Source organism: Malus sylvestris, chromosome 8 (assembly GCF_916048215.2).
Source record: "Malus sylvestris chromosome 8, drMalSylv7.2, whole genome shotgun sequence".
NCBI classification, from domain to species: domain Eukaryota; kingdom Viridiplantae; phylum Streptophyta; class Magnoliopsida; order Rosales; family Rosaceae; genus Malus; species Malus sylvestris.
In genome coordinates, this window is record NC_062267.1 from 16,048,725 (window position 1) to 16,120,813 (window position 72,089).

The 72,089-nt window shown below is 37.9% G+C and overlaps 2 protein-coding genes and 1 pseudogene across 6 annotated transcripts; 1 reads left to right on the forward strand and 2 right to left on the reverse strand.

Moving 5' to 3' along the window:
* Positions 1-2,081: 2,081 nt before the first annotated feature.
* On the reverse strand, positions 2,082-6,448 carry LOC126632109 (uncharacterized). The gene is made up of 5 exons (XM_050302338.1): positions 6,318-6,448; positions 4,142-5,888; positions 3,716-3,941; positions 3,233-3,315; positions 2,082-2,842 (listed from the first exon to the last, which is right to left on the reverse strand). The coding sequence occupies exons 2-5, from the start codon at positions 5,807-5,809 to the stop codon at positions 2,762-2,764; spliced, it is 2,058 nt and encodes a 685-aa protein (XP_050158295.1). The 5' UTR covers positions 5,810-5,888; positions 6,318-6,448; the 3' UTR covers positions 2,082-2,761.
* Positions 6,449-40,171: 33,723 nt separating this feature from the next.
* Positions 40,172-41,551, forward strand: LOC126632110 (glutathione S-transferase TCHQD-like; annotated as a pseudogene).
* Positions 41,552-42,491: 940 nt separating this feature from the next.
* Positions 42,492-54,496, reverse strand: LOC126632111 (histone-lysine N-methyltransferase ASHH2-like). 5 transcript variants are annotated; one of them, XM_050302342.1, is made up of 19 exons: positions 54,054-54,496; positions 53,767-53,882; positions 50,531-53,652; positions 50,180-50,387; positions 49,582-49,748; positions 49,329-49,405; positions 48,741-48,872; positions 48,547-48,663; positions 47,873-47,965; positions 47,655-47,732; positions 47,291-47,347; positions 45,755-46,502; positions 45,613-45,668; positions 45,233-45,312; positions 45,017-45,099; positions 44,829-44,908; positions 44,509-44,588; positions 43,988-44,033; positions 42,492-43,822 (listed from the first exon to the last, which is right to left on the reverse strand). In XM_050302342.1, exons 3-19 carry the CDS (start codon positions 53,649-53,651, stop codon positions 42,638-42,640), a joined length of 6,408 nt encoding a protein of 2,135 aa, XP_050158299.1. In that variant the 5' UTR covers position 53,652; positions 53,767-53,882; positions 54,054-54,496; the 3' UTR covers positions 42,492-42,637. The 5 variants fall into 5 exon arrangements, with proteins under 5 accessions (XP_050158299.1, XP_050158298.1, XP_050158297.1 ...); XM_050302341.1 differs by having other exon boundaries at positions 53,753-53,882; XM_050302340.1 differs by having other exon boundaries at positions 50,531-53,882.
* Between the last annotated feature and the right edge of the window lie 17,593 nt (positions 54,497-72,089).

Consider the following 72,089-nt stretch of genomic DNA (forward strand, 5'->3'; position numbering starts at 1 on the left):
TCAAATGTGGGGTAATTGTTGGAGTTTGAATGAAATTTCAACTCAAATGTGGGGTATTGTTGGAAATTTGAATAGTTTGAGTAGAAATTTCTTTGTCCCACATTGGTCATTCCCAAAAGATTTTATCACTTTATAAGGCTTTGTCCTTTATAGAAAGTGATTGGAATAATAGACCTGGAGAATAAAATTGGGTTCACCTTTGGGGTTGGGCTTTAGGGTGCACTAATTAATTGGTAATTAATTATAATTAATATATAATTAATTATCAAAATATGGGCCTTGGGCCTTGGGGTTCTTTGGCTCGGGCTCTAATAATTAAATTATTTCATTAATTATTTTTGGATTTAATTAATTAATTTTGACTTTAATTAATTAATTAATTTTTACCAACAGACTCATCATTTCAGATGAAGTCTGAAAAGTTCATAAAGAACACAAAGCAAAGCACCCCTCTAGAGAAGATGTCTCCCAACAGACACATCCCATTCTCATACCTGCTGCGAACAGGTATCCTTCTATTATATATACATCCATCTGCATGGCATTTAGAATACAAAAAATCAATATTCTTCTTCTACAATCTCAAACATCCTTTCTGAGAGAACCACACAGAAGTTCGCCAGAAGTTAAGTCTTCCGGTGCTGGAATTCTAACTTGATCGTTGAATCCTAGTGAAGCAGACGTCCGTAGAACTATAAGCACTGAGTAGGGACGAATTTCTATTTCAAAGACATTGCAGTACGCAAGCCTCGATCTTCAATCTTTCTGTTTTAAATTATTTCGTTGTTCATACTCTATTCAATATTTATTCGTATTTATTATTTATTAGCATATATAAAATTATCACAGCTTTTTGACATATATCCAACACACTTCCTTCCGTTGATTCTATGCTTCATGAATTGCAAGCCGAAGAAGTTCAGGTACAATCTCATAGTCTTTCTTTGGTGAACCCATCGGCTTTGGCAATGTCATGTAGACCTCAAAACCAGCAGCATGGTAAAAATATTGCTCATAATCAATGTAGCTACTGCAAAGAACAAGGGCATTGGAAAAACCAATGTCCTTGGATAGCTCGGAAAGGGTTAAAACAACCACCACCTAAGGCCGCATTTGTTGAATTGCATCCACCCGCTTCTTCGACGGTTGAAAACGATGCCAGCGATAATTGTTGGCGGAGTCAGCTGATTTCATCAGCATTGATGTTAGTGATGAGGAGGAGGCTGGAGAAAATAATGATCCAATACGGGAGCAGGCTTCATATTGTGACAGCGATTCATCCGAATTAGAATTAGATGAACTGGATAGGTTTAAGACAAATGCGTCCTGACAGTGGCAGCTCAAGAGGGAACAGCATGCGACGAGGTACGTTGTGCAGTAATTAGTTTGTTGTAAATGTGGTTCGAGCAAAATTAATTTTCCCATAGTTTGTTTCTGCAATGGGCGAGTATTGCATCCCTTGCATAGGAGGACACAGAGAGTAACACCGGAAAGAAAAGAGCAGATGCACGAGAATCCGGTGTTCCTACCGGAACCCGGGGCTACATTAGCCAATTCATTGTCCTCAGATGTACCCCTGGCTGTCCCTTTTGTTAGACTTTTTTTTCTTGGCTAGGGAATTGAGATTATTTGTTTCTTTTAGTTTTTTAGTTTTTTTATTTTTCCCCTTGTAAATTGTATACTGTACATTTTCTATAATGTTGAGATAAAAAAAAATATTAAGCTCGAAATATTTTTGCATTTTTGTTTTCATTGTTAAGAGTTTTCCCCTAAACCCGAGTTCTCTGAATTTATTTTGGATCTTTTGCTCGAATAGTAAAATTATTATTGGAACTCCTAAATAATTATCAAGCACGCTTTTAGATGTATTTTTATTTTTTTCTTATGCTGATTTCCAAGTGTCAATAACGGCTTCTATAATAAATCAGGAAATCTCCTCAAATAAATGGATCAATGTCCATTGGGGCCGCCCACAATTGGTCATGTAGGTTTACTCATTTATATCTGTATCATGTTTGTGCTCGTGTTCTTATTTGTGTTAACACAAAAGCAGACACACAATACGATATCAAGAGAAAATATGATACAATAACTCAATGTTATTCATCAAAAACTTGAGGAGTGACTTTATTAGCCTAGTATTAATTGAATGGTTTACATATCAAACCTTACGTGCGAAATTTTAATTCATGCAAACATATCACAGCTTAGAAAAGCAAGTTAAATTCTCTTTTTTCTCTGCATTTGCTCGTCTTGAATCCAACCTTACCAATCAAAAAGCAATTGGGGAATCGAGGTTTTAGACCTCCTGCAATCGCCATTTCTAAGGTGCCGACCGAATTTTACGAGAATTTAGAAACACTCAAACACCCGGTTCTACCGATACACTCGATTCAACTCCTGCGTCCAATTTCACTCCGCACCTTAGAAGCGCCCATAAGTTGTAAATGCGATCACAAACATTAGGTTGGACCACCTTTTTCATTGGCCTCGACCGCGTTTCCATTACATTTAGCGTTGTAACTAGGCTTTCAAGGACTTGTTTCTTATTGAGATATTAACGTATCTATGTGCAAAATCCGGGAGCTCCATTGACAGAGTACACTGTCTGATTGGTTTGGACATCGAGCACTGCATACGGAAGCTGCTATAAGATGGCGAAATAAAGTACAACATGGATGCCAGAGCCCTTGACTTCACATATGGTTGGTATTTACTACTCCACAAGCCCCCCCCCCCCCCTTTCTTATCACAGTTGCCTTCAAGTCTTATCAGACGGCGGAAGCACTTTCAAACAAGATGAGTCATTCCATGGACAGAAGCTTTCATCTTGGGCCACATTCTAGCAAACATATGCAACAATAACACAAATCAGAAGACCGTTGTTGGACGGGAATCCAATAATCATCAGCTGGGATGCAATGCACCCCACACCGGACCTCACATGCAAAGAAACGTGTGCAAAAGTCATACACCAACACAGAAACAACAATGGAAAGACATGTCAAGGTGTGCTTTCACCGCTGTGCTTTCAAGCACGCGAATGTGCTAATGAAATCCCTCCAGTCTTAAAACAGAAGTCTACATCAATATATGTATAGAAAACTGGACAAATTCCATAATCAATCCTAACAAAATTGTAATCAGTATATCGCTCTATTAAATGTTAATTAGCAATAATATAACCCTAGTATCAAGCACAAACATACAACAAAACTAAAAAACAATTAACCTTCAGCCAGTAGAAAAACCCCCGCAAGAGATTCAAAACTCTGGGGCGGTCACCGAGAGCTGCCTTAATCTTTCTCTTCAGGACTGCAAAAATTGAAAACAAATTAATTAAAACTAAAATTCAATCAAATTGAAAGGATACAAACAATATAAAGAAAAGGATCTAAATCCTTGGTACTTTTTGGCAAGGAACAAATTATATACTCTATGTCTGCTTCCGTTCGTCTAACCATCCGAACATGTATACAAGCAGTGTCACATGCAAATCCTTCCTAAATATGGAAGGAACAGCAGCCACAAATCTTAAAAAACATTATCTCAACCTACTTTCGTTCAACATATTGATCATTTAAATTTTAGAACCTAACTGATCTATATATTGTTTTAAAATTCAATTCAGACAAACAGGGAAAAAATGTTGAAAGACGAATAACAGTAAATTGATGCTACGCCCCTTTACTCATGCATTATAAAGAAAACCAACCTATGTGCTGTTGTAGATATGAAGGTCTGAGTTCCTCCTCTATTGGACAGGTTCCATTACGCAGATTTCTGTCGTACCCCAATGGCTTTCGGTGAGCCGCTTCTTTCAAGAGCCTTCTATACTCTTCATAGTCATAAGGCCTGTTAAGAATCTTCATAAGCCCATCCCTAAACTGTGAATGACTTGCATCACGAGTTTTAACGCACTGCCCACTGTCTGCATCCACCTATTAATTTGCAAAGCATTGACAACAACCAGCAAAAGAGAAATTTCAGATACTACGAATCAATAAAACTCACTCACACTACGTGTGCTTGCACAAATGCTCATAACTTAGGTGTGTGCGTGTGCGTGTGTGTTTGTGTGTGTATGTAACAGCATAAAATAGAAAAAACAAACCAAAACAGAAATGGGGGAAGATCATACAGCTGCAAATGATGTAAAATTTCTATCAGATGGTTCCACTTTCGTTTCAACATCTGGAGAACTTTGTCCATCATTACCAAGAATCACCGTTCTCCCGTTTGGAGGTGAATATAGCATTTTCTCATCAACAAATTGTAGACAACTTAAAACCTTTATATAGTCTTCATCTGCTAATCCACAGTTGCATACTTGCTTGGCAAAACGAAGACCCTCCATGCAAGATCTTTTAAGAGGACTCTCCTTTGTACTATCTTTAACAACTTTCTCATTTGCACAACCTTGCTTGGTAAACTGAACAGCCTCTACAGGAGGTGTTTTAATAGTGCGCTCCCCTGTGCTACCATTTGCAGCTTTCTTATCTACATTCTTCTTCTTCTTCTTTATCAAGCTCCTTTCATTTCCCGTTATCACAAAACTCGGGGTTTTTCTAAGTTCAGTTTTCTTTTTCATTGGAGAATATTTGAAAGTTTCTGGAGTATACGGAACCTTTAAATTAGGCAATTTATTAAAACGCCCATCTGTCCTATTGAAAACAGGACCCGGATCTACCACTTTTATATTCTTCTTCAGCACTGAACTCTTTTTCTTGGGAACAGAATCTTCCAGAATTGCCCTGTTTTCTTTCCTCATATCATACCTAACAGTTCTTGGGCTCTCAGTCACTTCTCGATTCACAGGAAGGGCAGAATTTTTAAGGCAATGTATCTGTTCTCTCTTCATACCCCTTCTCAAAGTTTCAGGCTTCTCTTTCACCTGAGATTTTTTCAAAGTTTCAGGGGTGTCAAAATCCGTCCCGTCTAGTATCTCATCGTCTTCTTCATACTTGATCAGCTCTGATTTCCCATTATCTCCAACAACTTCCAGTACATAAGACTTTCCATCTTGCCTCAAATTCTCCATGAATATCTTATACTGAGGATCCTCATCATCAATACCATCATCCAAAGACATAAAATGAACGTTGTCATCACCATCATCCTCATACCTACCGTTTATGTGGACATCATCATCATCATCCACAGACCTATTGTTTATGCAGGACTTTACACCTTTCGTCAATTTATCCAAGTGTATCTTATAATCAGGATCCTCATCACCATCACCAGCAAGACCATCATCTGAAGACCTAACCTCAAAGCTGTCATTGCCATCATCCACAGACCTACCCTTTACGTTAACGTCACCATCATCCACAGAAATACAATTTGCGTTGACAACATCGTCATCCGAAGACATACCGTTTGCATTGACATCAACATCATCCGCAGACATACCATTTGCATTGACATCAACATCATCTGCAGACATACCATTTACGTTGACACCAACATCACCAACATACATACCATTTTCGTTGCCATCATCATCTTTTATGACGTTGACATCAGAACGATCATTCCGTTCATCCACCCACTTATTGTCAATATAAGCAACATCACTACCATGGTCAGCTAAAAAAATCAAGAATGTCTCATAATCCTCATCCCGTACTTGTCCTTCAACTTGGATACTGCACTTTCTTCTTTTCTTTGTGGCATTGCCGCAGGAATTGGGCTGAAATATCCTTTCAGTAACACGCTCTCTCTTCCCGCACCTCACCGATCCCATACCATCCTCAAAATCCTTCCTTAAACTGTTGAGCTTTCTTATCAACTTAGTTGGCGCCATTTAGCAACAACCAGCACACAAACACAAAAGCACCTCTTTTGTCTCTCACACTACTTCTACATTATCAAGCTTCTGTTTTCTGAAAACGCAGAAAAAACAAGAAGAAACCAAAACAAAATCAAAACCAATAAAGCAGAAACCAGAACATGCATTGTGACCTACAATCCTTTAACGTCAATGGAAGAGAAAACCCCCTGTTTGGCTTCCGAGAAAATACAGGAAAAAGAAAAACCAGCGAAAGATCCCAATTCCTACACTTTCTTTGAACAATAGCAAAACCCCACAAATAGAAACCTTAAATAAGCAGTAAAGTTTAGGGCTTCCAAATTTTCTAGGGTTTTCTGAGGAACCAAACAAAGGAAAAACCAATTTTTACACTTTGTGTGAGAAAAATGACAAATTCAACATGTGTGAGACTCAAACAAGCATAAAAATAGTGTAAAATAGGCAGAATAATTCCTCAAAAAAAATGCAGAATAATAAAAGAGTAAATAAATTTGGGTTTTACCTCGTTGGAAGAGTTTGCAAGGGTGAGCTCGAACCGAAGAGTGAAGAGCCAGAGAACCCTAACAACCGAAGACACAACTCAGACGAGATCGCAAAGACTTGTGTCCTGAACTTGTCGACTGACCATACGACATACCACTTAACCAAAGGAATAAGTACTGGGTATTAAAAAACGTGGGTATTAAAAAACGTTAGGCTCAAAAAGGTGGTTAGTAAATATTTAAAAACAGCTTGTTTTTATAGTTTTGTATGAAAAAAAAAAAAACTGAAAACGTGAAGCAGTAAAAATGAACTTATTCTCACAGCACAGTAGAAACAGTTTTTTTTTCGAAGCACAACAATATCAAACCAGCCCTAAGTATTAAGAGAAGATATATTCTATTCTATTAAGAGAAGAGGGCTTATCAAATTTTTGCCCATTTTTTTCCTATTTTGCCCTCACTTTTGAATACACAATGTTGACATGAAGAGAGCAAAATAATAATGCAAAATGACAATCATATCTTCATTTTTTCTATTTTACCCTCACTTTGATACATAATATTTACATAAAGAGGGCAAAATGGTAATTTTGTATCAGAATATATACATAAGATAAAAATATGCACTTATTAAGATAAATTGTCCCATCATTATTTTTTCATACAGGTAAATGAAATCATGATGTTTTTTGGATAGTTTGAATGAACTGAAGCGGTTGCGCTTAAGGAGAACGTGGGAGAAAGTGAGCGGTTATTCACACACATAAAGTGTGTGCTCTCTGCTTGTTTATTACTAAAACAACTTGGTTTCTACATTACAGACAAACTCAATACTGCACAAAGGGTGGGTAGAGATGAACAAAGGTTATGGCGGGCGGATAACTGCATTTATTTACTCATAGCAGTTTACAGATCCAGGAAAAATTCTTGAGGGCGTCAGTGAGAAAATAGCTTGCGCAAATTTGTTGGAAGAAAACAACACATACATTTTTAGTGTGGCATTTTGTTGAATAATTAGTGTGCTATAGTTCTCTTCCGAGCCATATTGCATGATTATCGTTAGATGACGATAACTTCCGATCGAGTGTGTTAACGTATATCAACATATGCAAGAAAGTTGGTTGATAAATACCGACAACAGTGCACACAAGACACTACCGAATGATGCAAAGTCTCACTCGGCAATTTTGTTTACACAACCATTAAACTCTCATTCTTTTACAAGGTGAACTTCTCTTAATATTCATTCTTATCCTCATTGTTTTTTTTTTTCTTGTCCCCCTGAACTGGACTTGATCAATTTTATTTGATTTATTTTTCCCTAATATACTTTATTTGGTACTACAATATTTAGTTACTATTTGTTTTTAATTTATTAGCAAACTAAAGAAACCATGGAACAATCCGTTTCATTAAAGGCAGAAAACCGAAACCCATTATACAAAACCGTGTCATGCTTGAAGTTTAACCGTATAGATCGTCTTCTTTGCAAGATCTTCTACAACTTCTCAAATGCAAATTTCTAGGGAGTACCAATCCATCATGAGTTCAAGCCATTTATATTCTACACGCGTCTACTGACCCTTTTGACCCACTGTGAATCCCCTAATGGCTCCAACCATCAAAGGGGCAACAACCAAAACAGCCAAAGAGATTCGTCGGAGTTCGGAGGGTCAACTGACTCCCCCTACCCTTGAGTGGATTAGCCTCTAACCGTTTAAGCCATTACTCATATAACTGTTTACTTGTAGGATAATTACATAAAATGTTATATTCATACCCATAACTATTTATAAACGGTTAACCGTACCCATTTAACCATAACAACATATCCTTTTACCCAATTACCTGTTTTTAATCCGTTTACCTTTTTTTTTATTCATTTACCCTTTCTTATCTGTCTACACTTTTCTTTTAACAACTTGAAAATTATAAATAAATAAAAAAAGTCACAGTTTTTTTTTTATTTCTGATAATTAAACACCAATATAGGCATCGAACAATATTAGTATTTACCTCAAATAGTTGTTTGATTGAGTATATATAATAATTTACACTAAAAGGCGGGAAAATAGTTACTTCTTCGTTCATTGAATAATTCTACAAGTCTATTGATTTAGTAATACATAAAAGTTTTCTACAAGTCTAATGTTCTTACGTACAACAACCTTTCAAAGTTGATAAAGTTTCAATTGCATAAATTTTTGTGTACCTTATGTACCGCCACGTGAATATCATTATTCGAGTTATAAATATGAGTGAAATTATAACACCATATGACTGTGTAAACATCTAGACTAAGAGTAAAATAAATCAAACTCCATAAGATTACAAAGTAAATCTTTTAAAAACTCAGGGTAATCATTATCTTGAATACTAGATGATTCAAACCTCAAAAATATTCCAAAACTAGACTTTCGAACACTCTATGTTTTAGCACGTTTAATTACAAAGTCTCATTGATTGGTTTTCACCAAAAGAGGCCTAATGTATAAATTGAGTTAGTATCCCAATTAATCACCAATAACTCCAAAATAAAAAACAAAAATAAAGATTAATACATACACACACGTGTATATATTTAGGGTTTATCTCACAAATTATCCTTGAAATTGAAAACCGATTAATGTAATCCTTGAAAATAGGTATCACAAATCAATGTGGTCCTTCCGCCACATTTGTCAAAAATTCTGTTATGTGTTGATGTGGCATATAAATGGGTCCCACAAGTCTTTTTTTTTTTTTAATCACAAATGGTCTTTGAAATTGACCCACACCATCAAGATGGTCCTTAAATTTGAAAATTAATGAAGGGTTTTTTTATCATAAATGGTCCCTAAAATTGACCTATATCAAGATGGTCCCTGAAAATGAAAATCAATCAATGTAGTCTCTGAATATTGGTGTTGCAAATCAATGTAGTCCTTCTATTAGAATTCTGCCAAAATTTATGTTAGTATGTTGATGTGACACATGTGGATCCACAAGTCTATTAAATATTGCCACATGGATAAATTATTAACCAATATAAATATTTAATTTAAATCAATTAAAACTAAATTCAAAATAATTAAATAAAATATTAAAAGTTATTCAACAAAAAATTAAAAGTTGCGTTTAGTATAACGATGAGGAGGAATCAATTCGGGCCAAGGAGAGATAGCCATGGGCAGGCTATATCCAGAAGGAGATCATCTGCAATGACCAAGCTGAGGACATCATTCAAGCTTGTCTCAAAACTTCTTCGTTCTTATGATATGATCAATTCCCAGGAGCTTGTTCAACCTTAACTTGAGCTAGCAAGGTGCAGCAATGGCAATAGAGAGAAGGAAGAAGGAAACATATATGTTTTTTGTAAAATTGTATTTAATTCATTTTCATACCGTTGAGAATGGGAGTGGAGCTTCATATATAGCTCATTACAATATTGTGACTTGCCACGTAGACATAAACAGCCAAAACACTTAAACAAAGACCATAAAGAAATACAAAATGTATAACTATACCAAAACAATAACAAGTAACCCTAACTTAATAATTTGTGATCAAGGTGACCACTTAACTCATAACAATATTCCCTCCTTTAAATCAACCTTGTCCTCAAGATTACATAGCAAAATCTCAAAATCTAGCTTTGAAAGCATCATAATCCACCCATGTAGCATCTATGGCATCCTGTCTCAACCACTACACTAAGAGTTGTACCCCAGCAACCATCCTTTGTTTGTACATTCTCCTGCTTAAAATTGTTGCTGGTTTCAAAAGAGAAATTCCATCATCTGTGACTTGAGGTCGTGTATGAAGTGGCAACACATTATTTCCCATCTATTTTTTTCATACCACTCACCTGAAAAACTGGATGAACTTTGCTTCAAGCGGGTAAGCTGAGTTTATAGGCCACTTTTCCCACCCTTTCTAGAACTTGATAGGGACCAAAATACCTTGGCTGTAGTTTGTGATCGCTATGGGTTGCCAAAGACTACAATTGATATGGAACCAACCTTAGGTAAACCATGTCTCCCACTTTAAATTGTCTCTCAGTCCTCTTCTTATCTGCTTGCAACTTCATTCAATTTTTGTGCCAATTCTAAGTTACTATTAAGAACTGCTAAAATACCGTCTCTCTCTCAACCTTTGCTCCACATAGTCAAGCTTAGCAGTGCCAATCTCATAGGGCTGCACATTAGGAGGTGGATATACCCATATACCAGCTCAAAGGGTGTGGACTTAGCTGAAGTGTGAAAGGATGTGTTAAAAGACCACTTAGCCCAAGGAAGCCATTGGACCCATTTCTTAGGTTGACCACTTACAAAGCACCTCAAATATGTCTCTAAACACCTATTCATGACCTTATATTGCCCATCAATTTGAGGGTGATAGCTATAACTTATACACAATTTTGAGCCTTGTAGCTTAAATAGCTCATTTTAAAATGCACTTACAAAAATATGATCTTTGTCACTCACAATGGTGCCAGGTAACCCATGTAACTTGAAGGCATTGTCAATGAATAATTGAGCAACAATAATGGCAGTGTAGGGATGTGACAAAGCTATGAAATGTGCATATTTAGTTAGCTTATCAACCACTACCATAATCACAGTTTTCCCATGACAATTTGGCAGCCCCATTATAAAATTCATACTCACATCAATCCAAACTTATTATGGAATTGGTAGAGATTGCAAGAGTCCAAGAGGAGCAATGTTCTCAAACTTGTTATGCTGACATTGATGCCACTCACTTATGAAGGTTTTGACATCCCTTTTTAACCCTTGCCAATAAAATCCTCTCTTAATCTTGTGGTAAGTTTTCACCACTCGTTGGTGACCAGCCACTGGTGTATAATGATGTTCTTGCAAGATTTTGTACCTCTATTGAGATGTATAGCTCAATACCAACAGTTTCTTGTAGTATAAGAAACAATTATCAATGGAGTAATTAGCAAAGTTAGGGGGAGTACTGTCCTTTGTGATGCAATCAAAAACCTCTTTGAACTTAGCTCTTACCCACTCATCTTGTTCTTATATCTCATCAGCTCATCTAACCACCTCAAATAGGGGTAAGACAGTGCAGACAATTCCGTAAAAACATAAACAGTATTATCTGAAGTAATATCATCATCCAAATGGACCCCAGACAAATCATTTACAACAATGTTTTCAGCACCACTTTTGTACTTGATCTCATAATCAAAGTCCAACAATTTAGACACCCACTTCTGTTGGAAGAGAGTGTTGGCTCTCTGTCCCAAAAAGTACTTAAGACCCTTGTGATCAATCTTGATTATGAGATGTCTTCCTTATAAATAATTCTGCCACTTCTTCATTGCACAGACAATTGCAATTCGTTCTCTTTCATACGTAGATAGACATTGATTTTTTGGTCCCAAGGCCTTGCTAGAGAAAGCAATAGGCCTCTTGTTTTGTTGCAAAACTGCTCCAATTCCACCATTGGAAGCATCACATTCTAATTCAAAAGGCCGAGAAAAGTTAGGTAAGGCTAACACTTGTGGTGATGCCATGATGTGCTTGAGATGGATAAATACAGCTTTAGCTTATTCATCCCAACTAAAACCATCTTTTTTTAATAAGATTATACAGATATTGGCATATCCTTCCATATGCAGGGACAAACTTCCTATAGTACCCTGTGAAACCAAGGAATCTCCTCAACTCTTTGACAATCTTTGGTAAGGGCCAATCCTTAATCACTTGAAGTTTTGATGGATCAACAGATACTCATGCCTCATATATAACATATCCCAGGTATTCCACACTTTTCTACCCAAAAGAACACTTAGATTGCTTTAGAAAAAGTTGATGATGTTGTAGTATAGAGAAGATTACTTGTAAGTGCAATAAATGATCCTCCCATGAATGACTATAAGCCAAAATATCATCAAAGAAAACAAGCACAAATTTTTTGAGATGTGGTTTAAAGATGTCATTCATCAAGTTCTGGAAGGTTGCAAGAGCATTAGTGAGCTCAAAAGGCATCACTAAAAACTCATTGTGACCTTCATGGGTCCTGAATGCAGTTTTCTCAATGACCTCTGGATGCATGAGGATTCGATGATAGCCTAAACTTAAGCCTAGCTTAGAAAAATAGACAACTTCATACAACTCATCTAATAGATCATCTATCAACGGAATAAGGTACTTATCCTTGATAGTTAATGCATTCAATTCCCTATAATTAGTGCACATTTGCCATGTGCCCTCATTTTTCTTCACAAGCAACATAGGGAAGGAAAATGGGCTAGGACTAGGTTTTATGAAGCCTACATCTAAGAGCTATTAGATTGCCTTTTCTATCTTAGATTTTTGTAGGGGTCCATAATGATAGGGCCTAAGGTTAGGCTTCATGACAGAGATGAATGTGGTGATCATGAAACCTGTAGGGTGGGAATTAGGATGGTAAGGTAAAAATTCCCTCAAAGTTACCAAGCAGTGTTTGTAACTCTTAGAGCTGCTAAGAATTGAGGTGAGTAGGTTCCAATTTGTGACCTTTTATGGAATATAGGAGTAGGCCCAAATTAGAATTACCTATCTCTTTATCTATAAGGTACAAGGATACCTCTTGCACCAAGGAAGTGACATGCATGTGATGATGCCATTTGTACTGCCTGTATTATTTTGAGAATTACATGGTAAGCAATTGGAAATCCCAAAGCTTAGGGCTGACAGTGGACAATCATTTAACTTCTAGGACAATATCACAACCACCAAAAGGTAAGGCAAACAGATCAACAACACAATTATAACCCCCTACATTCAATTTCATAAATTTGCAACAGCCTAAACTCTTGACCTTTCCCTCATCAGCTATCATAACCTCTAAAGGTTTGGTAGCTTGTGCATGATGTCCACAATGCTTTAATAGCTTAAAATCAATAAAATTGTGAGAGCTTACTGAATCTAAGAGAACAGTCACTGATTGACCATGGAGAGTTCCTTGAACCTTCATAGTTTGGACCTGTTGCTTAACTGTGGTGCCATAATAAGCACATGAGCTAAGCTGCATACATTGCAATTCAAGTTACATCTTAGGTGAAATCTCAACATTTTCATCATATTGATCAGCAATATCAAGTCCCTCAAGCATTAACAATTGCTTAAGACCACACTTATGACCTCTACTTCACTTATTTACACAAAACTCATTCGAGAGAAGTCATCAACAAATAAGACAAAGTACCTAAACCCTTCTATTGATTCAGTTGTTGGTCCCCATACATGGGTGTGCACCATTTCAAAAAGTTTACTTGTCCTAGACATTGAGTTACCAAAAGGTAGTATAGTAAACTTAGAAAATTGACAAGTATCGCAAGTAAAATGTGATTTACAAAAAGGAAATAGTTTAGACAAGATAACTTCAGAGGCGTGAGCTAATCTCTTATGCCAAAGTTGGTTTTCATCTATGGACTTCGATTGAGCTTGAAGAGCCTGAGTAAAACAGGCGTTCTTGCACAGGTAGTAAAGTCCATTTATGAAGACCCCTTCACCAATCATCTTCATAGTGAGAACATCCCGAAACATCACGTTATTTGGTGAGAAAATGGCATGACAGTTTAGAGTGCTTGTGATCTTTCCAATTGACAGAAGTTGGAAAGGAAAGATTGGTACATGTAAGGCAGTGGAAGGTGTTTTGTGTGAGAGTAAGGTTATTTCTCCTTTTCCCAAAACTAAAACAGTTTTTCCATTTGCAACAGACACATGTGAAGGATTTGAAAAACGTTTAAAAAGATACAAATTTATGATTTTGTTTGTCATATGATTTGTGGCTCCTGAATCAATTATCCAACAATCATTTTCAGTACTAGTTAACAAGGCAATAGTGAATGCTTTGAGTATACATGGTGCTTCATCCCGTGAAACTTTCTCATTTCCATTAAGAAAGCTGGCAAACTGTCCTAATGTGGCTGCATGATTGTTCTCTTCATTTCCTTAAGCTTGCGAACCTCCTCCGGGTCCTTTCCTTTAAAGATAAGCTGCAAACTTATTGATAAGAGACAATGGATTGGCAGTGAACTCCATAGATCCTTGTGAGACAATAGAGGGATGAGCATTAGCAAGTTGGGCCTTGTACTGAGGTTGAAATTGTTGTGAAGACCTTGGTATCATTTTTCCATCTTTGTTGAACTTAGGCTTGAGTTCAGGATGAAGTTCCCAACACTTGTCTTCCATATGACTAACGCCATTGAAATATTTGCATTTCAGGTGTGGATTTCTACTCTTGTACACCTTAGCCTCTAAGGTCTTATAATTTGAGGTATATGCACGAGTCTCAATCAATCTCGAGTTGTGCTCAACATTCATCACTTTCTTCGTTACCTCTTCTCGTTGGATAGTTGCACAAACATTGTTGAAGGTGAGAAGCTCTTGACTTATCAAGGCGTGACTCATTAGATCCTCATACTCAGAGTTCAAAATCCCCAACAACTGGCAGATTCTGTCTTCCTCGGCTCGTTTCTGGAGAATGGCATGATCCGTGGTATATGGAAGGTATACATACAACTCATTCCACATAGTCTTGAGAAGTCCAAGGTGTTGAACAAATATTTTCCCTTCTTGTTAGGCACTGGAAATGTCTTTCTTAAGTTGAAATACATGTGCATGGTTGTTTTTATTTCCATACATATCCTGCAAGGCTTTCCAAAGCTCACATGAAGAATTGAAGTAACTAAAAATCTCAGCAACATGTTTCTCCATGGTATTGATGAAGGAAAAATTTTCTCCTAGCTAAGAACATGTGAGAACATTTGAACACATATGCAAACTAATAACACTTTAAAGTAGGCATGCATTAAAAAACAATTCTAAAAACCCATGACTTTCAAAGCCTAGTGAATGGTGAACCACAAGACTCTTAGCAACATTAAAGAGAATAAAAGATTTTGAGATTCATTACCCTTGAAGCTCATCCTTGTTTACACAAGGGATCCACCTAAGTGGAAGGCCTTCAAGTCACCTCCTAGCTCCTTAGATCTTCCTTGTGATTTTTCTTCCCTTTTGATGCTCCTCTTGCTCCTTAAGGATGTGAGGAAAGGAACTCCAAAAGTACCAAAGGTTTGGTACCTCTAAGTCTCCACACCAAAGATGTAGTGTGAAGAGAAGATGGATGACTTAGAGAGATTTTTTATGCTAGTAAAAGTCTCCCTAACTGGCCGGCCTGTATAGAGAAAAAGAGAGAAAGTTTCTCTTCTTTGCCTCAAGAAAACCCTAATGAGGGAATGGCTATAAAGTTGCCTTTATACCACCTCACAAGTGAGTGACAAACTTGTAATACATCAATCAACTCACTCTCCCTAATGTGGCCGGTTTTAGCTTTGTTCTTGGGCTATTTTTCCATTTAGTTTTAGTTGTCACACAACATAAACTCAATGGGCCTTAAGGACCAAAAACCTTTTTAGGCCCCGAAACTCGAAACTAACTTAAAAGCCCAATACGAACCTTTCGTATAATTAATTAACAAATTAATTCATCTTGACCATTCTCAATTAAACCATTTAATTGCTTATCCATCTCTTTTATATCTTCACATTTATCCTTACTCGGTGTACAATCCATTAGGTTCCATTTAGCAAGGCAGTGGGCGATTATTGCTTTTAACAATCGATTGTGAATTAAAACAACATTTCAATTCTCCCTTTGATGAAGATTATTGTTTGCTAATCTTCAGGACTTCCACAAACCATGAGTGACACCTACAGTATGTCATGGCTACCCAAGCTAAGCTAAGTAGAAATGGTTGGAGAACCTATCCAGTTACAATTACAATGCAATACGGTCCTTCTTTAATACAATACTCTTAATCACATTGTTTGAGTAATAGTTTGTTTCATGTTTACTATCTAATGTGATACTTCTCTATATGATTCAATTGAATATGATTTGGAATAAACTTCCAAAGTCATATTCGTTACTTTAGCCAAAGACTCCCGAATCATATCTCAGAGTATTCTCCCTCCACCATGGAAGGTTAGAGATCCTTTGTTGTGCATTCATATGCCTACATGACTAGATAGCTTGAGCCCAATAATGTCATGGACACTCTTAATGGAATGCCTTTAACATAATCAAAGATCAAGGACTTAATCATTAGACATCTATGATGCCTCAGGTCAAATGACTACTTTGTATATTGCAACTTACAAGTTCTTACATGACATGTATGTTCGAACTCTCTTTTGATCGTTGTTTAGTGTACTCGATTACCCTTTTTGAGCACCTATGTGTTTGTCTTAGTGTCAAACACTAAATGACTTGAGACTAGTCATACTCACGCTTGAGTAAACATAACGCATACTAACCTTAGTAGGTTGTCAATGCTCAATTGGCAATCCTATGGCTAGGAACGTTTTAGGAATGAACATAAGAGAAAGGTCTCGTTAATCTAACTTACTTAGATCACTTCTCTCTTAGATTAAATACATTCCTTAGATTCCCTTATTGCTTAAACACATAATACAATAAATAGTGATTAACAATAAGATTTGCCCTTCATTAAACATATAATAGCTTAACACAATAAGTATTCCAAAAGTTATTACATCAAATGAGTGGCTTTGAGCTCATACTTCCAACAATCTCCCACTTGCACTCAAAGCCACCTTCCCATGTATCTAATACCCATCTTTTTCATGTGGTAGTCAAGTTGGATTTGAGACATTGGCTTCGTTAGTGGATCTGCTATGTTATCGGCTGAGGCAACCTTGAGGACGTTGACTTTCCCTTCGGCGGCGTATGGTCTAATGATATTGAAGAGTCTATCAAAATGCTTGTTCTTTTGATGAGCCCTGGGTTCTTTGGTTTGAGCTATCGCCCTACTATTATCACAGTACAAAGTTACTGGTGATGTAATGGTTGGAACCACTCTAAGTTCAGTAATGAACTTCTTCATCCAAAATGCTTCTTTGCTGGCTTCAACTGCAGCGACATATTCAACCCCCGTCTTAGAATAAGCAATTACATCTTATTTCTTGCTTTTCTAGCTAACAGCCTCACCATTCAGAGTGAACATATATACGAAGTTTGAACTTCTATCATCGATGTCAGATTGGAAATCTGCGTCTGTATAGGCTTCCACCTGCAACTTTGTCGCTTCTCCATAAATGAGGAACATGTCCTTAGTTCTTCTTAAGTACTTAAGAATCGTCTTAGCAGCTACCCACTGTTCTGATCCTGGGTTAGATTGATATTGACTAGTAATGCTCACAACATGTGCGATATCATGCCTTGTGCATATCATGGCATACATGAGACTTCCTATGGCGGATGCATAAGGAATCCTACTCATCTATCATACCTCTTCAGGAGTTTTCGGTCCCATGGATTTAGAAAGGTGAATTCCATGTCTCATAAGAAGAAAACCTTTCTTCGATTGTTCCATTTAGAACCTACTTAGCACCTTATCTATGTACATAAATAGGGATAATCCAATTACATTTCTGGATCTATCACGATAGAGCTTTGTCCCTAATACATAAGATGCATCTCCCAAATCTTTCATATGGAAGGTTTTGGACAACCATACTTTTATAGAAGAAAGTACTACAGTGTCATTCCCAAATAGTAATATTTCATCTACATATAACACTAGGAATACAACTGCATCCCCAACGACCTTTTGATAAACACAATTGTTGTCTTCACTTTGAGTAAAACCAAACGATTTGATTTCAATGTCAAAATGAATATTCCAGCTCATGGAGGCTTGCTTAAGTCCATAAATGGACCTCTGAAGTTTGCATACCTTAGTTTTTTCAGACTTGGACACGAAACCTTCAAGTTGAGTCATATAGAGCTCATCCTCTAGGTAGCCATTCAGAAATGTTGTCTTCACGTCCATTTGCCATATCTTATAATCATGGTATGCAACTATAGCAAGCAAAATCCGAATGGACTTAATCATGGCTACATGAGAGAAGGTTTCTTCATAGTTAATCCCTTCTCGTTGCCTGTAACCCTTGGCTACTAGTCTAGCCTTATAAGTCTCCACGTTCCCATCAGTGTCTATCTTCCTCTTGAATACCCATTTGTTTCCAACATGTACTATACCTTCTGGAGGGTCTATAAGAGTCCAGACCTGATTTTGATACATGGAATCCATCTCGGATTTCATGGCCTCTTGGCATCTCTTTGAATCAATGTCAGACATTACTTCAGTGTAGTCTATAGGGTCCTTTTTTGTGTCATTGTCACCTAGAAGGTGGAATTGCCCAAAGTCATTATCCAAGCCATACCTCTGAGGTGGCATGCTGACCCTTTCAAATCTACGTGGAGCTAGGGGTTCAGGAACATGGTTGTCCGTCTGTTTAATGCTTGTTTGTGGTTCATTAGGAATTTCCTTTAATTTTATCATTTTCTTGCTACTTCCATTGAGAACTAATTCATCCTCAAGGAACATAGCAGTTCTGGCGACAAAGATTTCTAGTCGTCAGGGTGATAGAATTCGTATCCCAAAGTCTGTTTGGAATACCCCACAAAATAGCACTTAATAGACCTTGCTTCAAGGTTGTTTGCTTCAAGCCTTTTTACGTAAGCCGAACAACCCCAAATCTTAATGTGATTAAGATTTTTTCTTTTGCCATGCCATATCTCATATAGCGTTTATGGAGCTGACTTCGAAGGCACTCTATTTAGCAAATAAGCTCCTGTTTGTAGTGCATATCCCCAGAACGAAACTGGTAGGTCAGTAGAACTCATCATAGAACGAACCATGTTCATCAAGGTTATATTTTTTCGTTCAGAAACTCAGTTATGTTGAGGAGTTCCTGGTGGAGTCCACTGTGATATTATTTCACACTCTTTGAGGTAGTCTAGGAATTCATTACTTAGATATTCACCCCCTCGATTTGATCTTAGGGTCTTTATCTGTTTCCCAGTTTTGTTCTCTAGTCATTCTTGAACTCTTTGAACTTTTCAAAGGATTATGACTTGTACTTCATAAGATACACATAGCCAAACCGAAAGTGATCATCGGTGAATGTGATATAGTAGAAGAACCCTCATCATGCTGTAGTGGACATAGGTCCACATACATATGTGTGGATTAACCCTAATAGTTCTTTGGCTCACTCTCATTTCCCAGTGAATGGAGATTTAGACATCTTTCCCAGTAAAAAAGATTCACAAGCGCCCATTTGGTCATTACCCAATGAGCTGAAATATCCGTCTTTCAACATCTTGCGAATCTTATCTTGGTTTACATGTCCAAGTTTAAGATGCCAAAGCTTAACTCGGTTAACTTCTTCTCTAGCCTTTGTGGGTTTTGAGGTATTCCTGCTGTCAATACAATGTAAACCGCTATTAGTCTCTAGGTGAAAAAATCCCTCGATCATATTACCATGAGAGATAATACAACCGTTCAAGTATAAAGAGCAACTCATTTTGTCAAACAATACTGAGTGCCCATCTCGTAAAAGCATAGAGATGGAAATCAAATTCTTTATACTTGAAGGAAAATATAAACAATTTTTAAGTTCCAAGACTTCCCTATAGGGCAATTTTAGCATGTAGGTGCCTACTGTTTTTGCAGAGATTTTAGTGCTGTTCCCAACTCGCACAATCATCTCCCCATTACGCATTGTCTTGCTCCCTGTCAGTCCCTGCAACGAATTGTAGATATGTTGACTAGCGCTTGAATCAAATATCCAGGAATTAGAGTTTACTGTAAAAGCACTTTCTATGACAGAAATAGTCCCTTCAAAAGTTCGTGTCATAAGGCTCGCAATGCACACCTTGTATTTCTTCTTCCAATGTTCATCCTTTCCACAATGAAAGCATGTTCCTTTGAATTTTCTTGCCTTTTTCTTATGCAACATTTTCCTTGTGATTGCATTATCACTCCCACTGTCCTTTTTGAAACTTTGTTTAAATTCACAGCACATGTCAATTATCTCGGTAAAAGTATGATCGAATCTATTCACTTTATAGTTTACTATAAACTTAGTGAAATCATCCGAGAGAGATGCAAGGAAAAAGTCTTGGGCCATTTTCCCATCGATGGAAGTTCCTAAACCCTCAAGATCTTGAAAGATCCTTTCCATCTTTTGTCCATGTTTTTGAACCGATGTCCCCTTTGCCATTTTGGCATTCAATATACTACAAACATTTGAGAATCGTACATTACTTGTCTCAATGTCATGCATCTTATGCAAACTTTCAACCATGGCACAAGAAGTGTCCATGTGCTCATGTAGTTTCTTAAGCTCTTCACTAAGTGAAGTGAGGATTAAGCATTTGGCTTGTAAGTCATCCTCAAAGTGTCTAGTATAATTTTGACACTCTTCCTTTGAAGCTAGTTTGGTAGGAGGTACATGAGGAGGGGATTGCTTGAGCACATACGATATGTCATTCATCTTTGAGACATTCTCAATGTGATGATACCAAGCAAGGAAACGTTGGCCCTTAAGGCCCTTTTTGTCAAATATAATGGTAAGTGTAATCAGTGTTCTAAAAATCGGCCTAGGCGCTATAAGGTGGCTAGCCGCTCTGAGTAGCCCATAATCGAGAGAAAAATTGGCAAAAGGATTAGGCAGGCGCGGAGGCAGCTTAGGCGGTGCTTGGGTGGCCTAGGCGGACGACTCGATGACCTAGGCGGTCTGGGCATTTTAGACTTTTTGTCATTGCAGACAGCTGGGTTCTTGTTCTGGTTCTGCCTTCTGCATTTGAAGAATATGAAAGGAAGAAGAAGAAGTTGAAAGGAAGAAGAAGATATAAATGAGTTTCTCTCTCTTCAGACTCCCCCACATTGATTTAATTTTTTAAAATTAATTAACTTCTAATCAATTGTCAGATAACATACATTCAATATTGTGTGGTGTGCCCCACATCCCTCTTTGGTGCAGTGTTCCCCCACCTCCCTTTTTACAGACTGTAAACCACGTTTACCCTTTTACTTTTTTTTTAAGTTCATTCACTATATAATAAATAATCTTTAAAAAATATTTATTAAGTAATACATACTTATTATCAAATGAACTTTCATCTTATACCATCAAATTCATTAAAAAATATAAAAAAAAAATCTTATCTATTGGAGAGACATTGTTGGATAATTTTTTTGCATTTTATCATTCTTTTATTATCTTATCCATGAATTTCATACAAGTATAATTTTTTTGTAAGTGTCAATATGCACTTATTTACAAGATATACAATAAATTTACCTAAATCCATCTAGGCCGCCTAGGCGCCCGCTTAGACCCCTCCTAGTCGCCTACGCGCTAGGCGCTTGCCCGCCGCCCATCTAGCGCCTAGCATTTTTTAGAACCTTGGGTGTAATTATAGGCATGTCGTTAACTACAAAATATAACAGAAATCGTATTAGATTGTTGATTTTGAAACTACTTGATTGGGTCTTAAATCAAATAGTACCACCCACTATTTTTGGAAAATTCCACATCCCTCTAAATGGAATCCGAGAGTTATGTTGAATTCTTAGCGGGGTATGGGAGACTCACCATTACCAAGCCCACCTCAGAAGAATATCATATTGGCTAGCAACAATAATGATGAGAGGATAACGCTTTAGCCATTTACAACTTTTGTAATTACCCATCTGATTTGGCATCTAGAGAATGATGCCTTAGAAGAATATCATATTGGCACCATTGCACTTAGTTAAGTCATTCCCACCATGCTAGTTCAAGTAGGGGTTCAAGAATGGCCCATACTCGTTGCCTACCTTCACTTCATCATATGTTTATAGGCTTCTCCTGAATGTAAGCACATACTTTGTATACCCCAGAACTAGATGAATACGGTGTATAAGTCACAAACGATTGGAGCCCACCACAGTGGAAGGCCTACGAAGAGATGTTGAAAGCATCTCTCACTTATCAACTTAATATTCATTTTGTTAAGGGAGTAGTGTTGGGCTACATCAATTTCATTTTAGGTCTTAGGATGATTATGAACCGTTTTATTTGATCCAACATGAGCCTTTTGTTGGACCTTGGGTCTAAGGTAGGTAGTTGTTGATTTTAGTTACGCGTTTATCTAATTAAACCATCATTTCCTATTGGGCGTTGGACCCAACTATTCCAATTAGCTTGCAAATAAACAAAAAGGAATACTTGAAATAAAGAGAAGGGCTTATGCCCTTTTACAACACATTTGAAGGACTTATGCCCTTTTACAACACATTTGAACTAATCAAATTACATTCAAAGCTTAACTACTTAACCGAAACATTCATAATGTAAAGCGGCCAATCACATAGCTCAATTATCGAGGCATTTGGTTCATAATCACCCTTTTCTTAATCAATCACATTATCTAAGAAAACAACTTAAACAATTGGTTTTCGGATTCATAGAATTGATTTAAATGGAACTAAATGAAATGAAAATCCAATTCTCATTAAAGAAACAAAACCATTTTGTTCTCATCATAATTTGGGCCGAAAATGCAATGACCAAAACTATTAGGCCACAGTTTAAGAACATAAACTTTTGGGGTTACTTTGTAAAAACACTAGACAACTTCATGTAATTACAATTAGAACCCAATAATTTAAACAATTACAAAAACTTCATTAAAGGAGCAAAACAATTTGTCCTTTAGTGATTTTCGGCCTTTACGTAGAAGCGTAAACTTTTGGGTCAAAATACAAATACACAAAAGTATCAAAACTTTATGTAATTGCATAAAAACCCCAAAAGTACCTTACTTTATAGGGTAGCCGGTTATGATGTGAGTGGTGATTGTGTGTGTGAGTTGATTTGTGTGTTGAAATAAAAGTGATTGGTGAGGTATGGTTGAAAAAGAGAGGTATGGCTTTGAATAAAAATATATCAATCAAGTACACCAACCATGACTAACAAAAAGTCAAATAAACAACCAAACTCATTTTGAATCAAAATAACAAACTTTTTGTTTTTGGTATAAACAACAAGAACAAAGCAAGAACTTTGAAGAACATCCATGAAAACCCACAAGAGCTCCATGAATGTTTTCACTCGATAAAACTCAAATTTTCACTACTCAAGAGAGGGTTAACATCCTAGGGTACTTAGGGGGTTCCAAAAGTCACTTTAAAACACTTTTAACAAGACAAACATGAACCCAAAAATTCACCCTTTGGATTTGGCCGATTTTTGCCATAAACATGGAACCAAATTTTAGCTTCAATATTCATGCTTAAATGAACTACATATACAACATTTGAGATGCTAAATTTTCAAGCAAAATTTATATTCAAAAAGCAAGAACAAAGCTTGTAACATTTACAACATTTAAATCACAAACCATGAAAAACACAAAACCCAAAAGGATTCACCATACACTAGACCTAGGCTTTGATACCACTTGAAGGAAAAATTTTGTTCTAGCTAAGAACATGCGAGAACATTTGAACACATATGCAAACTAATAACACTTTAAAGTAGGCATGCATTAAAAAATAATTCTAAAAACCCATGACTTTCAAAGCCTAGTAAATGGTGAACCACAAGACTCTTAGCAACATTAAAGAAAAGAAAGGATTTTGAGTTTCATTTCCCTTGAAGCTCATCCTTGTTTACACAAGGGATTCACCCAAGTGTAGAGTCTTCGAGTCACCTCCTAGCTCCTTAAATCTCCCTTGTGATTTTCTTCCCTTTTTGATGCTCTTCTTGCTCCTTGAGGATGTGAGGAAATGAACTCCAAAAGTACCAAAGGTTTGGTACCGGTCTCCACACCAAAGATGTAGTGTGAGAAGATGGATGACTTGGAGAGATTTTTTATGATAATAAAAGTCTCCCTAAGTGGCCTGCCTCTATAGAGAAAAAGAGAGAAAAAGTTTCTCTTCTTTGCCTCAAGAAAACCCTAATGAGGGAATGGCTATAAAGTTGCTATAAAGTTTCTCTTCTTTGGTACCTCACTCTCCCTAATGTGGCTGGTTTTAGCTTTGTTCTTGGGCTATTTTTCCATTTAGTTTTAGTTGTCACACAACATAAACTCGATGGGCCTTATGGATCAAAAATCCTTTTGGGCCCCGAAACCCAAAACTAACTTAAAAGCCCAATACAAACCTTTCGTGTAATTAATTAACGAATCAATTAATCTTGACCATTCTCAATTAAACCATTTAATTTCTTACCCATCTCTTTTCTATCTTCACATTTATCCTTACTCGGTGTACGATCCATTAGGTTCCATTTAGCGAGGCAGTGGGCAATTGTTACTCTTAACGATTGGTTGTGAATTGAAACAACATTTCAATTCTCCCTTTGATGAAGATTAGTGTTTGCTAATCTTCAGGGCTTCCACAAACCATGAGTGACACCTAGCAGTATGTCATGGCTACCCAAGCTAAGTAGAAATGGTTAGAGAACCTATCCAGTTACAATTACAATGCAATACAGTCATTCTCTAATACAACACTCTTAATCACATTGTTTGAGTAATAGTTTATTTCATGTCTACTATCCAATGTGATACTTCTCTATATGATTCAATTGAATATGATTTAGAACAAACTTCCTAGGTCATATTCGTATGCTTTGGCCAAAGACTCCCAAATCATATCTTAGAGTATTCTCCCTCCACCATAGAAGGTTAGAGATCCCTTGTTTTGCATTCATATGCCTACATGACTAGATAGCTTGACCCCAACAATGTCGTGGACACTCTCAATGGAATGCCTTTGACATGATCAAAGATCAAGGACCTAACCATTAGACATCTATAACGCCTAAGGTCAAAGGAGTACTTTGCATATTGCAACTTACAAGTTCTTACATGACATGTATGTTCGAGCTCTCTTTTGATCGTTGTTTAGTGTACTCGATTACCTTTTCGAGCACCTATGTGCTTGTCTTAGTGTCCAACACTAAATGACTTGAGACTAGTCATACTCACGCTTGAGTCAACATAACGCATACTAACCTTAGCAGGTTGTCAATGCCCAATTGGCAATCCTACGGCTAGGAACATTTTAGGAATGAACATAAGAGAAAGGTCTTGTTAATCTAACTTACTTAGATCACTTCTATCTTAGATTAAGGGCGTGCAATCAACATTCATTCCTCCAGCATATTCATCATCCATTCCTCTACATTCAAGAGATTAGGCAGTGCGGAATCAGAAACAAAGTTGAGGATCGAAATACTCACAGGGGGTTACTGAGAAGCTTAAGTGCTACTTGGATCTGTTCACTCACACTCTCTCCCATTAAAATTATTACATACTATAACCAAACTCCTAATACATACATTCTACCTTTTGGGAATCCAAGCAGCACAGAGAAGAACAGTCATCAAGGCCATCCATATGCTTATATTTGGGCTCATGTGTTCATCATCAGGAGACATGCACAACAAAAGGAAAATTATGAGCATGCAAAGATATATTCATACATGGGTGCACGAATACATAAAGACACTGAGACAATTATTCACGCAAATTCATATAACCTATTCATATAAATCATGGTTGGGAATTTGTACCTTCCATTCTACCTTAAGATCTGTGATTTGGGTTGTTTCCTGCTGTGGATCCGAGAGTCCTGCACACGATATTCACATGCATGAGGTACATCTCATCTTTCTTCCATTTCATCTAAACAGAAGCACAAAAATCGCAGAAGGAGAGAGCATTTTTACCTTGCATGGAGGACAAAGATTACAGTGATAGCTGTACTGAGATGGGATGGATCTGGTGGTTGAGCGAGGTGAGTTTGTTTCAAGTTTGGGGGTTGCAGGTTGTACTTCGAATATGAGCTATAGTTATGGAGGCACGGGTAGAGAGCAGTGGGCTTGAGGTTAAAGAAATGCAAGAAATGAGAGATGTCTCTCTTTTTCTAGATAGAGGGAGAGGTTTTGGTTCCTACAAAAATAAAAAGAAAACAACAACATTCAGAAATGAGTGCAAGGGGGATGAAGAGGGAGTAGGATTCTCTCCCATCCTATTTTCATCCCTTTCCCTCTCCTCCTATTATATATTGCTTTTTATCTTATTGTCTCTATAAAAAATCAATATAAGATATTAACGTAATTTAACTGTAACCGTTCAAATAGGAGAGGAGGGAACGGGAGAGAGATTAGGAGGGGAGATAATCCTTCTTCGATGAAGAGAGCCATTCGGTTCTGGGCTTGAGGCTTAGTGAAAGGAATCCAATGTTGGTTCACTAGCAGCTAGGGTTATTGGTGTGCATGTGTGGCATGCGTGTGAGTCCCATGTGTGCAGCCGAGTGGGCTGCTTTGTGTTTGCCTGCATATTTTCTCGCGGTCCACTGCAACTTTTCAAGGCCTCCATTACCTGTTGCATATCAGGTTCTATCTTTCTTTCTTTTTCATTTTTCTTTTATTTTATTTTTTCATTTTTCTTTTTTCTTTTTCATATTTCGATTAATTGTTTAGCTAGTTTTTAGTTTTGTTCCGAATTTACTTTCATGCTGTCTTTTATTTTTTGATACCTTGAGGACAACGTGTGAAATAAGTTTGGGGGTGGGAAAGTAAAATTTAGAATTTTAATCATAGATTATTTTAAACATTAGAACAAATGGACATGGTGAATGTTAATTCATGAATTAACATTGCTTAGACATTAATTCATGAATTATACTTTGAAATTTGCACATCACACCAACATGGTTTGTGGGGAGTGAGATTGAAATACTTACTTTTTGTTTTAAGTGCATTTTAATTTTTTTTTTTATATAAAATAAAGTTAGTATGTGTTACAAATAAAGTAATAATTGTTCCACCCGAGGCTTTGCTTAGTAACCGGGTCAGTCCTGCCTAATCAGTAGTGATTCTCGCGTCAGACGGTAGAGTATTGGCATGAGGCAGGGTGGTTAGCTGGTTTCGTAGCCTTATCAGCTCGAGTTAATAAGTCATTAGGGGTGTTTTACACTTAGTGCCCTAAAGCCATTGTGGTTTGGGAGTCATTGACCTAAAGCTTGTTACATGGGTTGGATAGAAAGCTTAAGGGAACTGGCATTGCACAAGCACCGCTATTACTGAAAAAGAAATTTAAAAAAAAAAAAACTGATGTGAAAATTAAGTTGACACACAAATTAAACCCTATTGATGGCAATTGTAGTATTAAGCAAGTAGGGATCGTTCTAGACTGGGGATTAACTAGGGATGCTAATCAACACAAATAAGACTTAAAAGCACTAAACTAGACTCTATAGACTCAAAACTGACTTAAAACACTCAAAACAGCAACAAACAATCAAAAAGACTCAATTCTAGACCGAACAAGTGATTTGGACGAAAATATGACTTAACTTGACTCAAAAGACTAAAAGAAAACAGGTTTTGACTCAACTAACAAGATTTAATGAATGGGGGATTGTTTTTGACGAATTTTAAAACTTAAAAACAGAAACTTAAGAAACAAACTTAAGAAGACACAAAATTGATGAAATAAAATGGTGAAAGGCTAGTTAGAGGGTCCTTCTCCACACATGACATATGCATACGAATCGATTTCCAATTATTCTTTCGACAAACCATGAATGACAATGCCCCGAATTAATTGTATTGAACTTAATTAATTCTCAGATTTCCCTAGATTGATTGAATTGAATGGATAACGCATCACAACCAATTTATTCTTTATCAAGTTCCCTAACTATGGAATACGCATGATAGAAATACTTAACAAAGATCATTAAGTTCAATGGAAACCATATGCATTGATGAGGTATTCATAACTATGAAAAGCATGTTACTCTTGCCTAGGATTTACTTAACACAATCGTGACTAGTGACTTTTACTACTCATGAATATAAGTTCATAACGATTAGGTGAAATTCCCTTATACTCTAGCATCAAATTCATGCATGCAAACTAAGTATGCATCCCTAATTAACACACAAGAACAAGTTCTTAATAAAACAGATAAGTAAACCACATCCACGATTCATGAAACAATAACTGGATGAAATCAATTCATATAAAACATATAATCATGGCTTCAAATTAACCTCAAACTATAAAGAAATTAGTTCCTCATGTTCGCAATTAAACAAAGATAACTTAAATTAAACATTGAAAGTAAAAGATGGAAAACACCTAAGAACGCTCCAGCACTCCCAAAGACTTGAGCATAGGCACGGCACAAAGGTTCCTCTTCTTTCTCCTTCCTTGCAAGCTGCGGCACTAGAGGGGTGAATGTGTTTGAGGGATGTATGAATGTAGAATTATATGGTAGAGGGTGGTGAATGATTTATGCGGCAAGGATGTGTATTTATAGGCTGAAATACATGTCACAATTCTTAAGGATTTGGATAGGTTTCTGAAATTAACGTGGGATAAGGGTTGTGTAACCAAAACCCAAGTGGAATGGGTTAAAACAATCAGAAACAAAAGGGAAGAAGGATAGCAAGGGTGCGGCATCAATTCCTACAAGGAGAGGGATACATTTGGCCTAATTCAAGAAGGAAAAGGATTGAGGTTTCAGGTTCTAGAGCTTCTAGAAGAGGGGGAGGCGCCAGATTTTTAGGTACTTCTAGAAAAGATGTTTTAGCACCAATTTAGGGGTTCTAGAAAGATAAGGGTGAGGCATAAATGTAGGGAAAGGATAGATCTTCTAGAAATCAGATATTTTGGTCCTCTTGCAACTAGATTTAAGGCACAAACTGATTTAGATAAGATAAGATAGGATAAAGCTAGTTTAGGCAAGGATAAAATAAGATAAGGTTGGATAAGGTTTTGGATAATATCTCCTTCTTTTGAGCTGATTCCTTATCTTCTTTGACTTGGATTTATTTCCTTCATCTTTTCAGCACATTCCTAGCATCTTGAACTTCAAATTCGTCCATCCATCTTGCTTCATTCATAAGCTATCCATTTGATGCCCAAAACTGCCTCAAAATGCTCCAAATTGCACTTTCTTGCCAACTTTGTCATATGGATCTACAAACATACGAAAATAGCTTTAAATCACTATAATAAACACAAACAATCTATGAAAACGCAAGAAAACAAGCTAACTAAGTTGCATAAATATGCTCCTATCAAAAACAAGAAAAAGGAAGAAAGGAAAAAAACAAGTGAAGTTAGTATATGTGAAGATTTGTTTGTGAATTCCTTTTCTAATTGATTCTAAATGGCTTAGACTCTGTGGTGGGATTAGTTGGAACTTTTGAAAAGATGTTATGATTTTTAACATTTTCTATGTATTACAACTTGAAAGTGAAAATTTTGTTTTAGCTAAGTTTCATTTAAGTTTTTAGTTTGTTAGCTTTTAATTTTGTTTTTTAGATTTGTTTTGCTTCAGGACAAGCAAAAAGTTAAGTTTGGGGGTAGTTAATTTCTTGATAGGATTTTTACCATCTGCAAAAGTAGGAATAAAAACACTTAAAAATACTTGCAAGATTACAAGGTTATTGTAGGATAGCAACTCAAGTAAGGTCGTTTTCCACAGGGATTGAATGAATAATTTGTATTTAAACTAATCCTTAGCTAATTATTTAGAACAAAGTTTCAAAAAGGTTGATTTTGGAATTTAAAATAATAAAAAAGAATTTAAATAAAAAAATTTAAATAATTAACAAAGTAAAGAAATCAAAATAAAGAGGTTTTGGAAAACAATTTAAATACTAGGGTTCTACCATCACTATTAACAATCCTATGCAATTTTACCAATTACTTATGAATCTCTGCATACATATTTTGAAGGTTAGGTTTTCCTAATACATATTTTCCTCGTGATGTTCAAGCGAAAGCGTATATCTAACATGCAACCCGTCTGTGATGTTCAGATCAAATATAAACATACAAGACTCATTAAACTTTGTGAAAACCCTTTAAAAACCATGCAACCCTTAAAAGCATGATGTTCGCCTTAAATGACCTTACAATTACTAATCACAAGAAGCCTTCTTCAATTTCAGGGTGATGTTCCAACAGAAATTATATCAAATTACTTGTCTAAAAACCCTAATGGTCGCGAATCACTAAGACGATTAGATAGTTTAACCACGGTGATTAATAATTCAAAGCAAGCATGCATCAATTCATAAGCAAATTAATAAATTCACATATTCATTTTAAGACTCAAGGCTTCGCCCTAACAAAAGCACTAGTTATGAACAATCATAATAAAAACTAAAGAAAATATATTAACTAAAAAAATGATTGAAATCACCTTGTAGGTAAAAAGTCTGAAGTTCTCCAAAATAATGCGTGTGTTCTCTTTTCCTCCTCCTCCTCAAACCCTAATGGCTAAATATCTTTATTTATATGACTACAAAATAAAACCCTAAAAGGTCTTAGAAAAAAAACTAGGAAACATAATAACAAAATGACAACTAGAAAGTACATTCCTATTCTGACTAGGAAATATGCCCAACACAGAAATAGCCACATTTTTTAACATTCAAGGCTCCAAAACAGGCCCAAAATGACTCAAACTAAAGATTAGAACCTCCTCTTCAAGTTCCAAGAAGTGCCCAAGTCCAAAATCCATCACCTTCTAGCCCAAGTCGTAAATAAACTTTGTAGCTCAATCTGCCAGCACTGCACGTTGGACATAAATTAATTCGCCACGATCAGATGCTTCGGGATAAATTATGAAATTTTGATACAACCTTCTTGACAGATTCATGAACCCACTCCAATTAGAATTACGAAAAAATTTCACCGTTTGATTACTTTATGCTCCAAACAAGTTAGCATATCCTACATTAAAAATACATAACAAAGCATCAAAATCTCACCAAAAATTAGAACCAAAATATACCAAGAATAAGGAATAATATATAGTATAAAATCGACTCATCATGTCCTCCAATTGGAATTACTCCAAAATTCTTCCATTTGAGAGAAAGTCGGAAATCCTATATTGAATATACAATTTAAAGTATCAAAATTCTTACAAAATAATAACCAAAATAAACTAAGATTAGGGTAATATATATAATATAAAATTGACTCATCAATAAATGAGTTCTTGTTCTTCTACAAGTCCATATCGATGCAGCAAAGTGGCGCCGGTGACAAAAACGAAGGCAGTGACACTCGTGGGGATGTCGCTGTTGATCATGAAGATGAAGATGAGGACCTTGCGAAGGCATTCATTGTGTTTGATTTGAACGGCGATGGCCTCATCTCTAGCGAGGAGTTTGAGATCGTACTGAAGAGATTAGGGGTTTTGGAGGAGAATAGCAGCCGTGACTGTAGAACTATGATTCACGTGTACGACACCTACTTGGACGGCCTCCTTGATATTCTGGAATTCAAAACCATGATGTTCCAAAATACTATTTCTTAACTTATCCACATTTACATTTTTTGAGATTTAAGTGAAAGTATTTGCAGCCCCTGCCCAAGCAGTTCTCTCTCTCTATATATATATATAATGATAAATGGTTTTTGTTTTTTTTTTTTTTTAATTCTAAGTGATATTTACTACTCTATTTTAAGTTAAATTTGAAGAGGTAGATCTAATTCAATCCGAAATGTAGTAGGTTGAAGAGGGGTACAAAGTTTTTCTTGTTAAACTTTCTCGAACAAGGTAAGAGGTTACTAAGTCAGCTTAAATCCTTAGTTGAACTCCGCAGTTAAAGAGGTTATGGAGTTAACTCAAATGCTCAAGGATGTGCAGTAGCTCACAAATACACATGTTAATGTCAATCTGATTGCTTTTGGTCTCATAAAAGTTTCAAATTAGAAAATTTTTTGCTTATGCCTCCTCATCCTTCTTCCTCTACCAATTGGTGCTACTATATATATTTTGGTTGTTGTATGGGATCCATCATCTTGTAATTTCAACCATCCAAGCGATATAATCTACATTATTGTATCAAAATAACAAACATTATAATCTGCACGTCACCGCTAAGTACTCATACGTTTTTTTTTTCTTTTTTCCTGAACAAAGATATTATCTACAATAAGGGAGTAGGACAATGGACCAAGCCTCACAATGAGTTAGCAATAATGTGATTCCGGTTCACCTTTGATGAGAAATGAAACTAAGACCTCTCACTTACAAGTGAGAGGTTGCATTTGCGCATCTTTGTTTGTGCGGTCTATGTGCTGATTATGCTCCCTTATGAACAAAAATGGATCCTCAGAGAAGGATGAGAATCTATGTCAGATATGATTCTCTTTCAAAACCTTTGACATGCGATCTCTTTACCGCTTGTTACACGGATTGTCAATTTTATGAGACAATCTTCTTGCTATTAGGGGGAGATAAAAGTGTCACCGTTCTAGAATAACGATGTGAATTATTGTGGACGACTCCTACAATGTCTCATTTGGGTTTCCATACCGTACAGTCTGATTCTGAATCGCGACGAACCCTAGATCTTTAGAGCATTACTCAAAACTTGCCGGATGCTTTTACCAATCTAGCGAAAGTGACGAGATCACTTATACTAGATGCTAATATACCTATAAAGATCGATATGCCATACGAATGTCGAACCCTTATCCCAGAAGGAAGGAACGCCATGAGCGCGTTGAGCAGATTGCCCCACCTCGCTAATGTGCCGAAGACCGTGGTAGCTAGCCAATCATCTGCTCTCACCAGATGTGTGGTAGACCCATTGTTTCAAAGGATTCACACCCTCGAAAGAGGAAACCTTGACACAGGCTAGTGAAACTAGCATGAATCCGACCATCGCCTACTAATCTTATCTGATATATGAGGATATTCTAGATTACTCAAGTGTCATGGAATAGATGAACCCACATCTCGAAAATCGAGAGATTTCGATCCATTATGCTAGCTTGGGTGATATTTGGAGTAAGGAATAAGATGATTCAATAGCCTATTAGCATCTCCAGTAGCTACTGAAACCATGCATAGCGATGACATTAAACCCCATTTCGTTGATGAATGTCAACATCAAACAGATTGTTCAAACTGGAAACAAGCAATTCAGGTCGAATTTGATTCACTTGCAAAACACAAGGTATTTAGGCATGCAGTTCCTATACCTTCACATGTGAAGCCTGTTAAGTACAAGTCAATTTTCTTAAGAAAACGTAATGAGAAGAATCGCACCGTCGTGCTTCGGACCCGGGGTCGGTGGAAAAATATAACCCCATGTTTGGCTATCACCTGTCTTGCCAAACAACTCATTTGTAAAATAAAAGGTGAAGGGTGAGCAATTACATTGTCGCTCAGTGAGTAAAATATGTAATATGCATTCAAGCATGTTGTTTTACCCACACTATAAAATATGATAATTATATCAAATCATTGTACACATAGTGTCATATCACATCGTCCCTTCATATGTTCATTATCCTTCATCAAATGTAACTCACCACGTGACCCCTAATAGCCATTTGCCCTAATGTCCCTATGTGTAGTTTACATTTATCCCTCGGATTAATGCAACACTAAAGTTCTCATGCTCCATGAACATCTTAAACAATTCGTTGAACATATGTATAATAACTCCGAAAGCATTTGAACAAATCCAACATGCTTGATGTGATATAAAGATATTTGAAAATAGATAAATCGCATGATATCTCATGGTTTTCGTTTATTAAAAAAAAAAGATAATTTGCAACACATTAGATAAACCACTCACCTCGATAATCTGAGCTTTGGCCTCAATCTTATATAAAAGCATCAGACTTTAGCTTGCATGCACATTAGCTAATTCCTTTGCACGATAATAAACGGGAGCATTTGCTCCTATTTATACTACAAATAAGGTAGCTAACACTAGCCTCTAATTAGACCCAAGGGACGACAAAAAGTGGTAAATTTGCTCATGGAGGACTTAAGCTATTAATTCGACAGCTCCTACTATATAACCATGAGTCATACATACACATGTTGACTGCATGTTAATTCAAGGCCACCTTCAACTTAGTGCATTTAAACCCAAGCTAATTATGTAAAGAAAGCTCCACGGAAGTAGCTTGGTGGCAATTAGTTGTCCTACTCACATTTAAGGTATTGTACAAGCATATGAAAGTTACAACCCTATATATGTACACATATATACAACTTAAACAAAATTACGGGATCTCACACACACTATGTGATACAAGCTTGCATTATTGCTCAAGCGTTTTCTCAACACCCTGGAATTAACTATGAAAAAACGTTTTGCTACCTTGTCAGTTTGGTAGTTTTTGAAAAATTGGACATGCAGCTCATGGACATGGAAACATCATATCTTTATGGGGATCTTGACATAGAAATCTATATGAAACTTTCAGAAGGACTTCCATTGACTAACCAAATAGCTCTAGAGCATAGAACACCCTCTCGATTAGATTGAGGCATTTCACTCCACGAATTGAAACAATCCAAACGGATATGGTATAACCGCCTGAGTGAGTATTTGACTAGTTAGGATATGTGAACAATGAACTATGCCCTTGCGTGTTTATTAAGAAGTCACATTCTGGTTTTGCGATTGTTACTACTTATATTGATGACATGAATCTCATCGGGACGCAGAATAGCTCGAGAGAATAACTGCGCATTTGAAGTCTTTTGAGATGAACAATCCAGGGAAAACATGATACTGTCTTGGTCTGGAGATCGAGCATTGATCGAGCATTGTTTGAATGTTATTCTTGTTCATCAGTCAAACTACACCCATAAGGTGTTGGAGTTTTAGGCCTCCATTGTCCCCACATTAGGGAAGAGATGCCTCATTCAAGTCCTTATAATATTTTTGGCTCCTTTATTAGTAATTACGACTTGGGCCATTTGGGGATGATAAGTGAGGCTTGGGCTTGTAATTGTGGATTAGGCTTGTGTAATTTATACCTAATATTAATCAATCAAGACAATGGTCTTGAAGTACCAAGCACCATATAATTCATCCAATAGATCATCAATGAGGGGTATGGGGTATTTGTCCTTGATGATCAAGGCATTTAGCTCCTTGTAATCGATACACATCCTCTAACTTCCTTCCTTCACCTTAACTAGGAGCACAGGGAATGAGATAGGACTGTGACTTTGTCTAATGAACCTTGCAGCCAATAACTCCTGAACTGCCTTATCAATTTCATTTTTTTTGTAATGGACCATAGTGATATGGTCAAATATTTGGTGGTTTAGCTCCTTGGACTAGAGGAATGTGATGATCATGGTCTCTGTGAGGAGGCAGTTTAGTAGGTACTTGGAAAATGTTTTCAAATTGCGCCAATACTCCCTGGAGTTCATGTAACTATTCCACATTCAATTCACAAGATTCCATTTTCCTCCCCTCTATAGAGTAAATGAATAGCCCCAAGTTAAAGCTTCCTAGCTTTTTGTCAATATACTGTACAGAGGTCTGTTGAATTAACTGTGATGGAGTCACAGTGTAGGACAATTTGTACCTATGTTGATCCTTGGTGAACTCCATTGTAAGCAACTGAAAATCCCAAAGGATCGGACTCACAGTTGATAGCCATTGCACACCTAGGACAGCATCACACCCTTCAATGGTAATGAAAAAAGATCAACAGTGCAGTTATACCTTCCCCAAAAGAGTGGAGTAGCTTTGCAGCAACCAAAACTTCGAACGTTTCCTCTATCAGCTATCATTACCTTAAAGTTTCTGGGAGGAGACTGTGTGCCCCCACTGTTTCAATAGTTTAGAGTCCATGAAATTGTGAGTGCTACCTGAATCTAACAGGATCCTAACACTGTGCCCATTAATTAGCCTTTCAACCTTCATAGTTTGAGCTATTTGGCCATCCCCAGTGCCATAAAATACACAGGATTTGAGTTCCATGTGTTGACGCTCACTCTGGTCTTCAAAGAGATTCAATCCGACCATATCAGAATCCAATACATCCATAATTAAAAGTTGTTTTAATCCACATTTATTCCCCTTAACCCATTTATCATTGCAAAACCAACACTCTCCTTGCTCTCTTTTCTCCTAGATCTCTTCGGGAGATAACTTCTTAATGGGATAGGTACTAGGGCGAGGGGAAGGGTAAGGAAGAATAGTGGTGACGGTGGTTGGTGGTTTTAATGTAGTAGCGTCTTTCAGAGTAGGGGTTTTGAGCTCAGTGAACTTGGCATTTAGCTGCATAGCAATGGAAATTGCATCATGGACACTAACAGGCTTCAATAACTTCACATCAAACTTCAATTCCTTCTTCAATTCCCTAATGAAGCAACTTTTAAGCAGAATTAGGCCAACTTTGGGCGATCTAGTCGCTAAACGCCTAAATTCTAAGATATATACACGAAGGCTACCTGTATGGCGAAGTTTGAAGAATGCTTACTTCAACACTATCTTCAAACTCCAAGGGGCCAAACTCCATACACAGAGCCTTAGTGAACTCCAACCAAGTAGGGGTAGTATTCAAGCAATCCAACCAACGAAACCAGTGGAAAACTTCTCATTCGAGATGGAAAGAAGCAGTGAGGAAGCGTTGGGCATTTGGAATGTTGTAAAATGAGAAGAACTGATCCGCCTTGTAGATCCATGTAAGGGGGTCATCGCCTTCAACGAATCTCTGAAAGTCGAGGCGTTGAGGCCACAGTAGTCATGACGGAGGTCCCCCCCACCCAAGTTAGGGCTTCGAGGATGGGGCAATTGGTCCACTTCATGTGGAAGTGGACAATCGACGATTGGAGGAGCGGATGAGCCTTTGCTCGCACGCTGACATCTCATCTCATGACGAAACTGTTCAAAGTAGAGAGGTAAACGAACATCGAGGTGAGAGTTAATTTTGGTGTCGAATGCAATGTTAATGACGGAGGCGATGAGGGAAGGAAGATCAGCAAGGGAAGTTTCAAAGGAGGTGACATGAGCGTCCATGGTAGTGAAGCGGGTAGTGTTTGTGTAACGGGGCATGTATAGCATGGAAAAGAAACGATCTAATGGGTGATACCAATGATAAAACCTAGACCTACAAATGTACTAATGGCGATGGACTTGTAGAGAGAGAAGGAAGAGAGAGAGAAGAAAGAATATTCTATTGCTTTTTTTCCAGAATATTGTTACAACTAATTTGGATTGGCATATAACCTAGCGCCAGTATATTTCACTCCAATGCATAAATGCCAATTGGACAATTAACTAACTAATTAAATGGACTCCCTTAAAGACTTAGGCTATTATAATCGAGCCCAAATACAAAAGACTCTTACAATTTAGCCCAAAATTCCTTACAATTTAGTCTCATATTACTACCAACAGTTTATTCTCTACGATTGAACAATCATCAACACAGTTCATAACACACATTGTCCAAACACTGTATATAATCTGTCATGCACGCATCACACACCTTATATTTCTCAACCCTAACCCTAACACCACTGCCATTACCGCTGTCGTCCAATTTCTCCTCTTGTGCATTCACATTCCTCAAATCTCAACCAGACTCTGGTCAAACTCTCCGACCTCAAACTCCTCCGGCATCGTGTCATTCTCGTCCACTATCCCTATCGTTTCCACCTTAGCGGCGATGACGGCAGAGGAGGAGAAGGAGCTGATAGAGGATTCGGAGCATGCGTTCCGGAGTCTGCGATGGGAGAGATGGAAACTATGCGGCAAAGGAAACAATAGAAATTTTTTGAAGGGAAAACAGAGGATGGGTGTTAATGGAAATTAAATAATTTAATTAATTAAAAATTAAATGGAAAATTAAATAATCGCTGGGTGGACTTTGTGACTTGTGAATTAGTAGTGAAGAGGTCCATTGGACGTAAGTCAACGTTGTATTTTATAAATTTGAATTATTTAATATTTTTCTATTTATGGAAACTTGGGTAATATCTGGTTGGTTGCAGTTGTGAATCTATTTAGTGTACAACTCACTCCAAGAGCAACATACTCAGTAAATTTGGCATTCATATCGTGTGTAACACCCGTTAAAGTAAACAGATAATATGACTGGACTCTAATCGACCCATTAATATTATCAGGTAATATGACCCGATCTGTCACATCCCGGCCTAGGTTCCACCACATCCCGGGTCCGCTCCACCACTGTAGCATGATATTATCCACTTTGGGCCCCGACCACGACCTCACCGTTTTGTTTTTGAGAACTCACAAGCAACTTCCCAGTGGGTCACCCATCTTGGGAGTGCTCTGGCCTCCTTCTCGCTTAACTTCGGAGTTCCTACGGAACCCGAAGCCAGTGAGCTCCCAAAAGGCCTCGTGCTAGGTAGGGATGAGAATATACATTTAAGGATCACTCCCCTGGGTGATGTGGGATGTTACATTTTTGGTCATGATTTTTATGTTTTTATATGAAATAAAGTGTCATGATTTATTCAATAATAGAGAAAAGAAAAGGAGGTCTCCACCAATAAAAGAGGAAGGGAGGAAAAAAAGAGTAAAAAATCACAGCAAAGTGATCCAGTAGTAAGAGTGCTTGGCAAAAAAATAGAAAGTGAGGGTGCGGATTGTGATTCTTTAACAAACAAAAAAAAAATGTGGGAGGTCTTGTGTTCGATATTTCGAGCTGATGAGTTTGCTTGAGTATGGTCACGGAGAAGGTAAAATTCCTTATAATCTTTTCGAGTCCAAAAATATAGATAACTGTAACTTGTCACCGATTGTCTTTTTCTTTTCTTTTCTTTTTTTATGCAAAGAAAAAAGAGTAAAAAGTTAGACAAAGTTCATAGTTACACATGGAGTCTAAGTCAACCGGGTAGAAAGATTACAAGTTGACCGCGGAGTGACCAAGTAAGGGGTGGTTTGGGAGTGAGATGCTTAAAAAAAAGCACCCATGAAAAAAAATTGTGAGGATTTTAGGTGTTTGGTAAACTGAAAAAAAATGGCTTATTTTGGAAGCTGCTGTGAGAATAAGCTGAAATCAAAGGAAAAAGCTGAAGCTTCTATTTGCAGCTTTGGAAAACTGGCTTTTTTTCAAAGCACACGGAGCTACAGTGCTCCTTTAATGAAAAGACCCACTATCAAACTGCTTTTTTTTTTTTCCAAAAGCACTTTTACAAAAAAATTTACCAAACACTCTGCTGATTTATTTCACAGCCGCTTATTCTCACAACAGGTTTTGTTCAAAGCACAGCAATACCAAACCAGCCCTAAGTAGCTTTACTCGAGCGAGTAAGACACCAAATAGTTGGGTTCCACTTTCGAACGAATTGGAACTTATGGAAGCATATATTACAGTACCTCCCACTCCCAGTTGTGATTGTTCCCTTTTACTCTCACAGCTTTCTATTAATAAAAAAAAACCCTTTTCAGTTCTTCATCCTTCTGGAGAGTGGAGAGTGGAGAGTGGAGAGTGGAGAGTTTCTTCTTCTTCTTCCTACAAACTCCTCAAATTTTTGAGTGGGGAGAAAGAAAGAGTTAAATTATGTTATGAACTTATGAGTTTAACTGTATTTTTAGAATTCTAATTGAGTTTGGTGTTTAAAATATCGGTAATGGTATAAATATCGATGTGTAAATTTGTAAAATATCGGTTGCTTTTGATGAAATTAATGAAAATTTAAAATAAAACTTCAGAATTATCAATCATTGGTTTGAATGAAATATATGAATTTCTCTAATATTTATCAGAAATTTGACAATATCTGTTGATTTTAGCCTAAACATTTTCCTGATATGAGGTGGAGTTTAGACTTCACCCTCATTTTCATATGTTCTCTGACTTTTTTGATTACTTCCAAGGAATATCGAACATTGAAGAATTTTAAACACTGGTTTTTAGTTTAACTGTATTTTTTAGAATTTTTTTATTGGTGTCTTATTTCCCGGTTAGTTTTTTTTTTTTTTTTTTTTTTTTTTCGAGAATTTTGAGTTTCGTTAAGTATATAGTTTTCTCCAATAGGTTTTTAGAGAGCTTCAAATTTGAATTTTGGGAAGTTTGAAGTTTGAATTTTGAGTTGTTATGGACATGGTCTGGTTGGAATCTGAATTCCTGGTGTGTTTTTTTCAATGCTTGCTGTTGTTGAATTCAAATAATATGTTTTGTCTTTTGAGTTGATTAAAGTGGTGAAACTTTATGTACTTGAATCGGGTTGTTTCGTTCGCGTAGCCAGAATTTTTAAATAATGGGTCATAATATCAACCAATGACCCATGTTGGCTCCTCCACTGATTTCATTGGTTAGAATCAATGTCAAAGTGAAATCCAAGCTTGGTTTGTTTGTAAATTTCAGTAGTTGGAAAAATAAAAAGGCAATTTGCACAACTAATTTACCTGTCTGCTAAGAAAACTGGTGTCAAATATCATCTACTTACAACACGCATCGTTCAAAGTTTCGCTTTTGATTACGTTTTAACTGACATTTTCTTGCTATTTGCAGACCCCAACAATCGAAAGGCGAAACAGAAGAGCTCGGTTCCTTAACGATGCAGTTATATCACCATCCTTACTCATGGGACAGCCAAAGAGTGAGGCTTGCTTTGGAGGAAAAAGGCATTGATTACACATCCTTCCATGTCAATCCTGTGGCAGGCAAGAACATGTATGCTTCATTCTTCAGGATGAATCGGAGCGCAAAACTTCTGGTTTTCCAGAACGGGCACCGTATTATTTACAACACCATCGAGATCATTCGGTATGTTACACAAACTTCACCAACACTCTACGATAATATTGTATAAGTTACGCAATCGATTTCAGAATTCACTTTAGATTTGTATCATAAGAGCGCCCTCTACATTTTTCTCTTTCAATCTTCAAGCAATGCGTTATTGTTTATCCAGGTATGTGGAAAGAATTTGGCTTGTCTCATCAGGGGAAGAGAACATCGCTTCAAGTGGCGGAGAAGTGGCCGCGTGGATGCACAGAATAAAACAATGGAACCCGAAGTTCTTTACGCTTTCTCACATCCCAAAGAGGCACCGCGATTATAGCTTGAATGGCGGAAGCTGCTGATCTAGCACCGGCCTACCGCACCAAGTTAGACCAAGTGTATGAGACAGAAGACAAGTTGAAAGACCCCGCCGTTTTGAAACAGAACAAGGAACAGTTAATAAGGCTGCTTGATCAAGTCGAAACAAAGCTGAATGAATCGGCTTATCTAACCGGCGAAGAGTTTAGCATGGCGGACGTGATGCTTGTTCCGGTGCTAGCATGGCTAGAGCTCTTAAACTTATGGTGCAGCAGAGGCAGAGTTATAAGAAGGTGATTGGGAAGCACTTCAGTGGGTGGAGGAAGCACAAAACATTGATTAGAACTTAGTGTTTTGTTCACATCAGAACCATCCTAAGGAGATTTTGATGCTGTAAAAATTACCCAGCTGCATTACAAAAAGTAAATTCTATTGCATGTATCCACTTTTTTATACATTTTATTTTATCTATTTTTGTTTTTAACGGAGGAGATTTATTAAAAAGGTATGTGGGTAAATTTTCGGATTGAAAATACTCAAAATTACATACATGTAAATATTGGTGTTATCAAGCTTTGTAAGGGAAGGGATCCTATTTTTTGAAAAAAAAAAAAAAAGAGGATTAATTGTGGGATTCACTCCACGTTAAATTTCAACTTCCTGAGCTGTCTATTTTGTTAGTCTCGATTCATAAACCATCTTTACAAAAATTCAATTTAACCCGAAACTGTTTGCCTATTTAACTATCACAATGAAATTTCAATGCTTCTTAGAGAGCAAAGTGTTTATCAATTTCTTTGAGCTCAATTAGATGCCTCAAATATTTTCTCAATTGGCTAATATTTTGTAAGGATGATACGCTTCAAATCGTTAAGTTTAATGTGATGTGAGCCCAACAACTAATCTCTATTTTATAAAAGAATGGATTCCATCCCTTAAAAGGCTTCACGTTATGTTATATATCGAGTGTTGTAAATCCTCAGCTAGTTTGACACCATTATTCGAATATGGCATAACAACCTTTTAAAATGGGCCACTCCAAATTTCAACCAAAACACAAGTTTTATACGCCCGTAACGGGCGATCGGAGTAGAGCAATAATTTGATATCAAACTTCCCTTAAAGTAACTTTGTCACACCGCATCGCCCAGTGGCACAACTCTGATATAAAACTACTAAAGATTCATTAGGGTGTGAGTATTCCAAGACCATCACACGTCGTTAAATGTTTTAACTTACGTGACATGCAAATACCGCCACCTTGGTGTTCAAGTTGCACGGAACTTCATCAACAGCCAGTAACACAAAAAACTAACCAGATAACTAATTCAAAATTTAAAACTAAAATTGAACATCATGGAGAACATTAATTAAGTCATTTCATTTCTCTTAAAACATGAATCACTACGAGAATGTTAAATAAAAATTGCTTACCTCTTCGAGGTGTGAGTCGACAGATGAATATTCGCAAGATCACTTCACCATACAGGAGCAATATTTTCATGAACTTCAACTCCAAGACTTGAATATCGAATAAATATTTAGATTAAATAAACCCGAAAAACAGAGGAAAAAGAATTGGGGAACACATTGAGGTATAAAGCAAATAAGCTAAGCAGCCTCACCCTATGAAAGAATGTTGATTAATTGTGTTGTGGATGCTGATTGACATTGGCATAATATGAACTCCTATGCTCATTTACTACATTTCCTACACCTATGACGCCGTTTGTTCCACCACCAGAGTGGTTTCCGTTGCACCCCAACCCATTTCTGTCGCCGGAAGATGGCGGTCCAAATTTTGTATTATTATTATTCCAGTACTTCTGCTGCTTAAAGTATCTCCTTCCCAAATCATTTGAGAATCCTCTCGGCCGCTTAGATGTATATTGGTTGTTTGCACATGGAATGCTAAACTCTGCCTGATTGGCACCTGTTGTGCCAGGAATGCTTTCATTAGAGAGAGATGTTGCAGGAACGCACCTGTCATGTTTTCCTTCTGCAGGTTGACTAACTGCCACATGATTGACGGTATGAGAAGGTGAAGGGCCCTTCTTCTGACGGGGAAACGAGGGCAATGGTGGAAAAGGATGAAAAGGTATCCCAGGAGCAACAGTCCAAGTCTCTACAGTTTCAGCATGTAGTGTCCCATATTGCTGCATGGCAGACACGGGAATTCCGTATGAGACGGGTAAGCGAGAAACAAATTTCTCCTGTGGATGCCCTACCGCTGGGGCAGCACACTTCAAAGGACAAAGTGATGACGAAGCCATAGATGAAATCGCAGGGGCATCAAACCCAGGAGGAATATCGTCAAGGTTCATCTCTGTTCCATCATTTTGCTGACAGTTACCATGCACACTGCTGGAACAAGTTCCATCTTCTCCACTCACCCTCTCCAGATGCAATGCCATTTCACCTATCCCCAGAGATGGACTAGGTGCTAACTGTCTACTCAATCCAGACTCACTCTTCTGTTCTCTGTTCTGAAGTAAACTTGAATCTGGGTCTGCAGGTTGATCCCATCGGCTTTTACGCTTGCGAACTTTTGTCTCACTGGTAGGGCAACCACCCATACAAGGTGCGGAAGAGACCTCCTGGACACCTGTACTCACAGAAGTTGTTGAGACCATTGATTGTTTGGCACTATCTATAGCTTCAGTAGACCTTCCACTTTGATCACGCCAATTATCATGTGATGCAGAAAATCTATTGCAGTTTGAACCTCTGTTAAATTCCATCTTGCTATCAATCCTGTCTACATAGCCATGTCTTCTGAAAGGTCTGGGAATCCACTTGTCTCGAAAATTCCGTGCTATTTGGTGGACCTGTAGAATCCTCAACTGATTCAGACTCAGAGGTTATATCCATTCGTCAATGTAAGCATCAACATGTGACAGAGAAGATCAAATGAAGCCCGCCTAACCAAATATTTTGATAAAGAGGATAACAAACCAGATGATCAAGTAATCTAAGATTTTTCTAAACTAGACCTGTCTGTCTTCGTGTTCTGTCAGTGACAGCATTGACTCCATAAAGCTGCAGAGAAACACAATTATCAGAAATAAGCAACATTACTAAGAGATAATATTTACTTGAATTAAGTTTGAGCACTGATATCAATTTGCAGGAAAAAAACTGGACAGCTGGAAGCATTCAACTGAGCTGAGTCTTGGGACCAAATATATCACAAAGTTAAATGTTCCCAAAAATAGCACAGCAAAGAAACAAGATATAATCGACAGTAAACCTGCCCTGTACAAAGCAGATCCATCATTAAAAGTGATTTATGTAAAAATTAGGTTAAAGATTCCCCAAACATGTAGTAACAATATCAGAAGTGCGTCCATACATAAACAACAAAACAACTGGAAAACCTTTTCCAAATGATGCCATCAGTTAAATCCAAAACCAACTTCCAGTGTCAAACATGCCAACCCAACAAAGGAGAAAAAAAGAGCAAAGTGATTATACCAAATCAATAAACAAATTTAACGATGAAACAAATAATTACCTCTCCATTCCAGCACAGGGAGGACCTCCAGTAATATGATCCGATGTAAGTATCTGCTTCATAGCTAAATACTCTAGGACCTGCGAAAATAATATTAGTCAGCAGTCTGCTGAATACCAAAATATTGATAAAGAATTGTTCTCTTTATCACATTTTTTCTTGAATCCCTGAAGGCACTCACAAAGGAGGGAGGGGGAGAGAGAGAGAGAGAGAGAGAGAGAGAGAGAGAGCTAATACTTAAAACATGGGCAATTTTGCAGCTGGAGTAAAAAAAAAAAAAAACAATACTATATAACTAAAACAGTTTTCAGTGCAAACACCTTCAGAAGCTTCCGGAGGATTGGTATCTTTTTGAAGTCTTCTCTGTATTTTTTCATTACGTTGTGTAGCATTCTCAAACCTAAGAAAAAATAATATTCATCAATTTGAAGCAAATGGGGGCACAGTAAATTAATTCATTTGATACCGACAAAAGGGGAACCCATGCGACAAAAGAGAGGGTACACACCGTTTTTATTTATTACATCAATCAAAACCATCCGTGACTTTGTTTTCAAAAGTGCATCAAGGATCATAGAAAGATCTCGATTGCTGCAAAAGAGAAGAATGACTTTAATGGAGAACTGTTAACTAAACACTTCACCTCAATTACAATAAATGAAGCTTGAAAAGTGGCTAATACTACAACATAGGCAACAATATGAAGTAAAAAATTTCAATATACCTCTGAATTACTTCCCCACTGCCACTATCACCTGATACTGCAGTAAGGATCAGAAGCTTCAAGTAGCCTTTAGTGGAATCCTGTAAGAAAATACCATGCATATATAAACTACCAATATAAGAGACAAAGGAGAAAAAGCTGTCAAGGGTAAATGCTTCACAAAGGCATATGCTTAAAAATGACATTGAAAAGAAATTGGGATGCAGTGTGCTCAATAGCAGAGAAACCACCACACATGATTTGACTAATAAAGCCAAACAATGAAAGGTGTATTATGATAATATACAGGCACATAAATGCTCCAATAAATGCAGAATAGCATAAAATATGACGAGGAATCCACAAAATGAAGCATATTAGCTTCCATAGCTACTACTTACTTTCCGTTTATTTATCCCTCCTTCGCCATCCAACAGCTCGTTAAGCTTCTCCTCAACTGCAACCATTTGCATCAAGCCTCAATCAATCAATGTATCCCTTACTTCTAACTTTAAAGAAAACAAGATGAAAAGAATCCCCAACCTGAGCCTTCTGTTAATCGTTGAGGCTTGATAGATAGCACGTGAGATTTGGTAGCTGTCACTTGAATTTTGTTACCATTTGGGGTAATCTTCACTTTGCTTTTCTTCACAAAACTTGATGATTTGGAAGTTTTCACATTAGAACGCACTTTGGAAGGAAACTGTCCAGCTTCAATAGTACCAGACTTGGACTTCCTGTCACCGTCAGTTCCATCAGATAATGATTTGCTAAGCACTTTTGTCGTACTAGTCTCTAGTCTTTCAAAGGAGTTTGAGGATTTTTCTGTAGGCTCCCTTTCTCCAAAAATTTCCTGCTCAATAACAGGCATGGGTATACTAGCTACATCTTCTGTTTGTTGGGAAGCTTCAACTGGTTGGACAGAAGATGGTAATTTCTGTCTTGAGTGCTTCAATTCCAATGGAGCGTGTATGTGAGAAACAAGTGAATCAGATTGATTCACAGACTCCTCTCTTTGTGTGGTATACTCCAATTCCCCAATAGCAATTATTGAATCATCAATTACTTTATTTGCAGGCAACGTATTGTCAGACCTATCTTCAGATACAGCATCTTCTGGAATCATCACGGGCTCCATATATTCTTCATCTGAATCATCTTGAACAATGACTTCACTATCAAGAAGATCACCACCTATGTAACCCCGACATACAGATGAACCACAATGACATTTTTTGGCAGCAGCTCCGAAAACCCTTACATAGTTGTAGTCAAATGTAACCTCTTCACCCTGAAATATAGTTATATGGGTCAATATATACAGAACGGCAAACACACAGCATTGAAAAAGAAAAAATATAGCTAAAAATTACAGCTTCAGAAGCAAATGCAGGGAAATAGGCTGCTACACATAACCCAAAAATTCAATGCAATTTTTGTTTTCCTTTTGGATTATTTTAATTTTAGATCCTTTTTCACTTAAATTATATCTACTGAACACTAGTAATTGGACACTTGCTAAAAGGATAACTAAATGATTTGGCAAAAGGCTACCATAAAATATAATCTTTCCAGACAACTAGATTTAGACTAAGGAAAGAAATAAAATTGTCAATTGTGTAAGAGCAATTGGTGAGTCAACAAGGGTGCTGAAATAATAAATTCTCCAAGAAGTGACCAGTAAAAAGCTTTCACCCTAAAATTGCATACCACAGTGTAGATCTGGATTAATTTTCATGAATAGCATGCTTAAGAGTGGATATGATAAAGTAAAGTCCCTAAAATGTACAGCATATACACTACCCTGACCTAGGTCAACCTTCCATCTCCTACAGATTCCAAAACAGAAATGTCAGTAAATGCCGGTTCTATAGATGAATAAAATGCAACTTATAAGCAGCTGCCCTTAAGTATTGTTCAAATTAAATAGTATATAGTAAATAAACCGAAAACTCAAAACTGATTTTTCCATCTCATAAAGGGTTGTAAGCCCTGTGAGTTACAGTTATGACTTATGGTGCAATTCAAGCATTCAAAACATTAAAGGGATGAAAGTAATTCTGGAAGGTATAAGCATACCTTCTTTATATCTCTCAATGCAAATAGTCCTATACAAATCTCTCCATTCACCATCCACTGTTGACAATAGAAATAAAAAAAAAGTTCAGATTAGGAAGAAACGAGTAAAAGTAGATTACCCACGAGCAGCTTCCCAAGGATTACAATTAAGCAACCAGCACGTAAAATGAGGTCATATAATACATTACAAAAGAAGGAAAACAAAAAAATGAAAGCCCAATTTCAGACATAACTGGCCAAGGTAATAGGATAACAGAAATGGTTACTTCCAAATCTCATGTCCAAACCCCTGCCCCTAAACTTCAATCTTTACCATAGCTTGTACAGACACAAAATGAATGTAATTGCAGAAAAGCGACTTCACCTTTTCTGTGCGACAATTAGGATCACAACTATGGTTAATGAAACGCCCCAAATTTCCCTTTGCACATGCATCTATTACCTGAAATAAAAAAACACTCATGAATAGAAAAATAAAATGCAACATTTTAGCAAGTTAAACTTCCACGCTAACTGCAAGTTTGCTGATAAAAGATCAGAAGGAAAAGGTAGATGTGAGCATAAATCAGGAAAGATATAAACCTCACTGCCATTCAATGTCATGAAGTAGAAATGTCTGTGACCCTTCACAGCATACTCTTTTTGTCGTGCCTCATAAGCATTTGTATCAAGCACCTGCTTATTAAAAGATCTTAGATACATATAATCATACATAACACAAGCATGCCAATACGCACAATCAAACACCGAAACCAACAATTAGAGCAGAAGAGCAAAGTTGAAAACACCGTGTAATGTTTTAATGCTTTAGCAATAATCAAATTTTACTTCTTTTTTGTTTGCATAACAATTACATAAGCCCTCGCATGAATCCGCCAATCCACTCATAGATCTGGACTAGAATTTGTTCTTATAGAACGCTTCAAGATCAGCGCTCTCTGCTGAACTGAAGGAAGAAATAAGCTTTCTGCCTTATTCTATCATGTTGTTTTCGAGTTATCTCATAAATTGGTGAGTTTTCTTATCCTCTAAAATCCTGCACAAACAATGCATCAGTATACCACAGAAGATTAATGGAAACAAAAACCTTGAGAGAGATTCAAGTGAGAGGCATAAACCAAAGCTGGGTAAAAACTAAAAACACAAACTTAGTTTTGATTACTGACCAAAATAGCTAAAATGTTAAATACCTATACTAGATTCACAACTGCATTAGCTAACCAAAGTTGAAAAGAGACTAAAGTTTGTCGGTTTACCTCTCCAACATATTCAATAAGAAAATGCCCTTTAAATATATCCTCAAGCAACCTGAGCCCGAAACCCTTCTTTCCACTTCGAAACTTCTCTAGTTTGGCATATCGGCGTTTTTGGAACTGTAAACAAATACATTAACTAAAACATTTCATTTATACAACAACACAAAATTTTCTATAATAAAAATAAAAAGTACCTGCTGATTTGAACAAAGGTCTCTACATGGACAGGCTCCTCGAACACATTCAATATTAAGCATTCGATTCAGGCAATCATCTCCGCAACCCAACTGGCCATCTGAAGGTGGTTTGCAATGACAAACCATTATCTGAAAAATAATGAAACATAAACAAATTAGGAAAACTATGTACGCTGGTTTGAAAAGTCACAACACCATATTTTTACAGTAAAGGTTACTGATGAAGGCAGATTTATAACTAAGAGCCTTTGTAGACATTCATGCTTTTTTCAGATAACAGATGATAGGCTTTCAATATATAGGGTATGGTCAGCGGAATTCAAATATAATTTGGGGGCAGTGAGCCCCATGTCAGTTCCATATGATAGTTTCTATTCAACCAAGGCTTTGACCAGCAATGTATATGATACTTATCCAAGTGTGAGCCATTTCCCATATGAAATAAGTCCACTCGTTTAGTACTGTCACCAGGGAATTCAGAGGGTTACTCTTTTCCCCTCAAATATACTCAGACTGATTGCATGACAACAGACATAAAATACTAAATAATCAGGTTACGTAAAAACTTAAAAGTCATGTATAAACCTCGTCAATATTCTGAGTTTTACGGCCACGGTGAAGGAACTGATTAGTTTTTATGCTTGCAACATTCTGTTGAGAAACTGCAAGGAATTGAAAGCAAGATAAGTGTCAGAACTTTAATCCTCAGTATATGTAAATTTTGAATGTGTGTGAGCATGAACATGTGTGTGTGTGAGAGAGAGAGAGAGAGAGAGAGAGAGAGAGAGTATAAAAAGCTGAACCCAATCTTATTCTATGACAAATAGATTGCACATACCTGTTGGACGCCAACATTCCAATTCTTTGTACTTTGATCGGGTGCCGGATGCATCTTCATCACCTGAGGCATCTGATATATCCAACTCTGCGTTAATCTCAGAATTCGATTTCTCTTGAGGGATTGAACAATCAGCAAAGGCTTCATCCTTGTTATCTTTACAGGTCCTTCAAGTTGAAATCAAACATTAATAAAATAAGGATAATATTAGATTTGAAGTCCACGGAATAATCTTAACAGCAGTAATATTTGCCATGCCATGCATACCCCATATAATATATTAGAGACTATAACTATACTAGGAACAAACCACACATTTCTCTACATAAATTATAAGTTAACAAAATTTAACTACGTCAGTAAGGACAGAAAATAAATCAATAAGCATTGCAATCAACAAAAATGATCCTAATGGGTCAAATACCCCTTTATTTATAAGTAGAGCCAATGCCACTTAGCCTAATATATTAAACCATTGTTATAAATACAACATCAATAGGCTAAATTCTAATGATCCTGCACAAACATTGGAAAACAATAACGAAATATATATCCTTAAACGGCTTCTACATGATTAAATGAAAAATGAATGGCTTACCATGTGCACTTTTGTTCATCTATAACATCTGCAAGTTCAGCTGGTATATGCCTCCATTTATGACAATCATCACAGAGCACCCAAGCATTACGTGGTGGTAAATAATGCTTATCTAAGTCAACAGGCACCATGTCCAAGTTAGGAACACCTATGCATTCAGCATCATTAACAGAGTCAGTTTTCCTATTGTTGTCCGCTAAGTGATCTCCTACACCATACATGCATGTAAAATCAGCTCAAGCGTGTATATATTTAACAAAAAAACAAAAATAAAAAAGTGGTATGATGAAGAGGATGACACAGTAATATATAGAAGACATAAACATTTTGTTAACATTAACAAACAAGTACCTGATTCTGGGAGACTTTCCACTTTGCATGAAACCTGATCCCCATCAGCCTTTATCATGACTTTCTTCTTGTTAGCAGACTGTTTCTGGTTTTCCGTCAGTCTATGAGCATTACCCTTCTTACTTGCTGAGTCACAGCCTCTGGACCTGACCTTGGGATGCTTCAGTCCCTTAGATTTTGAGGATTGTGATTTTGGTAATCCTAAGCCCACATCAAGATTATCTGCACCCAGTTCCACTCTAAGAACATCTCTAGAAATTCCATGGTCAGTTTCTCCTGACAAGCGCAGTGCTTCCAAAGATGATTCCTTATCATTTGATGAGTTGCTTGAAGCATTTGCACAGGTGTATGAAGTGAGTATCTCACTAGGGAAAAAATCCTGACTTTGCCCGCACGCATCTGGTTCTGATTGCATTTCTTTATTCATGCTTGCTGAATACAGTTTATCACCTTCCCAAACACAATTTTTCGCATGAGGGACTTTATGCTTCTTATTTCCTTTCTTAAAGTCTCCAGAAGCAGCAAAAACCTTGTCAGAAGTTAAAACATTACCATGAGAATCTTCTTGCAGTCTTGCCTCAACATCTGCATCTGGAACCATATTGATAATTTCTGAATCAGGTGAAGTTCCAGGATCTGTAAAGCTAGTCCCAACTGATCCTCCTGAAGATACAGCAACTGAATGAGATGGAACCCCACGAAAATTATCAATAACATCTTCAGCTGAATTCTCTGTGAGAACAACACTCTCCAAGTCCTTATTAGCCAGATCAACATCCATAACAGGAGCATCCAGATAAGTTCTATCCTCCCCAACAGTCGCATTTCTCCAATTACCCTCATTGCCATTCCCTTTTTTAACAGAATTTGTTGATGCTGAGGTATCAACAACCTCAGATACTGTGATGTAGAGAGAACTTTTACACACTTCTTTCCCCACTTTAACCTTCAAGCGAACACGATTAGTTGAAGCACTGCTTGTACCCCTAGACCCTTGTGAATTTCCACCAGCACCACTCTGATTCCGTTGTCCACTTCTTTGTCCACTCCTTCGTTTCTGTGATCCTTGATTCTTACCTTGACTGACCTCAAGCCTGTTACTCTCTTCAAAAGATTGTGTTACACTCCCTAATAATCCCCATACAGAAGAACGAGCTGGTTTGGAAAGGCAGCTTCTCTTCCTTCCAGCAGCCTTGAAGACAGTTTCAAGGCTTCCAAGTGGCTGCAACTCTTTAGATGTGCTTCTGCCTTTCCTTGGGGCCCTTTTTGTCTGAGTCTTGCGACTTCGGCCACTCCTTCGAGAAGACAATGCTACAATGTCAGGATATTTGGGTTTAGATACACAACCAACTTTGACATTATCATTTCCTTCATGGTATTTCTCTCCAGAACGGTCAAATGAAATGCTAGAATCAACATTACCAGGGGAATCATTCTTATCTGGCACATCCACACTCTCAGAAGAGCCATTGTTGACAGTATCAAAAGATTGAAACAATTTCAGAGAAACAGACTTCTTATGAATACCGTAGGGGGATAGTCCACAAGAACATTCCTTCAGATTGGAGACCTTTTCCTCCATTAGTGATATCTGGGTGCCAATTTCAAACATCATGTTGGCTGTAGCATCACTTTTCTGTTCCAAAAATTCTGTTACCCTTTCAGAAGACGCAAAATCAAAAACCTTATCGTTCCTCAGACCATTCTCTTGAGTGCAAACACTCGGTGAATCTGACACATGTGAACCTTCAAAGGCCCCCTGACAACCCTCTGGAGGCAATATTTCATTAATATTGCTTTTCATAACAACCACCATATCTGTAGAGAGCCCACTGACACTGTTCTCGGCAATCCCTAAGGTTTGACATGACTGCATAGAAACAGAGTTCTCAATAATGCAGTTGGAAGCTATTTCGGAGGGACCTTCCTTAGAATAGTGGACATCAACTTTTACAGGAGATATTTGCGTGAGAATTACAGCCTCTACATCTGTCATAACATCACTGTTTTTTTCCAGAATCTCTATAGACCTTTCTACCAAGAAACCGTCAATAATTTTATCACTAATCTGATCATTCTGTTGGGCACAACTACTCAGTAAATCAGGCATATGTAAATCTTCCAAGGCCCTCTCAAAACCTTGCGAAGGAAATATTTGAGTGCATGTATCAACATTACTTTTCATCTCAACAACCTCTGTAGTTCTTTCAGTAGAGAGGCTGCTCAGACCACTAACACCACTATCATCCATCTGCTCATTCTTACAGTCACAATTAGGCACTAAATCACATGCAAATGATACTTCTGAATGCATTTCAACATCTCGTGCAGGTGATGTCCTGTTGCACAAATCATCTTCTATCCCACTGGAAACAACACTCTCCTTATACGCAGCTTCCAAAGAGGGACCAGCTAAGATGTTGAAACCCTTCTCTTCTTTATGGGGACTACTGCAAGCCTCCATTTCTGCTGGTTCTGAGGGAATTTCAACACCCTGCAAAGGAGATACTGGTTCACAGATATCATTCTTTATCTCAAGATAAATGTCACCTTTCTCTTCCGTAACTTCCATAACCTCTTTAGAATAGAGAGAACTAAAACTCTTATCATCTCTCTGCTCATCCTGTTGGACACCATCTCCTGATGAACCAGTCTGACATATGACTTCCAAAGGGATTTCACAGTCCCCAACTAAAGCAGCAGATCCATCCTCAAGTTGAGGCCCACCTTCCTTCAAGCACGTCCGGTCACTTTCGCTATTGGAACCATCAACATTACTCTGACTCTCAGTTGAGCAACACCTATTGAGCCTCCATTCTCCGCTCAACGTACTTCGCAATTCCAAATCATCCGCATTCTCACACTCACCCACCAAACCATCTCTATCAACCTTGCACGACTCTATAACCTCACCAGAGCTCACACAACCAACACTGTCATTCCTAGACAATCCCGGAGCCCCATCTGGTACACTGGCATGTTGAACAGCAGAATCAAGTAAAGGCTCTAAGCAGGATGGCTGCTCAGGAACAGATTGCACCAAGATCTCTGAGCCCATCTGCTGCTCGGTGACATGCTCACACAAAAGACCCTCAACTAAAATCGAATTTCCACAAGCCATCCTATGTTAAACAAATTTACCCATTAACTAAAACACTATATAAACGACATATGATCAACAAAAAAAACAAAAATTTAACCCCACAAAAAATTACCCCCTACCCAATACAATGCACCTGAAAATCAAACCCTAACTTTGCCTCCCATTCCCAATTAAAAAATTACATCCGCCAAAGAAGTCTGGGTCTGGGCACAGAGAGAAAACCCTAAAACCGCATTCCCTTGACTTCCTCTGCACAATCAAAAACCCAAATCTCAATCGCAAAGTAATGCACACACTCAATACAAATGCTTAAACAAATCCACATATATACAAACAAACATAAAAATCAGCACACATTAATCCAAAAAAAAAATAAAAATTATAGAACAGTAAAATAAAAGCAAAAGGATAAACACTAACCTCTGTAGGAAGAAGAGACTGATACACGGAAGAGGCCTATTTTCTTCAATTACTGCAAAAATTGGTTTTTATAATATTTTCTGAAATTTTTGTATCTTCGTTTTCGTGTGCGAGAGATATAGAAAGAGGAAGAGGAGAGATAGAGGGGGGAGGAAGGGCGGTTGGTGGTGGAGTTATGGAAGAAGAAAACGGTTTATAGGGGGAAAAGGAAAACTGGAGAAGGAGGCTCCGACCGGAAGGACGGCCTTTTATCAATTTTGAAGGACGATTTTGCCCCCCAGTACGACTTCATCCTGTTCGGCTTGTGGCGTCGGGGGTTATAGGATTTTCAGTAGGATCACTGTTCCTGTGAAAGGGTGCTTTCGCCCATTCATGGAAACCGAAAACTATTTCTCAATTACGAAAACTCTCTTTTTTTTATTCCTCCAAGGGTTTTCTTTTTTCCTTGGAAAAGAATCTTGGGATTGGAAATGGTGGTTTATGTAAATTGATGTATGTATTTAGGTTTAAATGTATAGTTACTTTGAACGATGGTTGAGGAAGTTATAAGAATATTGTGTTTGTCAATTTGTGTTACAAGGTTAAAAGAATTTTAAAATCAGTTGTTTATAGGGCGATTGTTAATCATTAGCACAGAAACGGTCTTTAATTGTTTATGTGTGGAGATTTCACAAGCATTAATCGTTAATTTGAATGACCGTTGAGGATGTTATAAGAATATTCTTTGCTTTCGTATGATTTTAGGTTAGTGTAATCCTAAAATCAATTGTTTATAGGCAATCATTAATAATCAATGCATGAAGGATCTCTAGCCATTTATGTGCTTAGATTTCACATAATTAACCGTCAATTTAAATGGCAGTTGAAGTCGTTATAAGTGTTACATTTCGTCGCAAAATTTATTGTATTTTATTCCAAACAATGTGAAATCAAGAAAGTGCCCCTGGCAGGCTATGTAGAAATCTTATGCGGACATATGAGCCCTTTTGACTTTTGTCCATTTTCAAGTCGTTTTTAGACAGTATGTGTCCTTATGAACACATTAGCGCGAATGACACATAAATCAGACGTGTAACGAACGCTTTATCCACAACTTGTATCAAGACAGCAATGCGTTGTCAGTATTGCTGGCTGCTAATTGTGGTACTGTTAGTTTACTTGTTGGACTTGTTTAACAAGCAAGAAAGTTGGCCCATTTATTTTTCTATTTTCTAATTAAGCTTAATGCCTAATTCATTTATTGTTTGGGCTTAACCCAAACTCAAACACACACAGGGAAATGACTTATTCTTTTAGAGTAGTCTTGTAGTGCTCGCCCCTATATGCAAGCAGAACAAAATTTAGAGTTACAAAGACGATTTTACGAAATAAAAATGCAAAGGCAATTTCGTAAGTTCACAATTTGTTTGGAGATATTTTATGTTATGTCTTTTCTTGAGTTAGAGTGTGTGCTACTAGGGCCCACACCTCCACTCTGTGTCCCCCATCTCTTTCCCTCACACTGCTCAGCTCTTCCTCTATCTCATTTCACTCTTTTTCTCTCACTTTTTCCTTATTCTCCTCCATTCTCCCTCATTTCTTTGCCATTCAACCTACCCTAAGATTACACCAACGCCACCACCGCCTTTCATCGGCTACCAACCACCAAAACATCATCACCTTCACCATCACTATTCCTCGAACTTAAACCTGAGTTTTGTTTCACAAAAATCCTCGCCTAAACACAGGCTTGAGGAAATCCGGTGAGATTCCGAGTTTATTTGGCCATTTTTCGGCCTCTCCAGCCACTTCTTTGACTTGGGTAAGTGAAAATCAAACTTTCATTCATTTATCTTCATTTTGATACAAATTTGGAGTAAATTGGTTAAGATTTGAAGCTAAACGAAGTGATTGAGTTTCCTGGCCATTTCTGCAAATTTCGATGAATCTACGACCCTGAACCACGTCGACCTGACCCAACGACCAGGTACCAACTTGACGACCCAACCTGTTTTCGAGTTTAGGTCACAATATTCCTAGGTATGTCTCCTAGGGTATTTCGACGCGTTGATTTTGATTCCGCACTCCTTTTCTTTAAATTTAGTTGTTTAAATAGTGTTTTGCTAGTGGTCCCTTGTATTTTTTGTGTGATTATTAATGGCCCCATCCCTCTTAGTTTGGACAGTTTTTTGAAGACGGAGTATCTGTGAGTGGGTCTTATCTTTTAAAAGTAGTATTATATTATGGTTTCTATACTTGTGCTTGTGTCTATTTACGTGTCATGCCATGTTAAAGTTAGAAAATAATAATTGGCTACACTTCGTTATCTTACTATTTTGCAAGTATAAATTGTGGCACGTATACACTTGTGATTTTATTTATACATTATTAAATGTATGCACGGTGTCACCTTTACTTGTACTGTTCATGCTAAGGACAAGCTTCACGTGTATGCTTACATGCACCTTTTACGTTCTCTTTGAATCCAAAGTAAATGTCAGCATGTCCCTAGTTTGCCTAAGGCAACTATAACCCGTATGATAGTGCAGGGCTCTAGCTTCATGTGATTGCAGTACTACAACGTAAATTATACACACAACTTGTTCATGTAGTTATTTTTGCATGACTTATGTGCTTACATGATCTGATGAGCATTGACTATTTGTTTTTACTGTTCTGCACCCATGTCCTTTTATTACTACATTTGTTGGGTGCTAAACATTATACATATGAATAGTAAATTATTTTATGAAACCATACATGTTTTATAATGGAGGTTTACAACTTCTACAAAAAACAATGGTTTTACAAAAGTTTGCTTTCCGGCCCATTCACATTTTTGTCTCGCCCCTCCAGGACTAGCAACGGTGTTCTTGTAGCGAACGAAGATTACTGATAATTACTTTTCATCACTTCCGACAACGTCAGAAGTCTTTTTCTTTAATTGTATAAATATCCATCCTACCATGGATGCAAATAATTGTTACTTTATGTTGCACATACTTATGCTTGGATATTGTAATTTGGGTTCTAACTTGCACACTGCGTACTCTTACTTTAGTTACTTTTTGTTTTTTTTTTATAACTAATAATGGAAAATAATAATAAGACACATCGTATCTTGATACATGCTACTTTTGTGATGTAAAACTCAACCCAGACCTCTTTTTCCATCACCTTGGTATCTTTGAAGCTATAGGGTATGACTAAATAGGTAAAGTGGGTGAGGATTTATATGGGTGATCGTCTCAGCGTGTACTTTTAAAATTTGTGTTAATGTTACTATTTCAGTCATTTTTATATTTTTTATCTAGAGCCTTTTAACCATCCCATTTTTTATATTAGTTACATACCTAATTGAGTGAGGATCCTCGCTGGATCCTCATTGTGAGGATCTTGGGGATCCTCCAATCACATTCGTTCTTTGTACATCGTGCTGTCAATTTTTGTCAAATACTGTTTATATTCAATTTTAAATAAAAAAAATTTGTAATGAGTTCTGACCGTACGATGTAAGATGAGTGTATGTGATTGAAGGATCCTCAGAATACTCATAAAGAAACCGACAAGGATCCTCCTGGTACCTATTTATTCGTGACACTACATATGTACACCTTTTGGTTAAGCCATGTATGCTTTCACTTCCTACACACAAAAGAGTAATTAAGGACTAAGATCGCCATGACACCATGTCCTACACATTGGTATCGTAATCTTGATAACGAACCACGTGTCATCGTCCAAGTCATTCTAGTATACCTCTTTGACATTAGTTTGCCACCTCAGAAGCTTGGTATACTTGGTGGAAGTGGCATGTATATTATTTCCATGAATTCAACACCTAGTCATCACGTGTCAATTACTTATATGTGGATTGACACCTCCTGCTTGCCAATCAGATGAACCAATATTCCATATATATATATATATATATTATTATTATTATTATTATATTTTTACTTAGCCATTAAGATTTGTAGCCACCATGTATTCCTATAAATAGGAGATCAATTCCATTTGTTTTTCCGAGCAGGAGAATAAATTTTTTTACTTAGCCATTAAGATTTGTTGTCACCATGTATTCCTATAAATAGGAGATCAACTCCATTTGTTTTTCCGAGCAGGAGTCAGCATGCTTTGGAGATATATATATATATATATATATATATATATATATATATATATATATACCTGGTATTTGTGTCGTGTTTCTTGTGTTTGTGTCGTTTTCGTATCACATACCCTATAGCTTAACGGGTTGTGTCGTGTAACACACGTTAAAGTAACGGGTAATATGACCCGATCCAAAATCGGACCGTTAATGTTATCAGATAATATGATCCGACCCATTACCCGTTAAGAAAAATATATTTTAAATCAAGAAATAATGAAAATAAAGAACATAATTTGACCCAGAAAAATATAAAACATAATACTAAATTAGTATATACATACTAAATTTCGAAGTTGACCCCTTCACCAAAGTTGTAAAGCCTGTCATTATGAAGGATTGTATATTTATTTGTTGGACATTTTTTTACACTTTTACAATAATTATTATTAATTGTTATTAATTTTGCACTCAAATAAAAAACACTATTCGTGAGATTTGGAGGGTTTAAAAATTTAAACAACTATGTAACCATTGTCTAAGCGTAGAGGATGCAATTATGAATGTTTATATATGCTCACATTTTTCAGACCCATACATTAATGAATAAATAAAATATTTATTTTGAACACCCTTAAAAGTACTATTCATGAGGTTTTGTATGGTTTTAAAATTCAAATGATAATGTACGCATCCTCAAAGCGTAGAAGATGCAATTACGAGCGTTTGCATATTTTTTCACATTTTTTGCACTTGTAAATTAATTGTTATAATTTTTTAATGTGTTTTGTATTTTTAAATTACTTGATATTTTTATTTTTAATGTGTTTTATAATTTTTTAATCTCACTTTTTGCATATAGTAAACTATAAAAATAAATAAATAAATAAAACTTAAATTTTTAAAATTTATATCAATAATAATTCAATAATAACTAATAAACAATAGATACATATCCACTATATCTATTGTATTTTATTGTAAGTTTTTTAGTAGTTTAAAAAATTAAAATCATCAAAATATTTTTTTCTTATCGTGTCGAAACAGATTACCCGCGTGTAATTCTCGTGTAAACCTGTTAAGGACCCGTTGTTAATAGGTTCTTATCGTGTGACCCAATAACGACCCGATTAGTTATCGTGTTGACCCTAAACCCGTTATTTTTGTATCGTTTATGTGTCGTGTTAACGGGTCGGGTAAGGAATTGCCAGGTGTGTGTATATATATATATAGGTTTATTTGGAGAGAGATTAGAAAAGAAATAGGGTGGAAGAAATTGTGAACACGGAAAATTCCTGAAACGAAAGAGACAAGAACAACGCGCACAAACAAATATTATGTATTTGATGATTTTGGGTTACAATCTCTCTCTATTTTGATCCTCTGATTCGATCTCCGTAAGGTGAGTATTTGTGGATGTGTGATTGATCCAAAGGGCCGTTGGGCTTGATCTAAGGATGAACGTTCTTCAAGGGGCGTGGACTTGATCTTGAAGGTGGATTTGAGCGGATCTTAAAAAGGGCTTTTGGGCTTGATCCTTGAAGAACAATGATGAACGGATCTCCAAGGGCTTTTGGGCTTGATCTCGAAGAACAGTGATGAACGGATCTTCAAGGGCTTTTGGGCTTGATCTTGAAGAACGGTTGGATGTGTGGATTTGTCGACGTTGTTGATCCAAAGGGCCGTTGGGGCTTGATCTTGGACGAACGGATGATGAACGATGGTGCTTTCTTCAAGGGCCGTCGGGGGCTTGATCTTGAATTGGTGGATGGTTGATCCAAGGGCCGTTGAGGCTTAATCTTGGAAGAACGATGAACGAAGAACGAAGAACACTTTCTTCAAGGGCCGTCGGGGCTTGATCTTGAATTGGTGGATGATTGTTGATCCAAAGGGCCGTTGGGGGCTTGATCTTGGAAGAACGATGATGAACGATGGTGCTTGAGAGCTTCGGGGTTTCAGAGCTTCAGAGCTTCAAGGTGTAATATGAATTGGTCCCCTTAAATGAATGAATTAGCCTTCTATTTATAGAATTTTCCAAGGCCTAATTTTGAATATAATATTCCAGATGAAATAAGTCGTTTTTGCTAGGTGTTGACACGTGTCCTGTTTGATGACTTTTCCAACTTATTTCAATTTTTTTGTTTAGACACACGCTACGTGTAAAATTTATGTAATACATGAGCGTTGAAACTTTGATTTATCGGTCAACATTTATTTACCGAAATTTCGATGTCTACAAATGCCCCCACTTCAAGGCGTGTCGTATACATGTGCTTGTCACGTGTAGGAGATGAGTTTTGAATTCCTTTACTGTAGATGTCGATCCAAGGGCCATCGAGGCTTGATCTTGAATTGGGCTGGAGATTTCTTCAAGGGCCGTTGAGGCTTGATCTTGAATTGGTCTTGAGATTTCTTTAAGGGCCGTCGAACCTTGATCTTGAAGGTTGAAATTGGACCACAAAGAGTTTCATGTGGTAGATGATCCTTGGCTTTGGTAGTGGATGAATCGGCACGTATTTTGTTGCACTTGTTGACTTTCCACAGCTTCGATCTTGAACTGGATTGGAGGACTTTCTGGATTCCTCCAATTGTTGACTTTCCACAGCTTATTCTTGAACTGGGTTGGAGGATTTTCTGGTTTCCTCCAATTGTTGACTTTCCACAGCTTATTCTTGAACTGGATTTGATTCAAGGGTGGTAGACACTTGATCTTGAATCGGACTTGTGATTTCCTCAAGGGCCGTCGAGGCTTGATCTTGAATTGGCTGAAAGCTTCTTCAAGGGCCGTTAAGGCTTGATTCTTGAAGGTTGACTCGAACACATGGCAAACAGGCACGAAGTGGAGGTGACGACTTGTTGCTTTGTTCAATCTTTCTAATTCACACCTGAGCAGTTTGGTCAACGGTATGATCTTCAAGATTGATGGGCTATTCTTCCAGTTGGTGACTTGATCTTTAAGGATTTGATTCAAGGGTGGTGAATCGGCACGTGCAGCCCACAACGCCTAGCAAGTCGACCCAAGAATTTGAGGGTCAAAACGAGTCCTCCACCTAGAGTGATTGCAAACCTGATGATTTGAGATACTTTTGATTTTGAAGAAGTAGCGGATGACTCAGCACGTGCTTGTTGCACTTGTCTCCTTATGCTTCAAGGTATCATTTTCATTTCCTTTAACTGTTCCTCAGGCAGATGCGGCATCTTCTCGAGTTCTTCATCTCAGACTCCTTCTGCTGAGTTGACTGTGCATGCTGCATTCTTCTCTGCTTGTTTCTTCAGGCAGATGTGGCAGCTTCTCGAGTTCCTCAGTTCGGACTCCTTCTGCTGAGTTGACTGTGCAGACCGCATTCTTCTCTGCTTGTTTCTTCTGCACGTTGTCTCCACATGCTGCAAGGTATAATTTTCACTTGCCTTATCCGTTCTTCAGGCAGATGTGGCAGCTTCTTTGGAAGTACAGCAGCAGTGGGAGACGAGTACTCGAGAGCAGTGCTAAGTAGGCAATCAGGGAAGGGTTCCAAGCAGTCGGTTCCTTACCCGAGTTTGAGTGGAGGTTCCGGCATATTGTTTTCTTTATCCTTGTCTTTGTAGGTAAGAACAAGGACAAAGGAAAGGACAGGGAGAACGCATGATATGAGATACTCTTGCTTTCTACCCTGGTGACATGAGATACTTTTGCTTTGGAGTCATTGGCTTGCAGAGGTACCCCAAGGAATAAGGAACACTGAGTGACCCGAGAGGCTTCGTTGGGAAGGCATTCTCAGAGATGAAGAAAGGTTCTATTTGTCTGCCTTGCTATGAAGGGTGAAGGTGGACAGTTATAGGAATTTCTTTAGTACCTGTAGAGGTACTATTCTTTTACTCGTATCGGCAACCAATGCGTGATTGATCAGTATGGCTTCACGTGTTTTCTTCTTTATCAGAAATCTTCGACAAATTGTTCGTAATTTTCGTCAAGCTGAGTGTGCATGTGATAGGTGTTGGCGAGGCTGAAAAAGACTGGCGCCTCTTCGATATCTGGGATCGGCGCTTTAACAAATTGCCCGTGATTCCCGCAAAGCTGAGTTTGCGCGTGACGGGTGCTGACGAGGCTGAAAAAGACTGGCGCCTCTTCGATATCTGGGATCGGCGCTTTAACAAATTGCCCGTGATTCCCGCAAAGTTGAGTTTACGCGTGACGGGTGCTGACGAGGTTGAAAAAGACTGGCGCCTCTTCGATATCTGGGATCGGCGCTTTAACAAATTGCCCGTGATTTCCGTAAAGCTGAGTTTGCGTGTGACGGGTGCTGACGAGGCTGAAAAAGACTGGCGCCTCTTCGATATCTGGGATCGGCGCTTTAACAAATTGCCCTTGATTTCCGCAAAGCTGAGTTTGCGTGTGACGGGTGCTAACGCGTCTGGAAAAGCAAGATGCTTCTCCGATTTTTGAGCTTGCCTCTTCGATTTTTGAATCGGCATTTTTGAACTCTGAGCTCACCTATTCGATCTCTGAAATCCCGTCGAGTGCCGATTTTTTTATAGAGGCACGCAGTTCGTTTCAAAACACACTTGAATTTTTGCTTGTAGAAACTCCCTTCTTGCACTTCTAAGGTCTTGACTTGTCCGACCTCTTCTTTCTTCAACACCTTTGAAAATGTCTGGACCCTCCGACCGTCGTTTCGATTTGAACCTTAGTGAAGAGGCCGTCCCGCTTTCTCCAGACAACATATGGCGCCCATCATTCATATCCCCTACTGGTCCTCTTACCGTTGGGGATTCGGTGATGAAGAATGATATGACCGCTGCGGTGGTGGCCCGGAACCTTGTCACTCCCAAAGATAACAGACTACTTTCCAGGCGGTCTGATGAGTTAGCTGTTAAGGAGTCCCTGGCTCTTAGTGTGCAGTGTGCGGGTTCTGTGTCCAACATGGCCCAACGCCTATTTGCTCGAACCCGTCAAGTTGAATCGTTGGCGGCTGAAGTGATGAGTCTCAAACAGGAGATTAGAGGGCTCAAGCATGAGAATAAACAGTTGCACAAGCTCGCACACAACTATGCCACAAACATGAAGAGGAAGATTGACCAGATGCAGGAATCTGATGGTCAGATTTTACTTGATCATCAGAGGTTCGTGGGTTTGTTCCAGCAGCATTTGCCTTCGTCTTCTGGGGCTGTACTGCGTAATGAAGCCTCAAATGATCAACCTTCGGTGCCTCCTCCTTCTGTGGCCCCGCCGACCGCTGAGGCTCCGCCTGAGCAACCTTTGTGAAGGCTCTCTCTCTCTCTCTCGTTTGTTTATTTTGATTTATGTACATGTACATATTTGTAATTTATTGGAAACATTAATAAATGAGCTTTATTTCACTTAGTGTCTATATGTTTTTTTTTTTTTTTTTTTTTTTTTTTATACGAAAATCTCTTTGAATAAACTTTTCAATGTATCAACATCCTTTGAGAAGTAAACAAAGATGATCGATCACTAACAAAACTTTACGAATTAACCTTCCCTTCCACCATTCCATTTCAACAGGATGCTCTTTGACTTGCGAACATCAACCAAAACAAAAACAAAATTCTTGGTTTGTTTTTTTTTTTTTTGAAACTTTCTTCTCCTTGTTCTCATCAAACTTTATCTCTTCTTGCCTACAATCTTTACTGCAAAATGGTGTGTTACCCGTGGTGATTATTCCATCTTAAACATACAGCTAAAGCTGTATGTCCTTTTTTTCTCTCCCCAAATATGCTGCTTGCAGTGTCAGGCGAATATGGGCATTAAAGCTTTTCCCCGCTTTAACAAAAGATTTTTTTTTTCTTTTACAGCTGCATGTGGGTATCATCATTCACGACGAACATGGGCGTTAAAGCTTTTCCCAGCTTTAACAAAACACGGCAAACATGGGCGTTAAAGCTTTTCCCAGCTTTAACAAAAGCTTTTTCTTTTGCTGCTGCATGTGTGTATAAGTAAGCCTTCCTGTAAGGCTTTTAGACAGGTATTCGATCCTTACTCCATTCCCATCAGCTTGAAGGTTTTTTTTTTTTTTTTTTTTTTTAACCTATGAAGTGTAATTCTGTCTATTTGCACCAACACTTGCTGCTTCATATTTGTGTAGGTTCGCTTGCTTCTCTGGACACCATAACCGTGCAACAATTTCACAGCTAGTTGCGCAGCCACCATCCTTGCCACACTGCCTTTGTCATCCTTGCTGGTTGCCGCACTGCCTCACGTCCTCGTTGAGCACAGCCGCCGAGTACGCTATTGCCGCACCGCACACTATCGCACTGCCTGTCATCCTTGCCCTTATCATTGAGCACAGCCGCCGAGCAGATCGTCAGGCAGCTGGACAACAGTTACAGTTGCAGTTACATACAAATATACGGGTCAACTGCTGCATCCCCAGAAACACTGACGATATTCAATTCCCAATCCCAGATAAAGCTAGCTAGTCAGTTAAGCTTATATCTAGCTTAATTAGCAAGTTACAACAAAATTACAAGCCGCCAAAGATCCAAAGCTCCAGTGAGACTCGACTGCCGCTGTAACGTTGCCGTCTGTGTCTCCTGGGGGATCAAATATCAATCATGGATGATCGATCAGGTCTTCAAACAAATAAAAGGGATCCGAGTGATATGCCGCGACTGAGCTTGAGCTGCGGACTACTCGTGTGATCAGAAAACCCACGCGCTTCCGATCAGTTTCTGAACTGAACTTACAAATTTGGAGCTCCTCGATATTTGCAGGCGTGAGTCTGCAGCTGCTCATCGTCTCTGCTTTGTAGCTGGAGCGGGTTGGCTAGCAACTGAGCACTTTGCTGTCCTCGTCTTTCCCCTAACACCTGGATCTCTGTATGCATATATATATATGGCAGGTGATTCGCTTGTCACGTCGTCTGCATGCATATATATATATATTTTATTTGCTTGTTTGTCTTGTCATCCGCATGCATATATATATTTTATTTGCTTTGGTGGCGTCTTCTGCATGCATATATATATATATATATTTGCTTTGGTGGCATCTTCTGTAGGCATATATATATTTTATTTGCTTTGGTGGCATCTTCTGCAGGCATATATATATTTTATTTGCTTTGGTGGCGTCTCCTGCATGCATATATATATATATATATTTGCTTTGGTGGCGTCTTCTGCATGCATATATATATATATATATATATTTGCTTTGGTGGCGTCTTCTGCATGCATATATATATATATATATGTGTGTTTGTCCCATCACTCTGCACGCATATATACATACATTTGTTTCTTTTTCCCGCCATCTTCATTGATGGATTTCTTTGTCGTAATGCCAGGGACCTTTAATTACGAAGCTTTCAGAGACGTGGTATTTGGAGTGAGCAGGGCGTGAGCATACTTGTGATTTCTGCTACCTAGGGTTTGTGCAAGAGACTGCAACGGGGTTTTGCTGTGTAGTGCCTTTTGATCATAACTTTCCTTGGTGGTGACGTCGATGTGCCTCTTGCTGCCGCTTGGAAGGACCGTCCTGTAGCTACCCCATTTGCCGCGCTATTGCTGATTTATTTTGTTTTTTTCGAGGTCATGGTATTTTTTAAGTGCTTTAAGGGCGGCACCCTTACCATTCTTGCGCAGGCAGGTGACTCGCAAGACAAGGGAACGACGTTGAAGCTTTACGAGCCGCTGACTGGTCTTAAAGCGCTTGCTCTTCCCGCGAAAGATAACTTCATGCATATTAAGTCGTGGTCTTCCGAAGTATCTTGGGATGTGGTAGATTCTGTCCAGACAGATACGAAGAAGAAGGCGCGCATCTCGAAGATTCTTATCTTGAATCCGTCGCACCATGCTGGTGACAATCATTCGGCCTCATTTAAGCTTCTTGGTGATCACATCCGCATCGGAGCTATGGCTTGGAATGGTACCCTGTCTACTGCTGGAGAGGCCGTTTTTGATGAGTTTTTGGGAGTGGCTCGAAGATGTCTTAAGCCGATCTAAGGATGTGCTTACTAAGGTGGGCCTTTACCACGCTGTGTACGCATCTTTATTTAGTTATGATTGCCATCCTCCCGTTATTCGTGCGTTCTTAGAGCGTTGGTGTTCAGCGACCAACACACTTCACACAGCACAAGGGGAGATGTCAATTTCACTTTGGGATCTTCACAGGATAGGAGGCTTGCCGATCCAAGGTAAGTTTTACGACGAGGTCGTTCCCAGCGCGGATGAGCTTTCTCTTTGCAATAGCCGAGGATTGCCCGCAAGTTGCCGCTATTTGTTTTGGGCGTATCACAGGCTTTTCCAGGATGCTCAAGGTAAATCAGGAGTGAGGATTTCCTCATGGATCCGATTCTGGTATTGGGAGGCCATGAGGTATAAGAAGCCTTTGAAGAAAGTTGGTCGTAACAAGACCACTAGGCCAAAGGGAGACTCAGATGCGTCTGGTGTTATTGGCTCAACCAGGCGTCGCTCTTCTGACGAGTTGAGAGCATTTGAGGATCTTGGCATAGCATCAGAGCATGTGGAGGAGTCTTACCTGGCTGCTTTCTTAGCTTGTTGGCTTTGTAAGTTTGTTTTCCCAGCAGGCGATGTCAACTTAGTTCGTCCTGGAGTTTTCAAAGTTGCTAGCAAGATGGCTGCGGGTGAGTCTTTTAGCCTTGCTATCCCGGTCCTAGCCAACATTTACAATGGCTTGAGCATTTTTTCAGACTCGGCAAGCACTGAAGATCGTGTTGCGGTGCTTCCTTACCACTATGTGTATGGTTGGTTGGGTGAATATTTTGGCACTCATTTTTCTTTGTCAACTCTAGATAAATCAAGGCCTTCTTCATCGACCGGAACCAAGCTAGGGCCGTCGATGACGAAGTATTCTGGTGTGCTCTCCGCGAAGGGCCTTGATGATTTGCGAGCGCAGGCGCTATTTAAAAGTTGTGAAGATTTGAGGATGGACCCCTTAGCTAGAGTTGGCTCGGTGCGGCGAGGCATCGTAGATAACTCGCATCTCCGCTTCTCAGACCTGTCTTATCTTATAAGCCTTCGCTCGGGGTTTGTTTCTTTGCGGCAAGAAGACCGATGCATCGTTCAGCCATATAGTCCCCACCGTTTCAGCAGGCAATTTGGTTTTGTCCAAAACGTGCCAGGCAAGTTGAAGGAAAAGAACCCATCGGCATCCCTGCAAGCCGTGTACATGCATTGAAAGTCTTGTACCCGTTCATGCACAAATGCCGTTATCACGCTGCCGGCCAAGGATGAGTTCGAGAGTAATCCAGTGACCCGTGTTTACGCACGTTGGTGGTCAAAGACACATTATACGAACTTGGGGATGACAAGTGGTACCAATTCTTCTCTCTTAGGCGATGGTATGTCGAGAGAGGGTTGCCCTGTGGTTTCTATGCGACTGGCACCCCTTGATTGCGCAAGTGCGGCTCCTTTACAAGATAGACCTGTAACTTTAGCTCATCAACGCCCACACTCGTCTCCTCGACATCCGGATGCTTCTGAAGAGGCGGGAGATGAAGTTGACTCGCACGAAGACGGATTTATTCTACAGCAGCGTCAACAAGTTTCAAACAAGCGACCACTTGAGGATGCTCGGGTCGACAGCGATGTCAATTTTCGCCATAGGAAGAAGGAAGTGTTTAGACCTCCTCAATTTGATGACCGCGCGCCATTTGAGAGAGATGTATGTGCTTCCCTTTTTTTTTTATTCCTTCTACTTTCATTGTTTTGGCTTTTGTTTCTAACACTTTCCTTTGTCTCCTTTAGGTTGGGCCTTCTTGTCATCTTGATTTGGCAACTGCAGATATCTATTCCTACACGGAGATGCCATTTGTAGGTAACCTACCTACAGACAGGGATATCGGGGATCCGCCTGGTACAGAGCTCGTTCCGAATCCACCGAACTTCCCGAGTTTGCCATGTGTAGGTGGAGGTACGCCAGAACCTGTCATGCGCCCAACACCTTTGCCAGCCAGCTCTGAGATCTCTTTGAGAGGGCCGAACCTTAGCGGTACTGAGCGACTTATCCATCGCATCAGTCTTGGTGCGGCAATGGAGATCAAGGGTCATATCGAGGAGAGGATTTCTAAGTGTCCGCTAGAAGACCTTATGTTGCTCAATGAGGATTTGTCGAGGTTTGTTTCCGCGATCGACAACCTTAACGTTGATTCCTCATCCTTGAAGATTAAGATTGCCGAACTTATGGCCGCCTCGAATGAGTATTCTTCCTTGCGTGCTATTTCCTTGGAGAAGTTGAGTCCAGATGTTAGAGCTTATCAGCTAGCAGCGATAAACTCATCACTGGCTCAAGTCCGGTCTTTTCAGCAAGCTATTTCAGGAGATTATCAAGTCACGGAGGTTGCTTTAACTTCTATCCAGGAGCGTCTAGATGCATTGACGCGAGAGCGGGAACGTGATGCGAGAATTACTTGACACACAAATTAAACCCTCTTTTTGACAATTGTAGCAAAGTATGTAAGTAGGGATCGTTCTAAACCGGGGATTAGGAGGGCTTGCTAAAACCTCTAAACTGACTCAAAAACAAAAAGAAACAAAGTTAAAAATATAAACAAAAGATTTTAAAACAAGAAAGTAAAAGGGGGATTTGAGTTTGGTGAAGTTGAAAGTAAAAACGAATAAACTAAAAACTTAAATAGATTTTAAACAATTTTGGGTTGAATGGATAATGGAAGGCTAGCTAAGGGTTTCATCTCCACACATGTTATACTTGCATACAAAACGATTTCCAATTGCATTTCAATAAACCATGAATTCTCAACGCCCCAAGTTAATTAGGTCCGCTTAAATTAACCTTCAGATTTTCCTAACGTTATTAAATTGGATGATTGCATACGACAGCCCAAAACATTCCCCACAAGTCCCCTACATGATTGCATAATAGAGATACAAGCAAGAATCATTAAATTCTATGAAAACCATAAGCATTAACGAAGCACTTGATACTATGATTGCATGAAACTTATGCCAAGAATTTACTTAACGCGATTGAGATCATCAACCTTTACTACTTGTGAATATAATTCCATAACGATTAGGTGAAATTTCCTTATATCCTAGCATTCAATTTATGCATGATAATTAAGCGTGCACTCTCAACCAACACACACAAATCAATGTAATTCACATAGATAAGTAAATTGAATTCACAACTTATGAAACGCAATTAGAAGTAATCAAATCATAACGCAAGCATAAACATGTATTTCGAATCCCCCCCTAGCCAAGGGGGGTTTAGTTCCTCATTATTACAAAACAAAGATAAACAAATTTAAACATTGAAAAACAAAGGGAAGAAAGCACCTAAACGTTCCAACGATCCATGTTGGATAGCAAGTGCGTCCAAGGACTTTTCTCCCACTCCTTGCCGCAACAACAAGGTTGGAATGATGTTGAAGGGTTGGTTATTTGGAGGAATGGATGGGAAGGGGTTTAGATATGTAGGAGAGGCAAGGAAAGGCTTGGAGAATGGTTAATTTCTGGATGATTTGAATGAGGTTGCTACCATGGTATTTATAGGAAGAGGATGGAAATGTTTAATGCAAAAATCTGGTGGAATGAAGTAGGTAAGGCATGGCAAGGTGGAGAATTGTTGGTGAGGGTAGGTTTTGAGTCATCCACTCACATGTCATGGTGAGTTAAGCATTGCATCATCCACTCAAATGTCATGGTGAGTTAAGCATTACATCATCCACTCAAATGTCATAGTGAGATAGGCATTGCATCATCACTAAAAAATCTGGTGGAAGTAAAACAAAGGGAAGGCCACGGCATTGATGAATTTTATGGGGTATGCATGGTTTTGAGTGAAGTTTTGGCCAATCCTTCTAGAAATTGATCCCTTCTTGCAACTTGTATTTGTTTCACCAGATTTTTAGCATGTTCCTAGCCTCTTTTGTCTTCAAATTCGTCCATCCATCTTGCTCATATCATATGTAATCCATTCCAAGCTCAAAACTGCTCCAAAATGCACCAAAATGCACTTTCTTGCTACCTTAGCCCTTTGGACCTACAAACACACGAAAATGGCTTAAAGTACTAAAATAACTAAGAACTAATAACGTAAATGCAAGAAAACTAGTTAACTAAGTCGCATAAATATGCGTCTATCAAATTCCCCCACACTTAGCTATTGCTAGTCCTCGAGCAAAATAAAACAAATAAAACATAAAAAAAAAATAAAACGAAACCAAACAAACAAAAACAACCTAAACCTTCCAACGTTTGCCTTAGGGATTTCCAATGCACATGACATGTTAAAGATTATCATTCCCACAGAATTGAGTCAATTTAACACTTAAGCACATACTTAATCATAGTCACTACTTACTAATTCACAATTAACCAATTAAAACAATGTTTTGAATGTAGTAACATGCCGTAGAGAATTCCCTCAATCCTTACAAGATATGCACTCTATTTTCACTCAGATTTTCTAACTACACACCCTATACTAGTTATATGTGAGAGAATTGATGTAGATATAAAAACGAATGCTCACATATATGTATAACAAAGAACACAATTTCTAGAGTTAATAAGCATGTTGAGATATGATCTCATGAATGGAATGCTACTACTTAGATGCGAGAACCAGTGACCATATGCTCATACCAAGTTCAATCTCCACAAATTGAAACACATAACACTCAAGATAGAAGTCAAGGGTTGTAACGGGGCTTGGGGTATTGGCTAACAAAGAAAGGATAAGGAAAACAAACGTTCTTAAAGTGATAGTAAGCAAAGTAATGAAATTGAGACTTAGAATTTACTTAGATTGCAGAAATTAGCTTTAAAATACAAGGGGAAGATTTAAACAACTCATTAGGGTCGAATTCATTGTTTTGGACCCCTTCTTCATCAAACAACACTTTAGAACTCTTTTTCACTTCTTTTCAACTCTTTTCGCATTCTTTTCACATTTTTCTTTTCTTTTTTTCTTTCTTTTTACCCGTGCCTATGGCACATAATTCCTTATGAAAAACACTTCCCCCACACTTGTTTTCTGCCACAAAGGAATTCAATTTGAATCATGCTTTACTACGCTTTAAGAACAAGGTTAATGGATGGTCCTAATCTAAGCTAGGTGAGGGTAATGTGGGTTACAAAGAAAAGGCTCACAAAGCTCAACGGGATTAAAACGTACAAAACATAATGACATAGGGGATTCACGGCTTTTTGGTTATGGTGGTGGTCACTACACAACTTTATCTTGAATATGTGTTATGCAAATCAATGACATGCTTTGAATGAAATGGGTATGAGTTCTAGCATTTGGAACTAAATGATGAAACGCCTTCTAAGTAGTAACCAAGCAAAGAATAATGAGATCATGCAACGACTTAGAAAACAATAAATCACAGATTATTAACTCTCCAAATAAACGTTTAGGCTCAAGTCTCACAAGGTTGTAGCGTTAGTTTGAGTTCTTTCCTTCAAGCATGTTACAAAAACTGATTTTTCCTTTAAGATTGCATGTAAATTCATAAGTTATAACCACAACCAAGCATAAACAAAGAGTAAATCAAACTTTCATCCATGTTAATCACTCTCTTTAACAGCCATGAAATTACAAACCAAATCCTCATCATTGTGTTGGAAGGTACCCTAAGACACAAACAAACACACAAAAACAACTCTTTTTGGGTTTTGCAAAGCAATTTTTCAAATTTTTATGTGATTTTCAGAGTTATAAGTCAGCACACACTAAAACTCACCAAAACAGCCTAAAAACACCTAAAAATAGCAAGAAACAACATAGGGAAGTATGAGTGAGAAAACCCTACGAATTTGCATCAAAACACTTTGGTTACCCCCCCACACTTAAACCAAACATTGTCCTCAATGTTTCAAAGCATAACTAACACAAAAACACATAAACAAACAAACAAACACTAACAAACTAAATATGGCAGAAACTAATTAAACAACAAAAAGAAGGGTTTAGGAACGCAAATCTGGAATTGGAGTGCTCTCTAGGCCTTCCT

What these genes read in the sequence shown, in the direction of transcription:
- LOC126632109 (XM_050302338.1), bottom strand. Translation starts at nt 5,809, where the DNA reads ATGGCGCCAACTAAGTTGATAAGAAAGCTCAACAGTTTAAGGAAGGAT. An exon ending in ATTTTACATCATTTGCAGCT is followed by an intron (nt 3,942 to 4,141) that starts GTATGATCTTCC and finishes GCAAATTAATAG; the next exon opens with GTGGATGCAGACAGTGGGCA. An exon ending in ATATCTACAACAGCACATAG is followed by an intron (nt 3,316 to 3,715) that starts GTTGGTTTTCTT and finishes CAATTTTTGCAG; the next exon opens with TCCTGAAGAGAAAGATTAAG.
- LOC126632111 (XM_050302342.1), bottom strand. Translation starts at nt 53,651, where the DNA reads ATGGCTTGTGGAAATTCGATTTTAGTTGAGGGTCTTTTGTGTGAGCAT. An exon ending in GGAATGTTGGCGTCCAACAG is followed by an intron (nt 49,406 to 49,581) that starts GTATGTGCAATC and finishes AATTCCTTGCAG; the next exon opens with TTTCTCAACAGAATGTTGCA. An exon ending in TTATTGAATATGTTGGAGAG is followed by an intron (nt 47,966 to 48,546) that starts GTAAACCGACAA and finishes TTTAATAAGCAG; the next exon opens with GTGCTTGATACAAATGCTTA.